General features: G+C 42.2%; 2 protein-coding genes across 3 annotated transcripts; one reads left to right on the top strand and one right to left on the bottom strand.

The window, feature by feature from the left end:
• The first annotated feature begins 3,773 nt into the window (after positions 1-3,773).
• Positions 3,774-18,143, top strand: LOC103177379 (cytochrome P450 26B1-like). The gene is made up of 6 exons (XM_007891510.1): positions 3,774-3,971; positions 5,598-5,822; positions 6,856-7,131; positions 8,537-8,692; positions 9,081-9,347; positions 17,784-18,143. The coding sequence occupies exons 1-6, from the start codon at positions 3,774-3,776 to the stop codon at positions 18,141-18,143; spliced, it is 1,482 nt and encodes a 493-aa protein (XP_007889701.1).
• Positions 18,144-20,858: 2,715 nt separating this feature from the next.
• Positions 20,859-50,161, bottom strand: LOC103177266 (matrin-3). 2 transcript variants are annotated; one of them, XM_007891354.1, is made up of 15 exons: positions 50,078-50,142; positions 41,105-42,396; positions 35,663-35,724; positions 34,610-34,648; positions 33,781-33,902; positions 32,438-32,511; positions 31,600-31,737; positions 30,481-30,612; positions 30,083-30,223; positions 28,252-28,383; positions 27,211-27,263; positions 26,313-26,754; positions 25,438-25,723; positions 24,952-25,073; positions 20,859-24,855 (listed from the first exon to the last, which is right to left on the bottom strand). In XM_007891354.1, the coding sequence occupies exons 2-15, from the start codon at positions 42,230-42,232 to the stop codon at positions 24,766-24,768; spliced, it is 2,961 nt and encodes a 986-aa protein (XP_007889545.1). In that variant the 5' UTR covers positions 42,233-42,396; positions 50,078-50,142; the 3' UTR covers positions 20,859-24,765. The 2 variants fall into 2 exon arrangements, with proteins under 2 accessions (XP_007889545.1, XP_007889546.1); XM_007891355.1 differs by lacking the exon at positions 41,105-42,396 and having other exon boundaries at positions 50,078-50,161.
• Positions 50,162-50,495: the final 334 nt, after the last annotated feature.

Below are 50,495 nucleotides of genomic sequence, written 5' to 3'. Positions count from 1 at the left end.
GGGAGTCTTTTTTACAGTTTCATCACTTTTCTGTTTAAAACATTTCAGTGAGACTGGTGAATATGTGGAATAAGTGTGTTGGTTTGTCTTGTGCCTTCTAAGCTTGAATTCACGTTCTCTGTTCTAAATTGTGTGACTACGTTCTAAATTATAGACCTAATACCTAGAACCAGACAGCAGTGAATCATCCTTTTATGTATTCAGGATCTGATACTGAGATACAAATGAGCTGTGTGCAGTTCTAGATAGAAGTAGCAGCTTGGCTCTACCTGGGTTCATTCTGGTAACTAATGAACGTCTCTGGTTGCTGTCATGTTCTTTGGAAGATTGAAATTGAGAACCACTGAATGAAGTACATTCCTGATCTGTGCAGCGAATATCAACCCAACTTCGACTATCCCCAGCCATGATGCATATATTTCTAGCTTCAGAAAATCTTTGTTTAAAAAGTAGAAGGAATTCTGAATAAGCTCTAAATAAATTAAATTATTATTCTAAATTAAAATATGTGAAAAGGATGCACCAGTAAAATTAACTGTATGGTTTCATCAAGGCCCCACCTGCCTGAGCTGCGGGGCCAGCGCGTGATTCACCACCGCGGCCATCGCTGACTCTCCAGGTCAACAGCCAACCAGAGCCCGGCTGCCGAGTAACGTCACATCCATCCGCCACCTTTGAATCTCTCAGCCTGGATTGACTATAACATTGTCCCCTCTCCCCCTCTCCCCCTGTGGCTAACCGTGCCTCGCTGAACCCCCACCCCCGCCGCTTGCTTTTAGTCTCGGCTTGCGCATATTGGCTGCCGCCACCAACCCGAGCTGCTTTCCCATATTGTCCCAACCCCTGTCCTCTACTCTGACTTACTCCCGCTCAGTCCGCCTCTCCCACCGCCCTCCCCGACTCCTATCCCTGCTTGACCATCCCACTGCCTCTCTCTGCTCCAGCCTGCGAATCCTCCATCGGGCCAACCGTGGGAATTGCCGCTGGCTGTCCAGCAGCCACCCTGCCTGCCCCATCCCCCATTTTCGGTGCAAGATTCATCGATCCCCGACCAAGCGGGCTAACCTCTCCTCCCTGATCCACATCCCCACCCTGCCTGTCAGTCCCCCCACTCCCCTGCCTCACCCCCCACTTTTCCCCACCAACTATCCATTCTGCAGCGGTCTACAAAACATCCGTTCCCTCTCCAACAAAACACACACCATCCAAGACCTCATCGTCGATGACCACATCGACATTCTCGCCCTCACTGAAACCTATATCACTCCAGGCAACACCTTCCTCCTGATAGAGGACACACCACCCGGCTACACCTTCCATCCCACCCCACGACCTAACCGCCGTGGTAGCTCTCATCTCCCGGTCCCCGCTTGGCCTATCCCCTTATTCCTCTGGAACTTTCCCTCCTTTGAGCAATGTACCCTTTATCATCCCACCAACCTTTTCCTCAAAATTCTCCTTATCAACTGCCCCCCAAGCCCTCCCCCATCTTTATCCCCGACATCTCCACCCTCCTATCTTCCCTCTGCTCTGAATGCCTCCTCATCCTTGGCAATTTCAACCTTCACTTCACTCGCTCCTGCTCTACCTCTGCTGACTTTTCCTCCCTTGTCTCCTCCCTCAATCTCTCCCTCCACATCCACTCTGCCACCCCTGTCTGCGGACCCCCCCTCGACCTGGTGATTACTCGGGGACTCACCGTCTTGGACCTCACCATCATCGACAAAGCGATCTCGGACCATCACTTCATCTCTCTTAACTCCTCAATCCCTCTCCCCACTGCCACCCAACCCACCTCCATCTCATACCCCCCCTGGAAAAAATCTCCCCCCCCCCCGCCATCCCGGCTGCCTTGGAGTCATTTGAACTCCTTCTTGGGCTTCCTCCTACAATGACCTATCCTCCTCGGTCACTCTTGCACAGCTCCCTCTCCTCCATTCTCAATTCCCTTGCTCCCCACATTGCCTGAACCGTCTCCTATTCACATAAATCACCTTGGTACACCAGCCACCTCCACTCCCTTAAAGCCCAGGTGAGTTCTGCTGAGTGCACCTGTCTTAAATCAAACCTAACTGTTGATCGGCAGATTTAGCTGGACCATGTCAAATCCTACCGCTCCATCCTCGCCTCCACTAAATCGTCGTTCTACTCCGACAATCTTGGAGGCTAAGGACAACCACAGGCTCCTCTTCTCCATCACGAACCGACTCCTCCGCCCACCCTCTCACGTCTCACCCACCCTCACCTCAAATGCCAAATGTGAGGCGATGCTGGACTTCCTCGAATCCAAGGTCAAGGGAATCCGCTCAGCTGCCTCTGCCACTGCATCTGCTACCCACTCCCCATCTCATCCTCCCAATACAGCCCCTACCCATCCCTCTCTCCACACCTTTGAACCTGTCTCCCCCTCCTCTCTCACCACCACCACAACCCGTATGAAACCTACCACCTGCTCCCTCGACCCCATCCCTAGACCCCTCCTTACCTCCCAGCTCCACCTCCTTGCCCCTCTACTCACTGACATCGTAAACCTCTCCCTGTCCTCTGGTACTGTTCCCACCCTATTAAAAACTACTGTCATCGCTCCTATCCTTAAAAAACCCGCCCTGGACCCTTCTCTACTCTTAACTACTGCCCTCTCCAATCTCTCCTTCCTCTCCAAGGTCCTGGAACAAGTTGTTGCTTCGCTCCTTCTTCTCTTGCCACTTACTTCATGAACCCCTCCAATCGGGTTTCCGTGCCACCCACAGCACAGGAACAGCCCTTGTCAAAGTGACAAATGACATTCTGTCCATCTGCGACCAGGGCTCCCTCTGCCTCCTCATCCTACTTGACCTCTCTGCTGCTTTTGACACCGACCACTCTATCCTCATCCAACGCCACTCCTCTCACTTCAACCTTCATGGCTCTGTCCTTGATTGGTCCAGATCGTACCTCCATTTCATTTCCACAAATGGTTTCTCCTCTAGCCCCTGCACCATCTCGTGCGCTGTTCCTCAGGGCTCTGTCCTTGGTTCCCTCTTCTTCAATATCCATATGCTCCCTCTTGGTGACATCATCTGCAGACACGGGGTCAACTTCCACATCTATGCAGATGACACCCAACTCTACCTCTCTGCCTCCACCTTTGACTTCAGGATGACTGTTGTCCCTCCCTCTCCCTGACCCCCAGCTCGGGTCCGTAACTCTGTCTGTCCTGCGCCTTGGGACATCCTCCCGACGTGAAAGGTGCTTTACAAATGTAATTTTGTTGTTGTTCTTGCCTGTCCCTATTTTTTCCCCACTTTTTTCTGTGAATTTCTCTTTGTTTATTCCTGAGCGTCAATGTGATTAGATCTGTCAGAGTGGGCAGACTCGGGCCTCCCACACACAATCTTACATTTAACCCTTTTGCAAGAGTGAGATGTCAATATTTGGACAATCACCAGGAATTGGCATAGAAAATTCTCCATATTCAAACTCCTGTCTGTTTCGCATCTGCACGGGAATGGTCACACACACACAGCATAGACAACCTCTTTCCCCTCTGCTGTATCTCCAGAAGTTTTTGGAGGGGGTGGGAGGTGATTCTTGGTCACAGCACAGGGAAATACCAATCCTCTGACTGTGCTTCTATGTCTATATATTCAGGCTATTTGCTCATTTCGATTCACATTTTGATAGGCATCTGGGGATTCTGTTAGACAGTACCAGTTACACTCACTTGTCACTTTAACTTCCTTGGTTTTGCTGACTCTGGTATAGGAATCTGCTATAACACTGAAGGTGTAAAGATGGAAATCCCGGAGGTGCTGCCCTTCTCCATCGCTCCGATTGCTGTCCTTGTCCCTGGGCTCCTTTTCCTGGCTGCTTGCCTGTACTTATGGAAGCTTCGGTGGGACTTAAAGCGAGACAGAGACTGGGAGCTGCCTCTCCCACCAGGATCCATGGGGTTGCCACTGGTTGGAGAAACATTCCACTGGCTCCTGCAGGTAACTTAGATTACAGTTCCAGTGAGTAACCCAAAAAGGACAAGGCAGGAAAATAAACTTTGTTACTGTTTGTTTCATTAGCTTGTCTGTGCCACACATTCCCTACTGGAGATGGCCTCTGGCTATCTCCACTAGGGGATGCAGATAACTTGTTCTCAGGTTTGTGCCAAACCTCTTCTCGGTTGGCTACTAGGAAGAATGCTGAAGGATAATTTACTCCCTATGGGAACCATCTGGGTAAAAGAGTCTGTCTAGTACTGTAATGTTCTGACCCATCTCAGCATGAGCAACTGTATGTGCAAACTACACAGGATAAAAGGGAATAATTCACTGATAGCTAACTGCTGATATCTATTTCAGTGTCAGCTTCTGTACATACGTGTTACAGAGTGGGTAAAGGGTAACCATTGATTTTCTTGTGGTATTATAGACTGTGAATGATGTTTTTTGTTTCATTATTAGCTACAATACTCTGCAGTTTGTTTAGGTCTAACTTCCACACATGTACTGTACAGAGCAGACAAACAGTATCTCACAAGACTTTGCATGTTGTGGTCCTTTGCCTCTATCAGTGCTTGGCATGCTATTATACTTGTGTAAGAACCATGTACACAAGAGCAGATAATGTACTAACAAGTAGTCATTGGTCTCAAATCTCTCAGATACAGCAGGGTATAGAAAGCATCCATATCCTATATACAGGAATCTTCTCCCATTCAGGTGGAATAGAGCACTAAAATGATGTGTGTATAAGACACAGTTTCAGCTTCAGACAATGTGCACTATAAAATTTGGCCAGAAAGTATATCTATAAGGACACCATGGGGGAGTAAGGAATACGTTAAAGTGAGTTTGGCATAAAACTCCAACTTAAAGAAAATTTTTAAAAAGTAAAAAACATTTGAATTTGCTGGTCAAGAATGTTTGTCAAGAATTCCCCTAATGGCTTGATTGTCTCTTGTGAAATTGAGTGACACAAAAAAAGGCATAGGTTAAATTCCCAGTCAGTGATAAGTCAGCTGTACTCACCAGGGGGAGTAGCTTTTAAAATTAGCCCCAGTGACCTGCATTAGGAAGAGATTCCTGATGACTACTGGTATCATATGTCAACTTCACTCAGTTGATGGATCAGAAGTTTAAAGATTCAAGTTCAAAGGACTAAGGTTCAAAGCTCAAGATCTCATGTTTGTCAATCTGGTCCATTGGTAGCTTTCGCTTCTGTGTCAGAAGATTGTAGGTTCAAGTCCTACATCGGGCTTGGAATCTAGTCTAAGCGGAAACTCCAATGCAGTACTGGTTGTATGTTGCATTGTCGGAGGTGCCTCCTTTGGATAAGATGTTAAAGCGAGGTCCCATCTGCCTGTTCAAGGGGATATTAAAGATCCCATGGCACTGTTGAAAACGAGAAGGGAGTTTCTCCTGGTGTCCTGTCCAACAAATAAAATTGGTCACTCACTCCTTGGCTGTTTGTGAGACATTGCTGTGCACAAATTGACTGCTATGTTTCACTCATAAAATACCCAGTCAATCCACTTTATAGTAAATCCTGTGAACCCTTTGGGACGTCCTCCCAGTGTGAAAGGCACTACACCAAATGCAAGGATTATTATTATTATTACTTTGCAGGGTTCTGATTTTCATGCCTCCCGGAGAAAAAAATACGGAAACGTGTTCAGGACGCACTTGCTCGGGCAACCAGTGGTGCGAGTGACGGGAGCGGAACATGTGCGACGGCTGCTGCTGTCAGAGCACAACCTGGTCAGTGCCCAGTGGCCACGAAGCACTCAAGAACTCCTTGGCCAGAGCAGCCTGGCAAACTCCATAGGGGACATCCACCGCTGCAAGAGGAAGGTACAGATTCCAGGAGAGGATTTGCAATCAGAACCTATGGGGGAAACATTTGAGTTGATTGTTAACTCTGTGGGGTTCCTTAATATTTTCCTTATGCTAACAAGGAATGCACTGAGGAATACTCTCAATTTCTTTCCGGCTAGTTACCATTAGTGTAATACTTCCTCACTTAACTCAACATGAGCGTCCTACTCCAGGTTTCTGATCCACCTACAGGCTCCTACAATTCAGCTTCTGGCACCCCAGTAAAAATCACACATATGATATAGGGTCATGGTGATTCCATATAAGGAGTAAACACTGACAGAGAATTAGTTTTTTTTGAAAAAAAGGAACACCACAAATTTTGTCCTCAGCTTACTGACCCACCCACCAGTGGAAATAGTTTCTCCTTGTTTACCCTATCAAATCTTCTCATGATTTTAAAAAATTCTATTAAGTCTCCTCTTAACCTTCTCTGCTCCAAGGAGAATAATCCTAGCTTCTCTAGGCTCTCCTGATAACTGAAGTCACTCATTCCTGATAAATCTCCTTTACACCCTCTCCAATGCCTTGACATCCTTCCTAAAGTTGTGGTGCCCAGAACTGAACATATTACTTTAGCTGAGACCTAACCAATGTTTGTCAATGTCTGCCTCTTTCTCAAGAAGATGACAATATATTTATTAAGTGACAAAGCAGCAGAGATTCGATGAAGATTGAATAAAGACTTTCAAACTCTATCAAGTGATTTGGAATGGATCTTGTTTTCTGTATGAGCCTTTCACTGAGTAACACTATTATGTTTATTCGCATCTTGAAAGCTTAGCACAGGATTACTGTAAAGCTAGTTTATTTGTCAAACTTTTTATATGTCTCTTTTAACACAATGGTTAAAGTTAGGGTTAGCCTATATATACCTGTATTTTACTGGAATTGCAACTGTATAATAGAGGAGTGACATATACTAGATTTGATCGTAAATGTAGATTTATGGACCAATGCATGTTTTCATTTCAAACCACATTCCATAGCTGTAACTTTTTGGGTTTAGGTCTACGCAAGAGTTTTCAGTCATGATGCTTTAGAAAGCTACCTGCCCCGAATCAAGGAGGTGGTGGCGGAGACGAGGAGGAGCTGGATTGCCAAGGGAGGACCAATTTCCGTGTATCCAGAGAGTAAAAGGCTCATGTTCCGCATTGCCGTGTCAGTGCTCCTGGGATTCACTCCCACTCGGCAGGAGTTCAACGACCTCTTTGCTAACTTTGAGCAACTCGCTGACAACATCTTTTCGCTGCCTCTGGATGTCCCTGGCAGTGGCTATAGAAAGGTAAGCTTTGCTTTATTCATTTACTTTCAGCATTTCCCCACTTCACACACCATACCCACACCAAGAGACAGGAAACAATTGCTCTCCCTATGAGGGTTCTACTCCACACCACAAGTTCATGCTCAAGAGGCTTTTTGCTGAACCCAACCCCCTCCACCCACCATCCCCAACATGTGGGAAAGTGATTGGTCCACAGTCAAATGCCCCGCTGATGTTTACTGTCCAGCCTCAGGGTCAACTGAGGGACACATTAGTGTCCCTAAAACTGTTCATTAACACACAAGGAAAATAGGCCATAAAACATCATTATATAGTATTACTGGGGTAACTGCTAGTTGCCACTAGGTTGCAGCGCTAAAGTACGTAAAATGTAGAAACTGGAGTTTTTCAGGACAGAGGAATTCGACAGATACCGTCACATCTCCTTAATGCTGTACTGTTGGACCAGACAAAATTATAACATTATATGTACTATAACAATGTGAGAACTTCCATTATAAACACCGTAAACACTTCTAGACTGTTTTGAATGCATTTACAATTTCAAGAATAAGAAAAAAAGTTAAAAAATCCAATGTATTACTTTAATTTCACTGTAATAAGTTTTTTTCTAAAAAATAGTTATTTTGACTGTTTTATTTTTGAATCTGGTTGGGGCTCTACGATTAGAGATAATCAAGTGTCGTTCCAGGTCACAGAAACTGTCTCAAAACCGCAACTTTGATTTGTATCAAAGAACCCCAGCCTCCACTGAGAGAAAAAAAACAAAGATGGACTTTCAAACTTATAGTAATGCAGAGCAGTATATTTTAAAATAAAATTTTCTTCTCCAATTTGGTCCCCTTCAAAAGATGTTTTGAATTTCTTCTCCTTCAAGTGAAGTGCTGTTCTACAGGCACCAGATACCCTCTGATATCTCGCCCAAGCAGATATTATTCATGGGTGAGCTTTAATATTTCAGTGCTGGTTATCACAAGATCACAGCTGAGCCCAATCGTGTCATCTGACATATACATCCGTGCCTTCACCTCCCCTCTCGACTCTCTACCCCTTCCTCACTCCCTCCCTTCCCTCCCCTCACCCTGACCATATCCCCCCTGCTCGGGTCCCGACCCAACTGTCCAGCGCTTTGGGACGTCCTCCCGACGTGAAAGGCGCTCTATAAATGCAATGTTGTTGTTGTTGTACATTCACACACCTTCACATGGTTCTTTGGAGAGCTTGGATCACATAACAGAGACTAATATATCCTCGAGCTGTACCAAGTAGTCTTTTTGTCCACCAGGCCAATGGAGGAGCAAAGCAGTTTCAGTGGTGAGAAAATAGTGTGTCAGGGTATTTAACTGAAGAAGCAGCAATAGTCAGACAACAAAGATAAATTATAAATCTTTCTCCTTGATTGCAGGGTTTACAAGCTCGTGACAGACTGCATCAATACATTGAGAAGGCCACTGAATTCAAGTTACAGTCCGGTTCCTGCAAGGGGTATTCAGATGCCCTCAATATCCTAATGGAGAGCAGAAAAGAACATGACATGGAGATCAGTATGCAAGAACTCAAGGTGATGAAATCTGGAAACAGGTCAGATCAGTTCTATTCGAGGGCCACCGGATAGTTTGACAAGCTTCAAGTGTGTGCAATCCAATCCTCATCCTCAGGGTGATTCCAACAGGGAAAAATATGTTTCCATTCAGTTTTAGCATTGCAACAGATTCTACCAGCAGTGTCTAAATACATTACATTCCTAGCAGCATTAGATATAAAATCAGCACGATTCCCAGTGAGCAGAAGTCTCCATCATTCAGCTTGAGGCTGTGTATGATAACATTCTTCCATCCTAAATAGCAGCTCAGGTTGACTATGAAAGGAAAACAAAAGCCCAGGTGCTTTGTATCATATTAAGATGGATCTGGTTCTCAGGACTGACTCATGTAATATCCTTATTGCAGGAGGCCACAGTGGAGCTAATGTTCGCTGCCTGCGCATCTTCAGCCAGTGCCTCCACATCTCTCATCCTGCAGCTGATGAAGAACCCGGGCGCCCTTGCCAAACTGAGACGAGAGCTGCAAGCCAACTGTGTGCCTGACGGTGACTTTCTGCATCTCAGAGAGATCTCCCGCATGCACTACCTGGATTGCGTGGTCCAGGAGGTGCTGAGGATCCTGCCACCTGTGTCTGGTGGATATCGGATAGCGCTCCAGACCTTTGATCTGGGTGTAAGTGGGCCTATTTAATGTTGTGAACTGAGATTTGCATCTGATCCAATTTATTTTTACTTGCGTCAGATAAGCACAGGGTATTCTTCTACTTTGATGTGCATCTGGTCTGGATTCGGTCAAAGGGAATGCTAATTCTTGGGAGGCAGGGGGGTGGGCGCGGGAAGGGAAATCGTGAGTCATGGGGGGCACCAAAGAGCATAAAAGATCTGGTGTTTAAAAACGTTGTGCTTGTGGGTGGAGAATCCCCCTCCTCCCACTTCACGCATTCCTGCAGGAGAGAGGGAGATGGTTTGGGATAAGGAACGAGCCACTGGTTCACTTAAATAGCCAGTTGAGTCTTGAGATACATGTCCATTAATATGTGGTTGCTGTGAGATATCAATTAATAGTTCAGTTCTTATGAAGAACATGTTTAAATTATTTTTAAGGAGCCTGCACAGACACAATGGGCCGAATGGCCTTCTTCTGTGTTGTCAATTTCTGCTTCTCCTGTCCACTCTGAGTCTCAGCGTGCGCACATTGGCTGCCGTAATTGACCCGAGCTGTTTCCCCAAGATGTTCCCGACCCCGTCCCCTTCCCTCCACTACACCCGCTCAAACCTCCTCTCCCTCCATCTGCCCCGACTCCTATCCTTCCTCTGCTCCTCCCTTTACATTCTCCATCGTGCCCACCATGGTAGACGCCGTTGACTGTCCTACAGCACCCACCCTGACTGCCCCTTCTCCGACTCTCGCCACAAGGCTCACTGGCCCTCACCCATGGGAGCCAATCTTTCCTCCCTCACTCACATCCCATCCAACCCATCTGCCCCCCACCTCATCTCCCCAACATTCCCATCACTAACTGTCCCCTCCGCATCGGTCTGCAGAATGTCCGCTCACTAACCAACAAATCCCTCACAATCCATGACCTCACTGTCGAGGAAAATATCGACATCCTCGCCCTCACCAAAACCTGGGTCACCCCAGACGACACCTTCCCACTGGTTGAGGCCACACATCCAGGTTACACCTTTCACCAACCTCCACGGCCTAATCGTCGTGGTGGTGGTGTGGCTCTCATCTCCCGGTCCCCCCTCAGCCTTTCCCCTTACTCCTCCGGAATCTTCCCCTCCTTTGAACACCTTACCCTCTATTACACCTCCAGGCTTTCCCTCAAAATCCTCCTTGTTTACCTTCCCCCCAAGCCTTCTCCCACTTTCCTCTCAGACATCTCCACCCTCCTATCTTCCCTCTTCCTTTGCTCTGAATGCCTCCTAATTTTAGGCGACTTCAACCTCCACTTCATCCCCTCCTGGTCTACCTCTGCTGACATCTCCTCCCTCCTCATCCACTCTCCCACCCACGACCGTGGCCTCCGACCCACTTGACCTGGTGATCACCCGGGGCCTCACTGTCTCGGACATCACCATCATCGATAAAGCCATCTCGGACCACCACTTCAGCTCTCTCAAACCTCCGTAGCCCTTCCCCTTTTTCAACCCTCCTCCATCACATACCACCTGTGGAAAAAAAAATGCCCTCCCTTTCCACTGCCCTGGAGTCATCTGAACTTCTACACCTCTGGCTCTCCCTGACTGATTCCACTTCTCACTCTCTTTTCTCCACAACTCCCTCTCCTCCATTCTGGACTCCCTTGCCCCCCACAACTCCCGAACTGCCTCATACTCCCGTAGATCCCCCGGGACACCAGCCATCTCCTTTCCTTCAAGGCACCGAGCTGCCGAACGCGCCTGGACCAAATCCAAACTAATGGTCCATCGGCAGATTTGGCTTCACCACACCAAGGTCTACCGCTGCGCTCTTGCCTCTGCCAAATCCTCCTTCTACTCCAAGGTTATCTTGATGGCAAAGGACAACCCCAGGCTTCTCTTTTCCACCACAAGTTGTCTCCTCCATCCACCTTCCCATGCCTCGCCCATCCTCTCCTCAATGCCAACTGTGAGGAGATGCTGGACTTCCTCGAATCCAAAATCAAAGGGATACATTCAGCCACCTCAGCCTTGTCCACAGCCACCCCCACAACACCTCTCCTTCATGACCCATCCCCCATCCATCCCCCCCATACTCCTTCGACCCTATCGCTCCCTCCTCGCTCACTGCGACTGTTCGCAAACTCAAACCCACCACCTGCTCCCTCGATCCCATTCCTACCTCTCTCCTCATCTGCAAACTCCACCTTCTGGCCCCTTTCCTGTCCGACGTCATCAATCTCGGATTGTCCACCGGTACAGTTCCCACCCCCCTAAAAACAGCCGTCATCACCCCCATCCTGAAAAAACTTTCCCTAGATCCATCCCTCCTCTCCAGCTACCGCCCCATCTCCAACCTCCCATTCCTCTCCAAGGTCCTGGAACGAGTCGTCGAGTCCCAGCTCTGCTCTTTTGTTTCTTGCCATTCCCTCTTTGAACCCCTCCAATCCAGCTTCCACGCTGCCCACAGCATGGAAACAGACCTGGTCAAAGTCACTAATGACACTGTCGACCCCTCTATCCTCGCACACCGGTTCTCCTCTTTACTTAGTCTTCGCGGACCTGCCCTTGCCTGGTTCGATTCCTATCTCTCTCACCATCTCCACTTTGTTGCCTCTAACGGTTTCTCCTCCAGCCCTCGCACTGTCACGTCTGGTGTCCCACCAGGGCTCTGGTGACATCATCCGCAGAGATGGGGTTAACTTCCATAGGTATGCGGATGACACCTAACTCTATCTTTCTGCCTCCACCCTCAACTCCAGGACCACTGCTGTCCTGACAGACTGCCTGTCGGACATCAAATCCTGGATGAGGGCAAATTTCCTACAGTTGAATGTGAACAAGATTGAGGCCCTCCTGATTGGGTCGTGCCAGCGCCTCTGCACCTCAGGCTCTGGCAGCATCAACCTCCATGGTTGCACACATCAACTCACCAGCCAGTCAGGAACCTAAGTGTCTTGTTCAACCCTCTATTGTCTTTTCTTCCTGACATCCAAGCCATGACCTGCTCTGCCTTCCCTCACCTCCATAACATCGCTCGACTCCGCTACTACCTCACCCCTCAGACCACTGAAACTCTTGTTCATGCCTTCATCACCTCTAGGCTCAACTCTGCAAACCCCCTGCTTGTCAGCCTTCCCAACTCCTTCCTCCACAGACTGCAGATAATCCAGAACTCTGCAGCCCGTGTCCTCTCCCGCACCAAACTCCGTGACCCCATCTCCCCCATTCTCACCCGACTCCATTGACTCCCTATCCTTCAGAGGATCCAGTTCAAGATCCTAGTCCTCACCTACAAAACCCTCCATTGCCTCGCCCCACCCTACCTCTGTGACCTCCTAACCCCCTACCAACCCGCCCACTCCCTCTGCTCAGCTCCGGCCTGTTCCACGTCCCCCGACCCACCATTGGTAGGAGAGCCTTCAGCCACTCTGCCCCCAACCTGTGCAATTCCATCCCCCAATCACTCCGCCTCGCCCCCTCCTTAGCCTCCTTCAAGTCCAGCCTCAAAACCCTCCTCTTCCACCATGCCATTGGCCACCCCCCATCCCCTCCCCCCGCCCTGACCCCAGCTCGGGTCTGAAATGCTGTCCACTGTCCAGTGCCTTGGGATGTCCTCCCGACGTGAAAGGCGTTATACAAATGTAATCTTGTTGTGGTTGGTGTTTCTATGATCAGAATGGAAATTGATGTTACCAAAGCTTCATCAGTGATGGAACTTGATGTGACAAAAAGGAGGTCCTGGATAAAATTGAAATGCAATAACAACTTGCAATTATATAGTGCCCTTCACACGGGGCAGTATGTCAGAGCTCATAACAGTAGCGGAGCCCAACCCCGAGCCAGTGGGAGGGAGGTGACTGTAAGCACAGTTGAAGCGCAAGATCTTCTGTCATAATCATAGAATTACACAGCACAGAAAGAGGCCATTCGGCCCATTGTGTCTGCGCCGGCTCTGAAAAGAGCAATCCAACTTAATCCCACTGTCCTGCTTTCTCTCCATAGCCCTGCAATCCTGTCCTCCCCAAATACCCATCTACCTCTCTCTTAAAAGTTGTTATTGAATCGGCTTCCACTACGCTTTCAGGTAATGCATTCCAGATCCAAACAACTCACTGGGTGAAAATTTTTTCCTAACCTCCGAACAATCTTAAATCGCTGTCCTCGGGTTACTGACCCACATGCCAGTGGAAACAGTTTTCCCAGTTCAACCTATCAAATCCTCTCATGATCTTGAAAACCTCCATTACATCCCCTCTTAATCTTCTCTGCTCTAGGGAGTTTCGCTAACTATATATATAGTTTCGCTAACCTCTCCTCATAACTGAGGTCCTCCATTCCTGGTACCATTCTGGTAAACCTCCTTTGCACCCTCTCCAATGCCCTAACAACTTTAGGAAAGTTGCGGTGCCCAGAACTGAATGCAGTACTCCAACTGAGGCCTAACCAGCACTTTATAAATATTCAACATAACCTCCTGACTTTTGTATTCTATGCCCCTATTTATAAAACCTGGTATCCCGTATGCTTTCTTAACAGCTGTATCTACCTGTCCTGCCACCTTCAGAGATTTGCTTATGTGGACCCCCAGATCTCTCTGTTCATTTGCCCCCTTTAAGATTGTACCATCAGCTTATATTGCCTCTCCTCATTCTTCCTTCCAAAATGCATCACTTCGCATTTCTCCACATTAAACTTCATCTGCCACGTGTCTGCCCATTTTACCAGTCTGTCTATGTCCATTTGCAGTCTGCTACTATCCTCCTCACCATTAACTACTTTTCCTAGCTTAGTATCATCTGCAAACTTGAAAATTGTACTCCCTATATCCAGGTCCAGATCATTAATATAGATCAGAAAGAGCAGTGGTCCCAATTTCTGAGGGACACCACTACACACCTCCCTCCAGTCAGAAAAGCAATCGTTTACTACCACTCTCTGCTTTCTGTCTCCAGTTCTGGATCTATGTTGCCACAGTCCCTTTAATACTGTGGGCTTCTATTTTGTTTATAAGTCTCTTGTGTGGCACTTTGTCAAATGCCTTTTGAAAATCTAGATAAACTAAGTCTACTGCACTACCTTCATCCACCCTCTCAGTCACTTCATCAAAAAATTGTATTAGGTTTGTCAGACACGATCTGGCTTTAACAAATCTGTGTTGACTGTCCTTTATTAAACCATATTTTTCTAAGTGAGAATTTATATTGTCCCGGATTATAGTCTCCAGAAGTTTCCCTACTACTGATGTTGGGCTGATTGTCCTGTAGTTCTCAGATTTATCCTTCTGTCCCTTTTTGTACAGAAGAGTAACATTTGCAAACTTCCAGTCCTCTGGCACCACTCCAGTGTCCAAAGAGGATTGAAAGATTGTGGCCAAAGACTCCACTATTTCCACCCTTTCTTCCCTCAGTAACCTGGGATGCATCCCGTCCAGACCAGATGACCTATCTATGTTGAGCACCGACAGCCTTTTTAGTACCTCCTCTCTGTTGATTTTTATCATATCCAATTTCTGGTCACACACCTGCAATATTGTGGCATTGGTTGCATCGTCTTCTTTTGTGAAGACTGTTGCAAAGTACATCAGCCATGCCCTCTGCCTCAACAAGAAGATTTCCACTCGGGTCCCTAATTGGACCCACCCTGCCTTTGACTAACCTTTTACTCTTGATATGCTTATAAAATACTAGGGGTTCCCTTTTATGTTTCCTACTAATCTTTTCATTTACAATCTCTTCGCCCTTCTTATTTCCCTTTTTACTTCTCTGTACCTCTTATATTCTATTTGATTATCCTGTGTGTTTTGGACCTGACATTTTTCATAAGTCTCCTTTTTCTGTTTTATTTAATTCCAATTTCCTTAGTCACCCAGGGAGGTTTGACTGTTCTTCCTTTCCCCTTTGTGGGAATATATTTGCTCTGTTCCTGAACTATCTCCTCCTTGAAGGCTTCCCATTGTTCATTTGCTGTCTTACCTGCAAATCTTTTTTCCAATATATCTTGGCCAGGTCCCTTTTGAGCTCACTGAAATTAGCCTGCTTTCAGTTGAGGGTCTTTACCTTTGATTGATTGTTGTTCTTTTCCATAACTATTCTAAACGTAATGATATTGTGATCACTGTTATCCAGATGCTCTCCTACTGAAACCTGCTCCACTTGCCCCACTTCATTTTCCAGAACTAAATCCAGCACTGCTTCCTTCCTCGTTAGGCTGGAAACATGCTGATCCAGAAAGTTCTCCTGCACACATTTCAGGAGTTCCTTGCTCTTGTGTGTTTCCCAGTCTATGTTAAGATAATTGAAATCCTCCCATTATCACTACTCTATTGGTTCTGCATCTCTCTGAAATCTGCTTGCAGTTTGCTCATCTATCTCCTTCCCACTATTTAGAGGTCTATAGTAAGGACCTAACAGAGTAACAGCTCCTTTTCTGCTCCTTAACTCTAACCAAATAGATTCAGTTTTTGGACCCTCTACCATATCATTCTTTTCCAGGACCGTGATCGTGTTCCTAATGAGTAGTTACCCCTCCTCCTTATTTCCCCTTCCCTGTCCCTCCTGAATAGGTTGTAGCCAGGAATATTCAGCTCCCATTCCTGTCCTTGCTTGAGCCAAGTCTCCGTAATTGCCACTACATCATAGCCCCATGTGGCGACTTGAGCCTGCAGCTCACCAAGCTTATTGGTCATGCTCCGTATATTTACACACATGCACTCCAAGACCGGCTTAATTCGCTCTACATTTCTCACCCGTTTCTTTCCACTTTTTGCTGGACTATTCCTTGTTTCATTTCTATTTGTCTCTCCTCGTCCACTATGTAACTTGTTTCCCTCACTGATGCTACATTCTGATCCCCATCCCCCATCAAATCAGTTTAAACGCTTCCCCACAGCATTTGTTATCCTTGTTGCAATGACATTGGTCCCAGCCTTGCTCAGGTGTAACCCATCCCTCGTGTACAGCTCCCATCTGCTCCAGAAGTGGTCCCAGTGGTTTAAGAAACCTGAAGCCCTGCTTCCTGCACCAGTTCTCCAGCCAGGCATTCATATGTTTGATCCTCCCGGTTTGGTATTCACTTGCAAAAGGCATTGGGAATAATCGCGAGATCGCCACCATTGAGGTCCTGCTCTTCAGCTTCTGCCCAAGCTTCTGATATTCTCCCTGTAGGGTCTCAGCCCTTTTATCACCTACATCATGGATCCCGACATGGACCACAACTTCCGGATTTTCCCCTTCCCCCTGTAGTATATTTTGCACCCATTCGGTGACATCATGCACCCTGGCCCCAGGGAGCAGCATACCATGTGCGATCCCCATCTTTTATGGCAGAAATGCCTGTCTATCCCTTTAACTGTTGTATCCCTGATAACAACAGCGTTAGCNTTTTTTCTCCTTGTCCCCCTGAACATCCATTACCTTTTGACTCTTCTCGCCACAGGTGTCCTCACCGGTATCCAGTTCCGAGAACCGGTTTGTGAATGCCACACTCTTAGGAGATTTCTGTACTGCCTTTTTTTTTGCTCCACGTCCCCCTTCTTCTGAGCCCTCTGTGTAACTGAGGTGACCACCTCCTGAACTCTCTCTGTGGCTGTGGGGTGACCACCTCCTGAAAAGTTCGATCCATACATTCTTCAGTCTCCCGCCTCCTATGTAGTGATTGTAGCCTCTCCTCAAGTTCAGCGACCCTTAGCTCAAGCTCAAGCAGTCCTGTAGCTCAGTGGTTAGAGCACTCGCTTTGCAAGTGAGAGACCTGAGTTCATTTCCAGGCAGGGCGAAACCTTGGGCAAGTTTCCTTACTACACACGCCTAATAATAATCCCCCCAAAACCTAAAACAATAATAAAAATTGGTCATTTTCAATTTACGACTGTTTGTGGGACATTGCTGTGCGCAATTGGCTGCCGCGTTCGCCCACAAATACACAGTCAATTCATTTTACAATGTGTTCTGTGAAGCGCTTTGGGACGTCCTCCCGACGTGAAAAGCGCTATATCAAATGCAAGGATTATTATTATTATTATTATTATTATAAGCAGCCGGAGGCACTTCCAACATACGTGTTTGTCTGGAACACATGAACCACGTGGCACACAATGTGCATGGAATGGGTCTCAGATGCCCTGCCAGGTTTTCAGACATGTTTTGTAATATATCTCAACAGTTTCAGGGTAAACAGGTAAAAACAAGTAATTTCACACCTTTTATTCCCTTGTTCACACTCTTTATATACTAAATATCTACTCAACACCTATCGCCACAGGAATGTGACCTTTTGTGCAGGCTCTTGGGAGATTTGTTTCTCCTTTACAAGGTCTCACCTGCACCGAATTCCCACTCTCACCTAATTCTCAAACAGAATTCTCACTCTGTTCCTCCTCACACTCGATAATCTAAAAGTTCAGATGGTGAGACCAAGTGATGGCTAAATAAATATGATTTATTGTACTCTCCTTTTACAACAGGGTTATCAGATTCCAAAAGGATGGAGCGTGCTTTACAGCATCCGAGACACACACGATACTGCTCCCATATTCCCAAATCCTGAAATTTTCAATCCGGACAGATTTGCTGAAGACCAAATGAAGGGGAAAGGTGAACGCTTTCAGTACTTGCCTTTTGGCGGGGGAGTTAGAAGCTGTCTTGGTAAAGAGCTTGCCAAACTGACCATCAAAGTCTTGGCCATCGAGTTGGCCAGTACCAGTCACTGGGAACTAGCTACCAAAACATGCCCCAGGATGCTGACTGTGCCAGTCGTTCACCCAGATGATGGGCTAAAAGTCCATTTTCAGAACATGTTTACTATTAAAAATGTTAGCCTGTAATGAAAGGATAAATTCACTATCAAAGCTGGGAAACATTTATTTTATGGTGTGATCAATAATATTATGTTTAGCAAGCTGGATCTTCAGGGGTTCAGTCAATCCATTTGGCAATCCTAGCAGGATTCACTGAGGCAGTATTCTGTCTTAAAGGAAAGCACGGTTAAAGAAGTTTTTCAGGCAGGACTTCAAAAAGGGGAGAGGGGGCAAGGCGGAGGGATTGAGGGAGTGTTCCAGAGATTCCGGGCATAGTGGCTGAAAGCGCGTCCTTCGATGGTGGCCCGGAGGGTGGGAGTCAAGTGGAGGCAGCAGGTGGTGGATTGGGGAGGAGGTCGGAGAGATAGGGGGGTGCCAGAGAGTGAAGAGATTTGAATACGAGTGAGGATCTTGAAGTCGATCCGTTCCATGATGGGGAGCCAGTGGAGCCTGGCCAGAACTGGTGAGATGTGAGTATGGAGTTTGGGCAGCAGGGTTCTGAATGAGCTGGATCTTTTGAATAGTGGAGCTGGGGAGACCAGTGAGGAGTGTGTTTGAGTAATCCAAGTGGGAGGTGACAAACACATGCATGAGGATTTTCGCTGCATTTTGGGTAAGGTACAGTCAGAGGTGGATAATGTGGTGGAGGTTGCGCACTGGGGTGATTGTGAGGAAGAGCCCAGGGAAGTTGAGGAGTTCAGATCCATAGGAGTGAAGACGGTGACAGGAGCCAAGGAGTATGGTTTCCGTCTTGTCCACATTCAGCTGCAGAATGTTTACACTCATCCAGGCCTTGATGTCTGCCAGAGAAGCTGATAGAACATCGGTGGACCTGGAATTGGTACTGGAGGAGGCAAAGTAGATTTGTGTGTCAAACGCACATATATGGAAGTTTACTGTGTCTGTGGATGATAACACTCAGAGGGAGCATATAGATTAGATATAGATAAAGAAGGGGGCCAAGGTGACTGGGCAGGGTCAGGAGGAGAAACTATTTGACGAGATGAAATGGAGGCGGTTGGTTCAGTAGGGCTCGAATCATGCAAATGCGGTCCCATTAAGGTGGATGAGGGAGGAGACGTGGCAGAGATCCAAGAGGACAAGGAGGCAGAGGAAGCCCATGTCAGATAGAGGACGTCGTTTGTGACTTTGACAAGTGCTATCTCTGTGCTGTGTGCAGGTCAAAAACCAGACTCCAGGGGCTCAAAGAGAAAGTGGAGGGAGAGGTGTGACCGAAATTGACCTGCAACAATGCGTTAAGACTCCGAAGTCAATGTGGCTGAGCATTTCACCCTCCACACTATTCTTGTTCTCCTAAGACAGTTTCACTCAAGCCCAACACAAGGAGCAGTGCCACATCCTTCTCTTCAGCTTTCTAGTTCAGCAGGCCATTAAATATCTTACGATAGTATTTGAAAAGAGAAGCAAAATTCCCGATGTCCTGCCCACCAATTGTATAGATAATAATAACAAGATTTCATTTATAGAGCGCCTTTCTCGTCGGGAGGACGTCCCAAGGCGTTGAACAGTTGGGTCAGGACCCGAGTAGGGGGGAAATGGTCAGGGTGAGGGGAGGGAAGGGAGGAAGCGAGGAGGGGGAGAGAGTCGAGAGGGGAGCTGAAGGCACGGTTGAAGAGAAGGGATAAATAATATCCTTGCATTTGACAATAGTGCTTTTCACGTCTTCCAGATGACTCAAAGTGCTTCCCAAAATATACTGTAATGTGAATTGACTGTATATTTGTGGGCGAAACACGATAAATCAGATAAATTGATCATTCACATTAATGTAGGTTGTGGAAGCATTATGTGCAAATTGGCTATTGCATTTTTCTTTAAGTGTGTAGCTTCTATACTTGACAGGAATAAGTTCCCAGGAAGGGTGATTGTGGCTAAGATATTGGACTCATTTAACACACAGCTTAGTGCTTCAATGGGATTGCAGGCCGGGTATTCTGGAAGACCGATATCAAATGAGCTCTATTTAAACCTCTTGTAATCTTATGAATTACAACTACAAAATTACATTTATAGAGCGCCTTTCACGTCGGGAGGACATCCCAAAGCGCTGAACAGTCAGGTGTTGGGGCCCGAGCATGGGGGAGGGGTGGTGTAGGGATGAGAAAAGGCAGAGAGGTGGGAGGGCGACCAAAGGCACGGTCGAAGAGAAGGATCTTGAAACCGGCCTTGAAGGAGGCAAGCGAGGAAGTGAGGCGAAGGGACTATGGGATGGAGTTCCAGAGTGTGGGGGCAGAGAAGCTGAAAGCCCGGCCACCAATGGTAAGGTGGGTCAGGCGGGAGACATGGAGCAGGCCGGAGCCTGATTAGTGGAGGGAGTGGGCAGGTTGGTAGGGAGTCAGCAGGTCAGAGAGGTAGGAGGGGGCAAGGCCATGGATGGCCTTGAAAGTGAATTACCATTGAAGAACTTTGAGATGTTTCAAATGTAAAAGGTGAGGATCAACTTTACAAATGTAAACTTTAGATATCTACCATTTTCCAACTCCACTCCGAGACTTTGCTTTCCCTCTCCTCTTATTGAGCTTTAAATTTCATATCTCCTTACTGCCTCTCACACTTCCTTCCCCTCTCCCTCCCATTAATATCATGCTTCAATCTTCTAACAGCTCATCAAATTGCTTTCTGCCCAATTTATAAATCTGTTCATTGGTGTTTTACAATTTAGCTCCACTCCAGCAGGTCAGTTCTGAATATGAATACTGAAAGAGCCCATAAGTCACCAGGAACAATGCAAAAGTTTTTATTGGGTAGTGTTCAGGCAAAACAGATTGGCCATTCCAGCCAAACCTTCTCAACAGCACAATTTTTAAACAAACAAAACAAACTAACAACTTTATGCTTTAATTATTTCTAAATAGTCTTGGATGTTAAATTCGAGGAAACAGTTTAAAAATCAAACTATTTTAAACAATTCTACAATCAAACACAAATCTAAATAAAATAAGGAAGCCAATCTACTTCATTGACCATCCTACTTTAAAAAAAAACATTTCTTCCAATGGCAATGTAAAATTAAAAGCAACATTGAAAAAGGACAAAACAAGGTACACACCACCTTTGAAAGTGTCACTTCTAAACACTTCTCTGTCTATACTCCACCCCAAGATCTGTCAACTGACCAAAAACTGGAGGCCGAGTTGGGAGATGGGTAACCTGCCAAATCAAACTAGAATCTTCTTTTTAGGAGGCAAGTAGTCTATGAAGGCTTCTTTGTACAGCTTTTGGTTGATTTCAGATCAAAATAAAGGAGATGTGCTGAAACGATTTGAATACAAAACACCTTCTGTATTACTGACCACAGATTTAAACAAGCGATATCACAGTTCTAAATTGGCAATGATTCAGTATATAATAATAATAATCCTTGCATTTGATATAGCGCTTTTCACGTCGGGAGAACGTCCCAAAGCGCTTCAGTATATCTAAATACTGTAAATAACAATACTGATTCTTAAAAAATAAACAAGAAACATTTTTAATTCTAATAAAGGTTATTTGCTGTTAGGAGACATGAAAGAATATTTTTACGGTCAAGTTTACCAAGGGGTTCTCTGAGGCAAACTTGAAATTAGAAATCATTTTTATATAAATTGAGAACTGGAGACGAAAATGTCAATGGTTGCAATTTGAGTCTTAACACTATTATAGCAAAAAACACTGGTAATTGCTGCATTGCTAATGGTTATATGAAATGTTATTTTTCAACATACTGGTATGGAGATGTTCCTCATTCAGACAGCAATTCATTTTAACACAAAAATTCTTGTGCTTTTACTTTCTGCTACCATCTCTCACATTATAAAAACTCCAGTTACATTATCTACTAAATGTTAAGACTTAAAATAACTGTTTCTGCCACCTCTTGTTTTTATTAATCTCACATGGGGAGTCAAAATGTTTCTTAAGTTCTTTTAAGTCTGTCAGAAGTACTATCTGTGCAAGCACATTTCGCAAGGATTTATTGAAAGACTTTTGTCTACCTGGCACACCATTGGTGAACTAATACAAAAGATATACAATTATAGTGAAATTGTTAGTCTTGGATAAAATATGTATTTTGAAGAGACATGCTCATTCGGTTGCCAAGTTCATACTAAAATGAATGGCTGGTCTTTTTCAAACAGAATAAAAATTAAGTTTTATATAGTTTTCTGTCGAAAATACTGTATATGCTTGTATAATGATTCTGCAAAAGTGTAATTATGTACAGTAGGTAGAATGTTCACATTCAAGATCAGCATACTATAACGATTCGATCAACCTGTGGGGAAAATCTGGACCTGGGACACTATTCCTTTAAGAGTGCTTTACTTCACAGGCTGATCCTCTGCTATATCAGTCTCAATCAGAAGCAAAATTTGATTCCCTAGAAGCAGCAAATGCGAGACCTAACAAAAGTATCCAGTTTAATAGGTACCGAAAAGAAAAGCTACTCAAAATCCAAAACGGAGATTCAAGCCATTCTTCAGAAGAAAACAATGCAGGACTTTTATAAGTGGAGTGTGAATGTTTAAAGAAAAAGGAAGACTACACAGTAAGCTATCTACTATTTATCTTCATTCGTTCAACCTCCACATGTGAAGACAGTACAAGAAAAGGTGGTGTGAGTTCAGAGGATTTTTATCTTCAGCTCTGAAGCATAGGAGCACTCAGGTAACTGTCCTGAGCTGACAAAACCTCAACTTGGTGGAAGCATGTAGTAGGCCAAGGGTGGTCTCATGTGTTGCTTGTGCATTCAGCTATCATGTGAACAAGTTAATAGCAAATATGTCTGATTGTTCTATTATTGTGCATGTTCAATTAAAACAGATACACATATAGAAAGGTTACACTCTCTAGATTACCTGAATTAATAAACAATTTGTTTACGAAAGGCTTTCTTGTGTACAAAATCTTTTCCGTTCTACAGTACATGGCCTCTTACCACAATAACCATGTTTTGTGGAACCATAACACTGCTTCAGTACTAAATCATTATTCTATAAAAAGACCAATTGTTCTGAATGCCTTCTCTCCCCACCACAATCCCAGAAGCTCATTACCAAAACCTGCTTCTGTAAGTAGCTGTGGGAAATGAACATGTGCAGTAAACTATGTCTTTCACCATTGTATAAAGAGGAACAATGATCTGAGGTGAACCTAATTCGCCTTAAATTAACATATTGAAACAAATCCTTACTTTTGTTATGTTTGGGTAAGTGCTGATGTCAGCTGGTATGGAGGTTTTATAGCTTCTTTTGTTGCGGCTCCCCACCAAAACTTATGTAGATAGCTAATTTCAGGAATGGATGCTGCTCCTTGAAGGCTGGGTTGGTGAAAGCAATGCACTCATTTAGTCCTGATGTCCACTGATGGCAGGCGAGTAGCAAATACGAAAGACTGACCAATTTATCAACCTATCAGCCTAAATTTAAAAGCCTGCTAAACTGGATAAAATTGTCCATGCTTTGGAGAATTTAAAAAGTTAAATGCTAACTGATAAACACGAAAAAAACTCAGAAACTGATGGAAATTTCTCCTGATGTGAAAGAACAAAGTAAATCTGCTGCCTATGACAGGAGAAAAACAAAGGTTTTGACCTAGATTAAATCAGTGACAAGTAGAATGATGAGAATGAGCTGTCTATCCATGAAACATCTCAAATGACTTCCCCAGAGATATGAAAGTGAGTTATATTTGTACAAAAGTCCTAATGAACAAAAAAGTGAGCTATTCAGTCAAAGCTGCTGAACTTTAGAAAGTAAACTTCCTATTCACACTAAGTGTCACATTTTATCAATGGTGTTTCTATTGAGCACTTAATGGCAAAAATCTCAAAATTTGTTTAATTGGGTTGAGTTGGACAATTCTAAACTCTGCTCCACCAAAGTCTAGATTAAAAAAGAGAAAAACACAGCTTTATCGTCTTAAAGAATACACCTCTTGCAGAGCTAGCTTTAATTGATACAGAAATAACAGATTTAACACTCATTTTCTCTTTTAAATTGATTTTGTTTCAAAGGGCCTTTTTTGTCAACATCAGAAGCATTTAAATGACAGGAACATTTCTCTCATGTGTGACTTCAACAAAAAGTATCAATAGTCGGAAATTAATAAAAGCTTGGATTCTACACACAGGAATTTGTTGCATTTAAGATTCAAGACTACAGATTAGGTTTGATACCCAGAGCTACTGTTAAAAGAATTGTAACAAATCCCCCCAAATCAGCTTTGAAATCTCACAATGCTAACGTTGAAAGCACCAACACTGTTCTGGTGGACAGAAATAAATCAATCAACAAATCAATCAAAGTGTGGAACTGAACTCATAGCAAGAGGTGATGTTTGTGACAGCGCTCTACATTTTTGGCAAAAGGAACTTTGAAACTTTGGAATCAAGTATATCTGGTGGTAGATACAGTTCCAGCAATTGATGCTTCAAAACCAGAAAATAAGCATTAGGATCTTGGCATTTCACCAAGCTGCAAAACACTAATTTCCTTAGAGAAATTAGCAACTTTAAGCATTAGAACACAATTCTTGTCTAATGGCTTTTTGTACATATCTCATTATACAAGAAGACAGTATCTGTCCAGATTGTTGGTCTGTGTTGAATAATGTGCGAGTCTTGCATAAATACAGGTTATTCTTCTCATTTGTTGCAAAGTTCTTCAGTCATTTCAGAATCCTTTGCAAATGCCCTTTTCTCCCGGTAGTCTGCAGCATGCTTAGCTAACATTTTCTTTAAAAAAAAACAGAAAGTTTAGGTGGAATAGAAACTAACAAAAACACATGTTGTGCCATTAAATAGCCATTACACGCATGGAGATAGACTTACCTTCAGTTTCTGGTAATGGTTCATGCTGCTACAGTGAGCTTGCTTTGCTACTTCCTCAGTTGTGTAGAAGAGACGGCACAGTTTGCAGTAGTAGCCAGTTTTCTGAACCACATAATCCAACCCTAAAATAAATGCAAAAAGTACAAAATAATTTAGCCTATCTGCACCTCCCCTCACTGTCTGGAACATCCTGGAATGCCTACAACTTACCCCTTCCCTCACCTCCTTCAACACTTTCGGACATCTTTCCCACCACCCTCCTCGGCCCCCACCCCAGCTCAGGTGAATACCCAGGACTGTTCGCGCCTTAGGACACCCTCCCGATGTGAAAGGTGCCATATAAATGTAAATCTGTTGTTGTTGGAGGTAAGCAGCCTCCAAGGCAGTGGTGGACCATCAAGAAGCGCAACACCTCCCCCAACTCTGATTACCAAGATCTGGAGTTTTCAGATCTTTGAAACCTTGACATCTATCAAATGTACTCACCTACAGGATTATTGGGCCGATATGGGCCAAGTCTGTATTCTTCAGGAAGAGGAGAGAGAGACTCAGCATCGTCGCTTACTGGCTCAACACATGCTGAGTGGCTGGTTGATTTCACATCCTGATCTTGTTTTATTTCAGCTTCAGAGTTTTCTTTTCCATCAGGACTTTGCTTTTTGATATCTTGTTCATCTCTCTTGTCATTAGTATCTGTTTTTCTTTTCTGAGCCACATCATCAGCCTCATCCAGAGAAAAGTACTCCTCAGTATATTTTGGGCACCACACATCCTTCAATTTTCAAGACCAAAAAACAATCTTACTAATAATAAGCTGGGCTCACATCAGAATGCAGTACATTTTTATAAGGCTACTGAGTCTATTTGTGAACTTGTCTAGCTTCAAACAGCGATATCTATCTACCCTTCCCTCCTGACTCCACTGAGTAGTTTTTTGATGAAAGCAGAATCAAAAAAGGATGCAGAGCATCATAGCATAAAAGCAGAAGCTGACAGCAACTACTGGTTGAGGTGCAGTTGATTCTCAAAGTAGTTAAAATAGTACTGATGGAAACCATACAACTGTTACAAATTAAACTCTATATGTGTTGAAAGAAAAGATTCTGTAAATGTTTTTGAATATTATAGATGTACACCAGGCCAAGAATAGAATCGTTAGTGATCCATAAGCAGCTGCTTGTCCTGCTTTCTCACCAGTGAGAGGTTCAGGGGACAATCCCAAAGAGGTAACATAATTCTTTGCCCTAGTTGCTTCTTTTATAAAATACTGGACATGGGTTTAGAGACATGACAAGGACCACTTTCAGACCTCACTGTATTGCATGAGCCACAGAGCCCACTGAGCTTTTAGTGTCTCCTACCTTCTGGGTTGGTTTTTCTGTGAGTTGTGGATTTGGTTGTGCATCGCCCACCTCTTCCTTTGATTCGGATTTGTTGGAAAACCCAGTTTCTGCCTCTGCTTCAGTCTCCATAACTCCCTCTGCGTCGGCAGTTTCAGCCTCGTCCTTTACTGATTCTGTATATGCCAAGAGCAGTTCTTCTTCCGCTTCACTGAGTTGCGCATAGCTCTCTATATCTGGGAGGGGCTCTTCCTGCACTTTCTTGATTTCTCCAGGATCCTCTCCTTCTGTATGTTTTGGATCTTTGCCCTCTTCAGGGGAGTCTAGTTGTACTTTTTCCTGGTCAGACCCAGTAGACGTCTTAGGTTTGTCTTGAGCCTTTCTCTTAAGGCTGGGAGATCGTACTCCTTTAGAGGAAGGGCTATCAGAACGACCTCTTTTCCTGTTGCTTCCAAGTGAAAAGCTAGATAATAAATTGTATGGAAATAACTTTTACTGAGTGCTTCCATTTCGCCCACAATATATAGGTGGTCAATTCACTTTACAATATATTCTGTGAAGAGTTTGAGAATTCTCAACGACGTGATAAGGCGCTATATCAAACACAAGAATTATTATTATTAAAATGATAAGATGAAACTAAAACTAAAAAGATTACTTTTTTTTAAATCAAAGGTTCAACATACATTCTGAAGTAGTATGGACACGTTATGGAGTAGGGGATTGTGTCTGATTCTCCACTAAGGCAACAATGTCCAGGATTGCAATGCCCATACTGTGATGATCATCACCGATTTTAAATACCACAAACTGCATTTTCACTCAAATTTCTTAACAAATTAGCAATCGAATTTGTAGGTTGATCAAACATGCCAGATTTCTTATACCTTAAGTGAAGAGGAGCTTGCATTTTTCTTACCTGTCATCCTGATCTTTGTTCTTCATCAGTTCGGCAACATCTTTGCCTTGTTTCTGAAAGAACAAAAAGTAACATTAACTTCCCTTGATGGTGACCTAAATTTAATTTATTGATGCTGAGAAAACAAGCAGTCATACTACCTTCCACATTCAGATGAAGGGGCTTGATTAAACATGAATGCTTGGATCACAACTGTGGCTGCTGTCGAGTCGTATTTCCAGGACTCCCCAATGATCACTATAAATAATCTTGCTTTTGATATAGCATCTTAACACCGTGTCACAATTTCTCAAAGCATTTCACAGTATATAGTGTAAAGTGTATACTGTAGGCAAATGCAACAGCCAACTTGTACACCATGCCCCACAGTCATTAATTGAATGATCAATTTTATCTCTTGGCAGAACACTAGAAAGTTTTCCCATTTTTTTTAAACTAGTGGCCTTGAATGTAACGATAAGATCTCGGTTTAATGTTTTATTCAAAGGACAGCACCTCCGACAATGCATGATTATAGTGCCACCAACTGAGCCAGGTGGTATGTAAAGAACATTACAGCTATTATGCATCAGTGGGTTTTCTCGAATAAAGACATGAAATAGGAGGAGCTTCACATGTTTGTGAAATCTGCTTGGCTCAGTGAGCATTGTAAATATGTACCTGAAGTGCTTTATATAGATGTGATGTGAACCATCAAAATAGATATGCCATTATAAATCTGTTTTGGGTGTTAAATAGAATAAGCTTCTCTTTCTCTTTTTCATGGGACATTGCTGTGCGTAAGTGTGCTGCTACGTTTGTCTACAAATACACAGTCACTCCATTTCACAGTAAATTCTGTGAAGTGCTTTGAGACGTCCTTCCGATGTGGTAATGTGCTATACCAAATACAAGTTTTTTTAAATTAAATTCAGGTAAATAATGGGGAGAAAAACGCCAGGACCTGTTTTACCTTCATTATATGCACCACCTTGGCCATACTTAATACTTAATCACTCATTGAGCCCATTGTAGAAATTGAATGGTAATTATATCACTTACCCTCAATACAAGATTCTTGTATTTTTGAGATAAATACACTTTCAGTTCCCTGCCATGGAACAGTAACGGCATTTTCTTGAATTTTTCAACCATTGTCATCCCAGCTTGGTGAGATTCCATTTCTAGAAAAACCTGATGGTTAAAACAAAGGAAAATATAATGAATGCTCCTTGAATTATAACATTTAAGCATATTCTTAAACATGGTCTTATCTGGATTTTGTATTTCTGCCTTTACCCAAACTTTTTATGATCTCTCTTGATTTGGTCACATACATTTTTCAAAGATCAAACCCAGGTAAATAAATCAATTAATGAATTCATGTTCTGAGGCAACAGATTAGTTGTCAATCTCACCAAGTCCATACAGTCCTTATTATTAGATTCGAAATACCCCGTACAGCTATTAGTTAATGAGGAGTTTCCTACATGTGAAGTCTATTGTAATAGCCACTCCTTGAAATCAGTTATTGTATCGTGCTTATTCACCCCATACCATCAAATAGCACCAGCAACACCCCAGATATCACCACTTGCTCCATGTTTTTCTATTTGTTTCCAGTTCCTTTGATATTCTGGGTGTTAACCCACATAACTTGAATGCGGATTCAACCCTATCCCTCCTTTCAATCAGGTCATCAACCCCATTTTCTACATCTGTTACACAAAGGAATACCTCAAAGGCCATTTATTTTCCTTGTAGAGCTCATTGCTGGAGCTCTACGACAATGACTCATCGATATTCAAATGTGATTTAATCTACAATTGTAGGATTCTGTAATTAATGTTTTAAATAATATCTCAAATTATATTTGCAATGTTTATATATATTTGAAACATATGATAAATCTCATATGAGGGGAATTGGTTGCGACTAGCTTCGAACAAGATCCTTACTCAAGGAGGAGAAACAAAAGACTGTTTATAAACAACAAACTGTTTTCATTCCTTATCAGACATTTTTTCATGGACAAATAGTCCGCAGCTGTAGAGAGCTATGTTGCATTTGTTTTTACAAAGGAATCATCTTGCAAAAGACAATAGGTGAAAGGTCACCTAACGAGCTCTATAAACGGAGATCGATTTGGAAGAGAATTGGAAAAAAGAATTAAATTAGAGGGATCGAATTGGATGTTCCATGATATTGGATACTTTCTGGTGATCGAATTGGACGTGCCATAATAGAATTGGACATGCCATAATACCTGGGGAGTGATCGAATTGAACAAACAAAAATATCTGGATACTTTTGGGTGATATTATATTTGGGTTAAAATGGACATTACATTGGACATTGCTACTCTATCTCTTCCGCAGCACCTTAGGTCAACTTAAATCGTTGTGAGCTATGCGTCGATACGTAAGCATTATTGTGATGTATGCTTTTAATTACTCATAACTATTACTAATCCAAATTAATAAACATCTATATTTTTGTACATCTGTGTCAGTCCTTACTTCACTGCAGGATCAAGAATTTAAATTAACCCTTACACAATTACCTTCCAAAACCTACAATAATTCATTTTGACAGCTCACTCATTTCATTTGCTTCACTACCTTCTACTTTTAGACATTAGTCTCTATACTGTCTTTAATAATAATAATCCTTGCATTTGATATAGCGCCTTATCATGTCTTCGAAACGTCTCAAAGCACTTCACAGAATATACTGTGAAGTGAATTGACTGTATATTTTGTGGGCGAATCACAGCAGCTAATTGCGCATTTTGTACCTAATCTAAGATTCCACTGCAACACTGCCTTTTACGATCATACAGGATTACTGAAGCCTCTGAGATATAGGAACAGTATTCAAGTCTTGGACAAACCTGATTTTTAACTCTCATAAGCAGGTAATTAGTCACTCTTCCAAAGGGCATACCAAGGCTCACAATTTCTGCATCAGAGTAACCAACAGAAGGCAAGTTGCTAATATGAACCACCCGGCTGTTCTCTTCACTTTCTTGACCCTGAAAACAAAATTAAAGTTAGTTAATTTATTTAAACCTGAATTGTTCCTAGCGCATTAACAGTTCACAATTTTTCACCAAGTATGTTTTAGATATGGTAAATGAAACAATATCTGTAGTAAATTCTTGCATAATCCTGATGTATTACCTCAAGTTGTGAAGATGTTTACAAGGTAAAATGGTATATTTTATGGAAGTGTGTCTATGTAAATATGTAGCGCTGATGACCAACAGACACACACTTGTAAATAAAATACCTTTATAGTCATCTTCTTATATTTCTGGGACAGGTCCACTCTGACGACACTGCCTCGAAGAAAAGCAGGTTTATTTCGATAATATTTGACCATGGCCTGAGCTGCTTCAGTATAGGCCAGCTCTATAAATGCCTACAATTAAAAACATAAAAAAATTATATATATTTGCATATTCAAAAACACACTTAAGAAAATGTTATTCTAAGCAACATACCAAATTGCTCCTATATATATACGTGGCCAATGCCAGGACAGGTATTAGGGAAGAAGGTTTATGGGGAACCAAGGTTTGCAGGAAGGAGATGTTGATAGCAAGAGTAAGTAGACTTTGTGAATGAGTTTCTGACAATATTTGTCTCCATGCTTCATTCTAAGTTTTACTCTCACTTCTTATCCTGTCTCCGTTTCTTGTCTTTGCATAGCTCACTCTTTGTGTCCCTCGCCAGTTTTTCCATGAATGTCTGTTACAAATTCTCACTCATTTGTTTCTTCCCGTATCTCTTCCCTCACTGATCTCTTTCACTCAGTCAGTCACATGCTGCACATCTGCCTATTCTCTTTATCTTGTGTACTGTTCACTCCAGTCTTTCAGCTTTCTTACTCCCACTACAACATTCTTTCACTCTACCTTCCCCACCTCTTCATCTCTTTGAATCTCTCCCTTCCCACCTACCTCGACTCACTCTCCCTGCCCTCTTCTCCCTCCCCTTCTTAGACACTCACTCTCTCGGTCTTCTCCCTCTGTGTGATCACATCGCATCCACTTAAGTGCTTTGCTCAAGTGCTGTATCCCCCTTTACATTCAAAACCATGTTCTGCGCAAACACAGAAATTAAGCGTTGAAATGGGTGTGATTCAGGTGCAAGGTACTCAAAGCGGGTTGGTCAAAATGATTAAGAAGGTAATGGCCCAATAGATGAATAAGTAGCTCACCATTGACAAAGGGGTCTCAATTGAAGTGGTGACTAATTGCTGGGTCAAGCCTGGAAAAGGCAGGGAACTGCCTTTGAAAAGTAATGTAAGTTTAATTTTCAGTTTGCAATTTTAGTGCCTATCTTTAAGGTTTGGACACATCCAAGACAGGACAGAATCCTCCTAACTATTTGGAAAGGTATTTACCTCACTCTTTGTCTTTACCACCAAGGAATTAGTAACATTTCCAAAAGGCTCGGCCAGCTTGATCAGATCAATATTTGTACATCTAACTCGTGGCAACTGGCTGATGTGAACGACTCGTCCAAGTTCATCGTTGGCACCCTAATGAAGAAGAAAAAGATTGAGTAACAGGCATTAGGCACTTTGAGTGTAAAATGCTGCTTAAACCCAACAGAATTTAATGGGCACAATGCACTTTTCCAGTCAAAGTGCGATCCAGAGATAATGTACTATTTTAAAGTAAGAGTTTATTAGTAAAAGTGAAATTGTAAAAGAGTAGCAAATATAACATCAGATTAGAGCTTTTTCCCCCTTTGGAGATGAGGCGTTTGGGAGGTGACATCATAAAGGTAAAAGAGTTATGAAAGGGTTCAATAGGTTGTTTTCACAAACTGGTGAGTCGTAAAGATGATGGGGCATAAATATGATAGCCACTAGCAGATATAAAAGAGTTGCCTTACACAGAGTATGGTTAAAATATGGAACTAACAACCAGAAGCTAAGGTTGCAATATAAGTGTCAATGCAGATAAAAGCAAACTCAAAGCATGAATTGAGTGAGGAAAATAGGAATGAAGAGGAGGAGATTAGAATGGGTGGGATATAAACAGCGGCATGGATTAGTTGGGCAAAGTAGCCTGTTCTGGTGATGTACAGTCTGCAATTCTATGTTAAAAAAAGTCAACATTCCTCATTTGATGCCACTCAGGTAAATACAGAAAAAATAAAGAGTAGAAACTCAAACTATTACCTAAAATGTGTGTTAATAATGGAGGAATCAAGAATATGAGACAGCAACTAACCATTCTGACTGGCTGCTTTGGTCTGTAAATGTTGTTCCCTTGCTTGTTAGCCATAGGACTTTTTCTATTTGGACCTAGAACAAAAGAAAAGATGTAGGCAACATTTCTATAAAGAGATTTCTTCATTTCTCCCCAATTGCAATAAAGAACCTTTGAGCAAGGATTTCAGATAGAGATTACAAATTAACTTTTTTTCATATTCCTTTCTTCTGCTTTGCCTTTCTGATCTGGAGACAGTAATGTTACTCTCAGCGTAACAAAGAGCTAAAATACCACTCACAGATGTCTTAAGATGGTCTAACCAATCCTATAAAAATTTAGATACTAATTCCAATGACTGTATTCCAGCAAATCCCTTTGAGGGAACTCCCTCCTCATTGGCCTTCCCAACTCTTCCCTTCACAAGCTGTAGATCATCCAAAACTCTTCAGCTTGTGTACTCTCACGCACCAGGCTTCGTGACCCCATCACTCCCACCCTCGCCCGACTCCACTGGCTCCCCATCCCCCAGAGGATCGAGGTCAAGATCCTCGTCATCACCTTTAAGGCCACCCATGGCCTTGCCCCTCCTACCTCTCTGACCTGCTGACTCCCTACGAGCCTGCCCGCTCCCTCCGTTCACCGGGATCCGGCCTGTTCCATGTCTCCTGCCCGACCCGCCCTACTATCAGTGGTCGGGCTTTCAGCCTCTCTGCCCCCACACTCTGGAACTCCATCCCACTTTAAATGTTTCATACAAGAAAGTAGGATGATCTGTTGCTTTGTCTCTTCAGCAAATTCACTCTATTAATACTAACCAAATCCAAAATTACCTCAATCTCGGTGAAGGCATTTCAGAAAAGGTAGAAGACCTTTTCCACAGGAAAAGGCTTCTTCCATATCTTTTTGTACTGTGATGGAACATTGCTAGGTTGCGATCCAAAAGCATTGGCACTTGATCTAAACCCTTGCTGAATTTTTGGAATTGCCCATTTTTGTGCATTCGAAGGTCAATCAACCATCTCCTGTATATGGCTAGGAGGCATTACTCAGCTGATGTGTAGATGCTCAATCGAACAAATCTTTGTTTCCTAATTCTTCCTTTCTTACATCTGTAATCAGGAGTCATATTTTGAGTGGCAGTAGCTATGGTGAGCTGGGGTTCCTCAGGGTGACTTGTTTCTCTCTCCAGGTGGAAATAATGCAAGCTCTTCTTAAATGATCATCTCCTTTGGGCTATCCCCAAAATTTAGCCCATAACATTTAGACTATTTCCAAACAGCAATGGGGTTGGTCACCGAGTATGAAAATTGAAACCTTGTTTCCGCCAACAATTTGGGGAATATAGTCAAGCATTTTGTTACCTAAAGCCGCATGAGAATCCACTCCTCCCATCATTCTTCTGTTTGGAATAAGGGGTCCAGGTGGTGGGGCACCAAGAATGCCTGGAGCCAAGTTTGTTGATTGTAAAACAAGTGAATCGGACCTACAAACAACAAACAAAATCTAAGCAAGATTCTCACAGAAACGTTAGGAACAAAAAGTGATTTAAGTAAAGTGATGGGAGTTGTAACACATTCTAAATGTTGATACTACAATAACAAATAGGCCAAATACATTTAAATGCTAAAACTGATTGTAATTGTAATCATGCTTTTTCTGGTCAAACAGCAAAATTGGTACAAGAAAATGCAATTATCACAAGGGCTACCAATATCCTGGCATAATAGAACAGCGTCAAGTGCACACAACATTCTCCACTGCACTCTGCCACACTGGCATGATATCACACTCTAATAATATAATAATCCTTGCATTTGATATAGCGCTTTTCCCGTCTTCTAGACATCTCAAGCGCTTCACAGAATACACTGCACTTGTGGGTGAATCTACAAAGCTGGATCCTGTTCTGCAACGAATGATCAACTATTGGTTTTGGAGTGAGAATATACAAGTTCTGCTCCAGAGCAACAAGCTGATTAATGATGTACTTGATTGATATTTCATGTGTATTTGGGATTTTTGCAAACTGAAATTAACAAATCACTTTGCTTGTTAATCTCACATCAAAAAAAACATTAAAAACTCAAACATTTCTAATGTAGTCACCAATTATGTGGGGGTGGGAAACACTAGATTGAACCAAATAAATCCTTGTAAAAATATTTCAACATGCAAGGACTGTGCACTTACCCTTGAGTTGGAAAAGCATCTGGGTTCCATTCTGGGTATCTGGAAATTAATACAATACAGATTATAATAATAATAATCCTTGCATTTGATATAGCGCCTTATCACATCTTTGAGCCATCTCAAAGTGCTTCACAGAATATATTGTAAAGTGAATTGACTATATTTTGTGGGTGAAACGCGGCAACACAGCAGGGTTCCACAAACAGTCGTAGATGGAGTGACCAATTTATTATTATTTTTTGAAGGAATCATTACTCCCGGAATAGCGATCCACCAATTAACTAACAACCGGATTTTTACTTAATGCTAGATAAACAAAGGCGTGTGGAGTAAGAAAACTTGCCCAATGTTTCGCCCAGTTGGGAAACAAACCCAGGTCTCTCTCTTGCGAGGCAAGTGCTCTAACCAGTTTGCTACAGGACTCCATATAATAAAATATATTAAATATAATACAAATATACTAATATTTTAGAAAAGGGCTTGAAAATACAAAGCAATAACAACAGCAACTTGCACTTATATAGTGCCCTTCACGCAGTAGAGCACCGGGGAGCTCTTAGACAAAGCAAGCTACTAAATGTGTAACATAATGTAAATGCTGAGCGGCAAATTATAGTATGAAGCAACATTCAAACAGTATTAAAATAGAACAATAAAGTCATAGGTGCAGTAGAGGTTATTTGAAACCATAAGGTTATGGGAAATCACATAGCTGATAAGGCCATCACAAGGAGACGTCAAAGCAATATGCCCTAGATTTCCATCCAGATGGATTTACCATTTATTGATTTACAAGCAGAGCAGGAAGAAAAAGAAGAAAAATGCATCTTAATCTAGACTTTACTCCAAGAACCAGACCATAAATTGCCTACATACTATGGTTTCATGTAAATATGTTTTTCCATCCCTGAAAAGGTTGCTTTTTTTTTTAACAATGGAGCCTCATATTTTATATCCATGAGAAAACAATTGAATAAGTAGTTTGACATACTGAATTCAAAACTCATGTTTGACTATGCCCTAGTTAGCAAAGGTAGTAAACATAAAACATACATTTCCACAAGTAGCTGGCAAAGTCGTCTGTGTGTTGTAGCATTCTTGTGTTGGTTCCACTCCTATTAGGAGGAAAAACAACAGTAAATGTACACATTAGAACTGAAATAAAAAAGGTAATTTGGCGTATCTGCAAGAATGAGTAATAATGAACATATACAACTCTGTTGGCTGCACACATCCATTAATACTTTCTGTTGGTTTGGTAGCAGTGAATTAAAAGAACATTTTTCCTGTACATTAATAGAAAGGAAATATAGTAGCCCACTTTGGGAATTAATTTATTTTAAATTGTGAATTAAATGACTCTCCATACTGGTGAGTTCAGCTGATAGACAATAGTAAATCACAGGGAAATGTCAAATTTTAAAGTTTCAGTTTGGAATAAGGCTTCAGAAGGCTGATTTTTCCAATCAGGAGAGATTAGATAGCACATGCAGAAAACAAGAAAACCATTTTATTTCCTTCTCTCTCTTTCATCATAAGATAAATTTATTGAAATCATTATCTTTAAAAATATTAAACAATTAACCAGGTTAAACAACTTTTTGTGATGCCTTACCATTAGAGCAGGGTTGTCCAATATATTAGCCACTAACCACATGTGCTGAATTGGAAATCCAGATGTGGCGAAATTGCATTTTTGATTATTAAGTAAAAATGAGTAAGACACCCGTCACTGGGCATGTGATCTTAATATTCATTTGCATGGTGTATGTATGTGTTACCTTGACCTTTTTGTGCATTTGTTGGTAGAATGGTTATTATTATTGTTATTAAATGGTAAGACGAAAAGCAGTGTGTGCAAGTGATTTTGATTGTTCTGTGTGGTTTACTTTCTTGGTTACTGTTTATTGGATATTTGCTAAAATGGTGTGTAACAAGAGTGAAAACGTCTAATTACAGCACCATGGAAACACCAGTAAACGTGAGAGAGGAGCTGTCAGTCAATAATGAGCAGCTCCAACGGGACACGTCAGGGCAAAGGGCAAGCAGAATCCAACCACGTTCTGAATGGAGCATGGGCAGGTCTGGTGAGTCTTGCAATAGAAAAAGAGAAGACCAAAACGTCCAAACAATTCCAACTTTGATGAAAGAGAAAGACTGGAATGTTTCACACTGAACGGTGGTAGATCTTTGTTAAGTAAATATCATTGTAAACATACATGTTAAGTTCATTTACTTCTATTGTGTGAGTGTACGTAAGGAATTTTCTACTAAAATTAGTGCAGGTGTTTAAAACAGTAGCCATACCTGTGGCTAGTCAGTGATTTCTATTGGACATCATTGCATTAGACGTCTAACATTTATTACCATAACTTAATTTTTCGAGGACATTTAGGCTCAATGCATAAGCAGGATGTTGCTATCACCATGCAATGTTTAAAAAAAACTCCTAGGGGAATGAATTGTATTCTGTTCCATTGTACACAACACCTAATTCTGAATTGGTCATTTAATTATTTGCTTGTTGCAAGCATCTTTGAGAAAGAATTGCTAGAAGATTTAAAAAAAATGATATTGCAAAAACAACACCAAGCAGCACCGATCACAAAAAGAATTAAGGAGAAGGCTAGTTTCATAAAAATATTGGGTGTTGATCCCCATTCAATTCTGTCAGCATTAGAGTGGCAGGGAGACTGAAATGAAATCAGAAAAGGTGACAAAAGGCTATTTCTTTCCAGCCTTCTGCTGTTCATGCTTCCTGGAGAAATGAACTGAGGTTTAATTAACATTTGTTATATATAGCATTTCATATAAGAGGATGTCTCAAGGCACTGAATAGTCAAGGGTTTGCACTTGAGCTGGGGTTTGGAAACAAGAGGGGTGGAGGATAAGGGGGAATGGAGGTGAGAGGATGACCGAAGGCATGGTCAAAGAGGAAGGTGTTGTAATGGACCTTAAAGGAAGCAAGGAAGGGAACAAGCCAGAGGGTGGGGGAGAAAGGCTGAAGGCCTGATCATCAATGCTGGGATGGGCAAGGCGGGGGACATGGAGCTGGTAAAGTATTAGTACGTCACAGAGGTAGGAAGGAGCAAGGTCGTGGAGGACTTGAAAAGTGAGGGCTGAAGATCATAAACTCAATCCTCTGGGGGATGGAGAGCCAGTGAAGACATGCAAGGATGGCGGAGCTTGATGCAGGAGAGTATACTAGCTTCAGAGTTCTGAATAATCTGTAGCTTGTGGAGGGAAACGTTGGGAAGTCCAGTGAGCAGGAGGTTAGCACAGTGAAGCTTCGACTTAATTAAAGCATGGATGAGGGCCTCAGCTGCCTGAGAGTCAGGAGTTGTGGAGACAGGAAATATAGCGGAGGTGGGTGAACGGGTCATTTACAGAATGTCTTTGAAGTACATTTATACTTTTTGGAATTTCTTGTACCTTTTTTCTGAAAAGTCTGCAGCAGAAACTCAGATATCAGCTATAAAAATGTGTGGAGTGTCCCATAGACTACTGTCGTACACTAGCATTGAGGGCACCCATAGCTGCCTAATGCAAGTTTGTTCATTAGAATAGAATAACTAACTTGTCACCTTGCACTGTTTTGAAAGAGGGGCCTCTGTGTGAGTAGTGGGTATCAGAAGCTGGGCAGTTTACATGTGCATTGTACATCAAATTATCTGTTCAACTAGCCAATTCACACTTTAGACTTCCAAATACATCTTTCTCCAGAACTGAGAACCAAGTGCTACAATTGTTACCTTTGCATTAGGAGCATAACAAGTTAGTTCTAATACATTCCTGGTTAGCTCTACCGGCGACATACTATTGGTTTCTTCCCAACATAGTTTACTTGTTGAACTACAAACTTTTCTTGCTGAGAAACTATGTTGCCTGTGTTTAAATAACAACTGAACATTGGGCTTTAGGAACAGTTCATTATATTCGGTAAACTTAGCAGTTTTTTTTAAACAGAGGGCTAAATCTTAAATTATGTATTTTACTATTGTGGTGGGTGTACTTAAACAGAAGGATGGCTTATGTTAATGAGATCTAAATGTAATGCTAACAAAATTGATCCAAATTGAGTCTATTATGTACCATTTTAGTAGGAATACAGCACATGCCCAATCTCTTCAGTAAATCATCTGTTACGGTCAGTTGCTCCAGTTCCATAAAAAAGGATTTCCATCAATTGTGATATTTCTGCTAGACCAGAACCCGTTGTAAAGTTGTAAATTGGTGTATCAACTTGCATTTATTAAGCACCTTACATTCAAAATAAACGTCTCAAAGGGGCTTTACAAAATAATTGATTAGCAGGAATTGAATGTTGTTATGTAGGGACAAATGCAGTGATTTGCCCCATAAACAATGAGATGAGTAGATAATTAATTTCATTTCAGGGGTAAATTTGAATTAGGAGGGGATATAAAGCAGGACAGCTGCCGGAAAGACTACGTATCTTTGAAATTGTGACATCAAGGTGGACCCTTATGTTTTAATTAAAAGTCAGAAAGAACCTAAAATTAACACATGCAAAGAATGGGCTGATCATCTGGAAATATAATTGTATATAGTATAGAATATTATGTGGGCAAGTGTAGAAGCTGATCTGCACCAGCAACAGCCCACAAAGGAGTGAAAATAAAATTGAGGAAGAGAAAAGGAAAACTAAAGGGGAAGAACAACTAACTGAAGTGTGCCAAAAGTTATGATTAGAATAAGTGGAATTTTAGGGGTCCAACAAAATCCAAGCAGAAGGCTTGGATTTTTAAAAAATTCCAACTGAAAAATGACTTTACTCACAGCTAAAATGCTTGAATTTATCGCTCTGGCCATTGTGGGGCCTCTATTTTTGAGACCCATTGAGACTGCTCTATCATCAAGTCTATGGCAATTCTATATATCCCTTAAAAAGCTTACCAAGTGTTGATTGCCTCAATCAACTAATGTTTTATAATATAATACACAAAATGGTGAAGTGGCTTAACTGTAACTGGGCTGATATCGAAAACAAAAAAATGCAGCTCTGGCACTGAGCAACGTTTAAGCAACAGAGTTAACATATAATTTCTCCCAACCAACAATACCCAGGAGTATTAGCTAAAATGCATCAAGTAAGACAACAGTTGGTGCCGCTTGACCTATTCAGACTGAGACCTTGAAATATATGTTTTTGCTGAATGTTAGTCACTCACCTTTTTTAGCCAGCCTGACTTTTACCATTTCTGTGAATACCAAGAAGCATACCTTTTCCAGGTGGCACCAAATGATTAGTCACCACTGGCTCCCTGACGGTCCATAAATCTTGTCTTTTAGCATTTCATCTTTAGGAGTCAAGTGCTACCAGGTAAAATGATAAAGTTTATGGGCTGAACATGCAGCCCAAGGCTCGCTGTAATTGCTCTTTCATCTGATAGAAACATCACAATATTAGAATATGGAGTACTGTAAAACTAACAAACTCAGGATTTCAATCTCCATCTTATATACCTGATAAATGTGATTAGAGTGACAGAAATCTAGTTTCAGAAATCAGAATCAGATTTTTGACAGAAATCGTATCAGCAATGGCTACAATAAAAATATAAAAAATACACCTGGAAACCGTTTTTAGTATTTTAGTACCATTTTGGCAAGCCTTCGACTATTTTCCAAAAACAGATTTATTTGCCTTGAGATGGCAGCACCCAAGATGAAATGGTAGAAAGCCTCACCCATGGTGCTTTGCATAGGTGAAACCTCGCTATAGTTTGTATTGAGCAATTATACCTTTGCTAAGCATAAGGAAGAACTATCACCATTAAAGATGGAAGATAGATGGGAAGTTAAAGACAGAAGATAAGAGTAAGAGAGAGAAGGAATGGGTAAGACAGTTATGGTAACTGTCAAAAGGCCAATGTACAAATTTTACAATTTTATTTGGCTACCAGATTGGCTTTGGAAAGTCATTTCTATTGGCCTGCATGTGACAGAACAACAGAAAAGAGATTTAAAAGGACCACCCTTTTCACATGGAAAAAAATCCAGAAAATCTGGACATATGCTCCAATACTCAAAAGACAGAACATTATAACAGGCAAAGAGCAGCGACTTAGAAAACTTCATAAGGCTTTTTGACTTTCTAACCCTAAAGAATTGATTCACAAACAATGATCTCGCTGTTGTCAAATTTGAATTGTTTTTAAACAAGGAAGTGAAATCAAATACACATACTCTTGAGAAGCAGACACGAAACCTTGTTGAAACATACTCTAACAAGCCTAATGTTCAACAAGTACTTACTTTACATTAATACATCTCCATGGGAAGAAAAGAATGTGCAGCAAAGTAGATTTAAGTGCTTCATACTTTTGAAAGTAGGCAAAATGCTTTATGAAGTAAAGATAGTCAGCTAGGGCAAACTTAAAACCAAATGATGTTTTCCAAGTCCAAGAAAAGTTGGGACTGCAATAGTTATATTTCATAAAGTGATTCTTAAAGAAGATAGAGGTCACTCACCTGTACAGAATGAACTGCTAGATCACACAGCGAGCACAAGTGAGGGAAGATTTTTGGCAAGAAACCATGGTAATCGTTCATGTTGCTCTGTGAAGGAGATCCTCGTTTTCTCTCAAAGAGAGATCTTTCATGTGCACGAGGAGGAGAGGGAAGACGGGAGACTCTTCCATAATCAGAATCAAATTTACCAAAATTGTGTGGGGATTCAGAAAGATGCATTTCCTCTCTATAAAAGTCATCATAGCCTCTTAATCGTTCACGCTCATAGTCCTTTCGGTCGTATCTAGACTCTCGAGAAGGACGACCGTGGCCATAGTCAACCACTGGGTCAAGACCAGAGTCATGACTTTCATAACTTCTTTTTCTAAAATGTCTTTCTTCCTCCCAGTCATCATGGGAGGGCCTGTACGAACCGTCTTGCCGTGGAGAACAGTCATCTCTACCATATTTCAAGGACTTTCCTTCTTCGTTTCTTCTCCTTTTAATCTGCATAAGAGTTTCTGGTAAGCACTCAGGTGTAAGTTTCTCCTCAGGATACCGGCTCAATTCATCCAAGTCCCTGGATGAAAGGCCAAAGGTAGCTAAAATATTACTGGCCCTCTCTGCATCTATCTGTTTCTGAACAGCTTGAGATGGTTGATTTTGACTTCTACATCCAAACAAAGAAGGCAAACTACTGCTAGGAGTGTTGCTGTATCGAGAGGGCCCACCGGCTGAAGACATCAGACCTTGAGATCTTTGACCTTGTAGGCCAAAGTTCTGACCCTGTCCCGTACCATGTGGCCCAAAGTTCTGTCCACTGCCTTGTAGGCCAAGATTCTGGCCATGCCCCCCACCTTGTAGGCTGAAGTTGTGCCCCTGTCCTGCACCTTGTAAGCCAAAGTTCTGACCCTGACCTGCACCATGCAAGCCAAAGCTCTGGCCCTGTCCTGTACCTTGTGGGCCAAAACTCTGCCCCCTTCCAATATTTATTAAGCCAGTCAACTGTGGATTCTGGCATAATTTCCCAAGAGCTGCTTGAATATTCAGAGATGAACCTGCAGCAAGAATTCCAGCATCTGCATCATGAAAACGACTCTTCCTCTTAGCACGACCTTGATCACCCAGGACTCTGCCAAAACTTGACATTTTGCCACAAGAGTGTCTACTCCAACACTGTTAAGAGCAGGATAGAAGTTCTTTCGTGATTAGCAGGAGGAACTCCTAAATGCTGTTTCACTCTCTAACTTGGTCAAAAAGATGGTCGATTTCATAAACTACAGGGATGTAATTTCTCCAAGAATTTTGCCAGGCTGAAAGTTAAAAGAAAAACATTAGATCCAAGAATATGAATGAATCGAAAGGACAGAGATTCTAGAGTCAGTGCCGTTATGAAATTCAAAAATGTCTGTAGAAAGACAAGCAGTTTAAAATAGGATTCCGTGCAACATTATACAGCGGTATGGGTACAGTGCACAGTATAGCAGTATCCCATTTCTCTGCACTTGAAAAAAACTCGAAAATAACTTAACTCTACAAGAAAAACTTCCACAAATATGTCATCAAAGTCAGAGCAACATGAACAAGCGTATATGCAATCTGCATATGGGACAATGATGTACAATACCAGCCACGTGATATATAGATATAGGTTTTGGATATTTCTCTTGGGACACCGCTAGAAGAAAAATATGAAAACAGTCTAAAATTCAGAAACAAGGGTCACATATTCAGTGTTTTCACCAGTACGTTCCAAGATTGTACCTTCTAGAATGCATCATAAATCCTTTTTGACCAAGTCATCACGCATGAGATGCATACTGAAAGCAGTAGACATTTGAACAAGAATTTGTTGAGCATATATTTATCATCACGAGTGCGTATTCAGATAACTTAAAGTCAAAAACAAGAAAGACAAATCTATAAAGTACATAAACTAGGAAACTGCTATAATTTAAACCAATACTTGTAGTTGTGCATGATTTATTTGAAAATGCACAAGCCTAGTTTGTTCATTCAATACTTAGCAATACTCCAATTAGGAATTGTTACATTTATAATAATAATAATCCTTGCATTTGATATCACGTCTTCGAGACGTCTCAAAGCGCTTCACAGAATATACTGTAAAGTGAATTGACTATGTTTTGTGGGCGAATTTGTTTGGACAGACATCTCTTTTACACTATCAAATCAAGTGAATGGATTTTTACTTGAACAAGTGAAAATGTTGGGAGAGGAACCTTTCCAAGTATTTACTTTCCATATAGAGTCTTCAATTTTAATAAACAGAAATGAGTATTTCAAGCTGCTCAAACAATCCATTATATTGTCGTGTTTACGAAAAACACAGTTGAAAATAGGAAAGCAGATTGCAAAATTCACAAGTTGATCTTTGATACAAAACAATGATAGGTGTCAAAATGGTTGAATAGAAGAAAAACGGTTGGAACTCAAGATGTTTTAAGTCAATTAAGTGAATTGCCAAATAATGGCACTTGGATTGCATTATAGATCAATGTATGATAATGAACAGTATAAGAGAAATTGGTACAGAATGAAGAGATAACCTTTAACAGAGGTAGAAAAGTATTGGGGAGATATTATTGATCATTCACTGAAGGCCAGTCAATGTCAAAACATTATCAACAAAGTTAATAACGTACTTATTGGCTGTATTTCAAACACTAAACCAAGGTCACATTTGGAATGGCAGCGGAACTTCAAAATAGATGTGATGTTCTAAAGGTTGAGAGAACAGCAGCAAAGATCATCTTAGGATTCTAAGTTACAGAAAGACACGCACATAGCTGACGCAGATTGCTTTACAGAAAAGACAGAGAGGATGCATGAATCAGGATTTTAAAAAACGAAGTGAGGTCATACAAACGGATACAGGTTATTTCACTTGAAGAGAAAGAGAGGATGTGAGGTGTAAAAATAAGACTTAAGCAAGATTTGGGAATAGAACCTCATGTGATTGCTTTATGATTCCCAGTGTTTTTCTGGGATTGGACAGCAACAAATTGCATGGCCCCATTCAACCAAATTGAGCCACTCCAGAATACACCCAGCCAGTCCACATAACATACTTGATACATGTGGTCCGTCCAGTTGCTGAGAAAGGAAATCCAGAAAATGTACTGTCCTTGGAACAGAAATAAGACATTTATGAAATATTTCTTCTATCGCCCTTTGAACAGAAAGTATCATCCCGGATAACACCTCAACAAATGGCTATGATTTATGATTTACCTTTAAGGGTACGGTTAGGGAGAAACTTAATACTATCTTCACTACAGAATTCATGACAGAGCAAATTATATGTGCTCTGTGAAAGGAAATAACTTGATGCCCTTTTCTTGTTCCTTGTATTGTTTATATAATAGTTATTGGAGATGACACGATACAAGAGATTTGATAAAGTCCTTCTGTCTCTCTAGTACAAGTGTAAAGCAGACATAGCCCAACAGTAAAAAGCTGTTACCTGAGACTACATTCAATGCACTCTTTAGAAACACTAAGTACAAGTTATAATACAGCATTTAAAAAAAATTATATAGCACTTTCACGCCCGAAGCATGTGGCCAAGTTGTTGGATAGTCTAAGGTTTGCACTCGAGCTGGGGGTGAGGGAAAGATGTATTTGAACTAGGTTAATAAACTATTCCTTCGTTTACAGTAAATTTTCAGAACTCAACAATGCTTTATGGCAAAAACACATAATTTAATTTTTAATCCCGGAGTCTTTAACAGTTAAACTGCATAATAAAAAAACACTCATGTGAAAACACCAAGGAAGTAAAAGTCATATATAAACAAATACAGATAGCCTTAATTTTCAACTGAAGGATTCAAAATTCTCCATTCTCTGGATTAACACCAAAATTTCTCAAGAATTATTAACATTTGAAGAAAAATAAGAAATTTAATGATAAATTATTAGTTTAGAGAGCAAAGATTGATAGGACATAATAATACAGTACTTGCGTTTTATATAGCGCCTTATTACATCCCCAAAACATTTCAAAATGTTTCTCAGGATTTACTATAAAGTGTAGTGACTGTATTTTGTAGGTGAACACGGCAGCTAATTTGTGCACAGCAATGTGAGGCTGGGGTGAGGCTGCCTGATCACTTATGCATTATTCAGAAATTTGCATGTGGGCAAGTTACTAGCTGAGTTTTCTACCAATTATTTATTGTTTTTGGTTTTGGAAGGATTATTATTAGGCGTGTGGAGTAAGGAAACTTGCCCAAGGTTTCCAGGCAGGACGAAACCTTGGGCAAGTTTCCTTACTCCACACGTCTAATAATAATCCCTCCAAAACCAAAAACAATAAATAATTGGTCATTTTCAATCTATGAATGTTTGTGGGACATTGCTGTGCGCAATTGACTGCCGCGTTCGCCCACAAATATACAGTCAATTCACTTTACAGTGTGTTCTGTGAAGCGCTTTGGGACGTCCTCCCGACGTGAAAAGCGCTATATCAAATGCAAGGATTATTATTATTACCACATATTTTGAACAATGGCTATTCAAATGGTCTAACTGTTAGAATTACCACTTTTCAAGATTGGGGACAATACTAAATATTGTCATCATTGAATCAGTTGAAAGTGTCCATTTTGGAATACGCTATTTGACATGACCAATCCCACCGGGACAAAAAAAAGTCCATTCTTTTACATTACGAATGCCACAATTATTCTGGAGAAGGAAACAAATCAATATTTTAAGATTTAGCAAAAAAAGAGTAACGATAACTTACTTGAATTGTAAGATCAGCTGAAACACAATTTGAATCCTTCAATACCCACCCGTTATAAAAAGCTTTTAACCATTTGGTTAACCAACTATGCCAAAGTCACCAGTGCTGTCACAAGGACTATATAAGTACTGGGGTGGAAGAAGTAGAGAAAGGGGAATTACACTTATTCTAAAGTTTCAATGTTGTTCCAACATGCTCTTGTGTGATAATCTGAATTCAAACCTTCAAGTTTACCCACCGCTGTTATATAGCTCATAATGCTATATCTAAGTACAAACTTTAAGAGAAACACAGTTGAACTGCTAGTCATTTTTCAGTGAAAGATAAGTATAGTGTGGACTTTTCATATATCCACAATGATATTTTACTGAAATCTTAGTGACAACACTGGTCACCTTATGATACAAAACAAGGCAAAGTCCAAGTTACTGGAAATCATGAACAGTGAAGCCAAAACTTTAAAAGCCGGCCTTAAGGATACTGAAAGGTTACTTCATTCTCTAGCACTGCATTGAGAAATGAAACAGATTCTCCCTCACTGGAGAACAAAAACTAAATAATAATAATAATCCTTGCATTTGATATAGCGTTTTTCACGTCGGGAGGACGTCCCAAAGCGCTTCACGGAACACACTGTAAAGTGAATTGACTGTATATTTGTGGGCGAACGCGGCAGCCAATTACGCACAGCAATGTCCCACAAACAGTCATGGATTGAAAATGACCAATTTAATTATTGTTTTGTTTTTTTGGAGGGATTATTATTAGGTGTGTGGAGTAAGGAAACTTGCCCAAGGTTTTGCCCTGACCTGCCTGGAATTGAACTCAGGTCTCTTGCTTGCAAAGCGAGTGCTCTAACCACTGAGCTACAGGACTCCACTAAGGGGGTGGGGATCCTCAATGTGTTTCAGATATTTAAAGTCATTAATCCACATAGAATCTTCCATCACACATCCCCAGCTGCTCTGGAAAATGGGAGAACCCAGAATATATGCCAGCTGACACCCAGAATTCAATATCCTGCAAGTGAAAATCTCAGTGAAAAATGAGGTATACCTCATTTGAAAATACATTTTTAAAAGCCAAAATATGGGTTCAATATGAGACCTCTTTTCTATAGTCCAATTATACATATAGACCAGGTAGAGTAGTGCCAAGAAAAAATAGCAGCATGTGATAAGCAAACTGGATGGCTTCTTTGCCAAGAAATAGATTGAAACAATAGAGCAATCCGGGTAGAGAATTTGACAGGAATATTTTCAGTTTCTGTAACAGTTAGCACCAGTTATAATAAAAAAATCGTTGAGCCAAAATGATATTCTGGTTGACAATACAGCAGAAGCCATTTTAACCAGACTCCGTTGTCACCCTTGGCCCTGATTCATTTGTATTCTTTTAAAAATGCTGTTTCATTTGTACAATTCGGTTAATCCGGAAAAAATGCCAGGCCGATCGTTGCTGAATGAATTCACTCACGCATTCTGTGTCTCGAGTGCCTCCACTCAGCCACGAGCGGCTCCAGGGTGGAGATGGGAGAAGTCAAATTGCGATTCATTGACAGCGGACTCCAGCCATTCACAAGCGGCTGGAGTTGGGCTGTCAATCAGTGGAGGAATGGGGAAGAAACAAGGAAGGGAACGGGAGGAGTCAAATCACGATCGATTGACAGCTGAAGCTGCTTTTAATTGGCTGGAGTGCCCACCCACTCACAAGCGGCTCCAAGGCTGTCAATCACCTCGGAGCCGTTGCTAATTGGCAGTCAGGCTTTCAGCCATTCTGCCCCCACCCTCTGGAACTCCATCCAGCAGTCCCTCCACCTTGTCCCCACCCTTTCTCCTTCAAAACTCGTCTCAAGACCCTCTTCTTCAACCGTGCCTTCGGCCACCCTCCTTCCCCCCTCCCCGATCCCAACAACCAGCTTGTGTCCAAAACACTGATGGCCCAGCGACTTGGGACATCCTCCTGACATGAAAGGCACTATATTAATGTAATTTTGTTGTTGTATTTTGTAGTTCTTTGAAGCCAGGCTCTCAGCAGCAATGCCCTGGAATACTGGCTCAGGAACCGGATTACCGAGACCACCAATAACGTTCATTCTGATATTCTGTTTCCAAACATGTCACCTTGGAGTCGGTTCAAGAAGACCCCACTTACCCACCCCCAAGGAGAATCATGTTGGGAATTCGCTGCCTGAAGTGGCTGAATCAGAGAGTCTAGATGCATTCAATGGGAAGATGGGCCTTCGCATGAGGGATAAGAGTATGAGAAGCAGTAAGGAATGGGCAAAAAACTCATGTGGAGTATAAACACCGGTTACTGACTGGTTAGCCTGAATGTTTCCAAGCTGTATCTTCTTTGAAACTCTTTGTATCTGGAGCATGCGGAGGGTAGAGCTGGGGAGGCTAGTAAACAGGGCATTAGAAAAGTCAAATCTGGAGGTGACAAAAGTATGGTTGAGGGTTTCAACTCAAAAGGAGAGCTGAGTCAAAGAAATCACTAAGATTGCACACTGGCTCTGCAAGCAGTTTGGTGGTTGATACAATCCAAAGGTAAGGAGACACTGGAAGGAACTGAGCAGGACGGTTTATTGTCAACATTCAGTTGAACGAATCAATGCATCCATGGATATATTTGAAAGACAGCACAGCAGTGGTTTGAAGTCGAGGCTGGATGGTGGCAAAGAGATAGAGTTGGGTGTCATCCACATAAATGTGAAAATGAATTTCATGCCAGTTATGACCTCACCAAGTAGAAGCATGGAGACAAGAAAAAGGAGAGTACCAAGGATAGAGCCTTGAGGAAAACCCCAAGTAACTGTGCAACAGCAAGAAGAGAAGCTATTAGAGAAGACATAGTGACAGACAAGATGATGAAATAGGTAAGAGTGATACTACGTGTGTTGCTCAATGACCAATAATAGACTATCAATCAGACACAGGGTGCCCTGGTCACATATTGTGGTATGTAATTGTTAACTTTGACCATAACCACTGTGGTGCTGGAAACTAAACTCATAAAGGGAACGGTTGAAAAGTTAAGAGATTAACTGAAACCAATACATCCAAGTTACCTGGAAGAGAATGGGCACGTTGGAGATGGAGCCATAGCTAGAGTTTGGAGTTTTTTTTTGCGGTGGTCATTTAATTCTCCAAGTCAATAAGCCTTCCATAAACTGTCATCAGTAATCACTTTTTAAATAAACATTTCAAAGGGAACATCAGGAAGGGGGAAATGCACTGGGACTTGATGTCTCCTGGAGCAGGTCAGCAGTATATGGGTCCACACTACCAATGGCAGATGCATCAAGCCAGGAAATTGAAAATGGTGGTGGGGGGGTAACATTTTGGATAAGGAGAGATACAAAATAAATACATCCACTAGTTAAAAATTGGTGCTGATGTCAATCATGTTTCTGTTCATTTGATTTTTGAAATGAGATTCCTTACAGCAAAACGTCTTACTAATATTATATCCACTCACAACTCTCATGAACACGTTGTACTATGTACCTTTGTTAACACTCTTTTCAGAGAGTACCTCATTCGCAAATTTGTCGTTTCTGTTTTCTGCTGTGTGAAAATATCAACTCTTTTTCGGGCTTACCGTTCCCTTCACTCACCCGCCCTCCTTTCACATTATTGTTCTTTCAACCTTTTGTTTTACTTAACCCGCCCTTAGGTTTACCTACTTTTAAGATACCCCCTTCAACCCTACCTAAAACTTCAACTTGGTCTATATAGTCGCCTCACCAGCTATCCTTCGCTTTTTTCACCTTCTGTACCCATCTTTTTTTGACTCGGAGCTTTTGTTAATCTCCTAACTTTTTACTGCAACCACATTTTGCTGCGGTGGGTCTTTTATCCCCTCTTATTTTCAGAATAGTTGCCACGCACTTATAGCTGGGTCTTTGTTCCCCATCCCCAGCGAGCTCAACCCTATGGGGAGCTCTTAAGCGGGTTATTTTCTCCCGGTTTATTATTATTTCCCCTGAGCTGGCTGCGGCTCATTCTACGTCTAAGATTTTTTCTTTCGTACAAAATGGCGACAGCGCCATCCTCGAATAAAAGTCCCCTTAACCGCCACTCTGACATCTGGAAACACTATCTCCTGACAGAAACTTGACCCCGAACCGTTGTCACCCCGGTCACAGAATATTCCAGCCGTGATATTCGACATAAAACACATCCACCTCCTCACCCCCCACCACTCGGTTTTCTTACCTCCCGAGGCAGTCCGTCCCGAGACAGGCCGAAAAACATCCCAGAGTGCACCGCGCGCTCCCGCCCGCCACGACTCCCACACTGCACCGCGCGCTAACCTCCCCCCGAGATCCACACCGACCGCATCGAGCACCGGCCTCACCGCCAGAGCTCCGCACCGTGAGGAGCGCCGCCGTGTGCCGCTCGGCACCGCTGAGAACAGCACCACCAGCCTGGCTCATGGCGGGGCCTGGGAGGGCAGGGAGGCAGCCCACTCAGCTCCTGCTAACCCTGCAGCCACAGTCTGAAAGGTCAAGGCAAGCAACAGGAAAGCTGACCAGACAATATCAATGGCAAGTCACACGGTTACACTCCAGCAGTAACCCAGTGCACACTCTGGGTCCCCAAGCCTTGGCTCTTGCTAACCTGCGCTTAATAC

The sequence above is a fragment of the Callorhinchus milii genome, unplaced genomic scaffold (assembly GCF_018977255.1).
Source record: "Callorhinchus milii isolate IMCB2004 unplaced genomic scaffold, IMCB_Cmil_1.0 Scaffold13, whole genome shotgun sequence".
Lineage (NCBI taxonomy): Eukaryota > Metazoa > Chordata > Chondrichthyes > Chimaeriformes > Callorhinchidae > Callorhinchus > Callorhinchus milii.
The sequence above is the reverse complement of the archived record's forward strand: the minus strand, read 5'-3'. Positions and strand labels throughout refer to the sequence as shown.

Coding starts and splice junctions, on each gene's coding strand:
- LOC103177379 (XM_007891510.1), top strand. CDS start 3,774: ATGGAAATCCCGGAGGTGCTGCCCTTCTCCATCGCTCCGATTGCTGTC. Junction 5,823..6,855: donor TCCACCGCTGCAAGAGGAAG/GTACAGATTCCA, acceptor TTTTGGGTTTAG/GTCTACGCAAGAGTTTTCAG. Junction 8,693..9,080: donor TCAGTATGCAAGAACTCAAG/GTGATGAAATCT, acceptor TCCTTATTGCAG/GAGGCCACAGTGGAGCTAAT.
- LOC103177266 (XM_007891354.1), bottom strand. CDS start 42,232: ATGTCAAGTTTTGGCAGAGTCCTGGGTGATCAAGGTCGTGCTAAGAGG. Junction 30,613..31,599: donor TGGTAAAGACAAAGAGTGAG/GTAAATACCTTT, acceptor TTTTAATTGTAG/GCATTTATAGAGCTGGCCTA. Junction 25,074..25,437: donor TCGGCCCAATAATCCTGTAG/GTGAGTACATTT, acceptor CATTTATTTTAG/GGTTGGATTATGTGGTTCAG.